The 71,499-nt window shown below is 41.4% G+C and overlaps 4 protein-coding genes and 1 pseudogene across 5 annotated transcripts; 1 reads left to right on the top strand and 4 right to left on the bottom strand.

Annotated features, from left to right (window-relative positions):
* Window positions 1-3,021: 3,021 nt before the first annotated feature.
* On the bottom strand, window positions 3,022-7,141 carry LOC127753032 (probable ascorbate-specific transmembrane electron transporter 1). The gene is made up of 7 exons (XM_052278490.1): window positions 7,000-7,141; window positions 6,417-6,524; window positions 6,212-6,263; window positions 5,114-6,067; window positions 4,862-4,910; window positions 3,880-4,079; window positions 3,022-3,601 (listed from the first exon to the last, which is right to left on the bottom strand). Exons 4-7 carry the CDS (start codon window positions 5,282-5,284, stop codon window positions 3,344-3,346), a joined length of 678 nt encoding a protein of 225 aa, XP_052134450.1. The 5' UTR covers window positions 5,285-6,067; window positions 6,212-6,263; window positions 6,417-6,524; window positions 7,000-7,141; the 3' UTR covers window positions 3,022-3,343.
* Window positions 6,835-16,565, bottom strand: LOC127753031 (uncharacterized). Its single transcript, XM_052278489.1, has 9 exons — window positions 16,245-16,565; window positions 14,095-14,224; window positions 12,446-13,900; window positions 11,820-12,008; window positions 11,612-11,707; window positions 11,340-11,508; window positions 9,808-9,934; window positions 7,957-9,732; window positions 6,835-7,859 (listed from the first exon to the last, which is right to left on the bottom strand). Exons 3-9 carry the CDS (start codon window positions 13,782-13,784, stop codon window positions 7,470-7,472), a joined length of 4,086 nt encoding a protein of 1,361 aa, XP_052134449.1. The 5' UTR covers window positions 13,785-13,900; window positions 14,095-14,224; window positions 16,245-16,565; the 3' UTR covers window positions 6,835-7,469.
* A 13,937-nt stretch (window positions 16,566-30,502) lies between these two features.
* LOC127785977 (probable leucine-rich repeat receptor-like protein kinase At1g35710) lies at window positions 30,503-36,027 on the bottom strand. Its single transcript, XM_052313300.1, has 2 exons — window positions 30,920-36,027; window positions 30,503-30,843 (listed from the first exon to the last, which is right to left on the bottom strand). The coding sequence occupies exons 1-2, from the start codon at window positions 33,945-33,947 to the stop codon at window positions 30,503-30,505; spliced, it is 3,369 nt and encodes a 1,122-aa protein (XP_052169260.1). The 5' UTR covers window positions 33,948-36,027.
* Window positions 36,028-37,029: 1,002 nt separating this feature from the next.
* Window positions 37,030-48,467, top strand: LOC127786349 (formin-like protein 3). Of its 2 annotated transcripts, XM_052313726.1 has the most exons (20): window positions 37,032-37,244; window positions 37,974-38,116; window positions 38,201-38,901; window positions 38,986-39,207; window positions 39,280-39,706; window positions 39,919-41,044; window positions 41,448-41,571; window positions 42,032-42,103; window positions 43,305-43,403; window positions 43,529-43,570; window positions 43,640-43,720; window positions 43,808-43,858; window positions 43,940-44,021; window positions 44,096-44,190; window positions 46,325-46,396; window positions 46,502-46,618; window positions 47,205-47,273; window positions 47,347-47,413; window positions 47,710-48,024; window positions 48,232-48,467. In XM_052313726.1, exons 2-19 carry the CDS (start codon window positions 38,044-38,046, stop codon window positions 47,847-47,849), a joined length of 3,660 nt encoding a protein of 1,219 aa, XP_052169686.1. In that variant the 5' UTR covers window positions 37,032-37,244; window positions 37,974-38,043; the 3' UTR covers window positions 47,850-48,024; window positions 48,232-48,467. The 2 variants fall into 2 exon arrangements, with proteins under 2 accessions (XP_052169687.1, XP_052169686.1); XM_052313727.1 differs by lacking the exons at window positions 47,710-48,024; window positions 48,232-48,467 and having other exon boundaries at window positions 37,030-37,244; window positions 47,188-47,273.
* Window positions 48,468-50,302: 1,835 nt separating this feature from the next.
* On the bottom strand, window positions 50,303-55,548 carry LOC127752601 (probable leucine-rich repeat receptor-like protein kinase At1g35710; annotated as a pseudogene).
* Window positions 55,549-71,499: the final 15,951 nt, after the last annotated feature.

Below are 71,499 nucleotides of genomic sequence, written 5' to 3' on the forward strand. Positions count from 1 at the left end.
CGGCCTCTTACACTGGGTTGAGATGGGAAAAGAGGGGATATAGGTGGAAGAAACTGGGTTACTGATATGTGAGGTTTATGTGGGTCGCATGCTGACTTGGCCACCATGTTAGCTAAAACTAGGAGCAGTACTACTTGGGACCACCCGGTTTTGTAAGATTATTGCAGGGATTAATTTCAAACTGTGCGACAAAATGATAGACCAACAAAAAACTTATTCCTTCTTAAATTGAGCGGGCTCCATGCACACCGGAATCTCATAGCAGCCTGTTGAGGCCCATTTCGCATGCAGGTGAGATTCCAAGTTTCGGCCCATTAACACGTTGGTGCGGATTTGCTATGGAATAAGTCCACTTGCAGTCCCTCAATTTTGCGTCAAGTTTGTTTGACATCCTATATCTCCAATACAGAAATCTTCACCCGTAAACTATACAAAACCGTGTAATTTAGGTCCCATAACAGTAAGATGTCCAGTTTCACTGACATTGCATCCTAGTTAGCAAAAAGAAAATAAAAAATGTGGGGCCACGTGTAAGTGAGCAAAAATATGTGGGGCTTGCGCGCTCTCTCTTTCTCCCCTGCTACTTGCTTCCTTCCCAAACGGCGTGGCATGGCCTCGGATTGGCCGGCGGTGGCCATGTACGCTGACGCTCGGGAGGCGTAGAGCGGAACCTAAGCAAGTGCTCATCCATGTTGTCGCGGATATGGAAGAAGTTTGCATGGATGCGGTCGCCGTCAGCGTCGTCGTCCCCGCCCCCCCTCCGATGTGCGCGGCAAATGGCGCCGCTACAGAGACGCCTCACTTCCTTTCCCCGACCACGGCGAGAGCGAGTGCGCAGCGGCCTTCCTTTCCCAAGGGACCAACCTGCGCGTGGTCATGGCATCCCCGCTCGTTGGGGCAGGAGCCGGCGGCCACCATGAGTCGAGGCCATAGCGGGACGATGACGAAGGCCACCACCGGCGTCACGAGGAAGAGCTCTGCAGAGTAGACGAGGAGTACGAGCTAGCTGGCCCCATCTGCTCCCTCTTTTTCTCAGACGGGCTCACCGGCCGCCTCCCCTCTCCCTCCCACCTCCGACTTCCCCTCCCTCCCACCTCCGCTTCCCTCGGAGATTGGGCGAGCTCGTCGGCTGCTTTCGTCGTACCAACACCCGAGCGCAGTTTGTGCTTGGGAAGAAAAGAGAAGAGAAAAGAGGGCGCTGACAAGCAGGTCTCACATTTTTAATTTTCCTTTTGTTGTCTAGGATGCCACGTCAGTGGAACTAGGCATCTATACTACCGTGGGACCTAAATTACATAGTTTTTACAATTTAGGACTGAAGATTTCTGCTATTGGAGATAAGGAATGTTAAACAAAACTCAACATAAAGTTCAAGGACGGGAACTGGATTTATTCTTTTGATATTCCCGTTGCTGCCCAAGCTATAGAGTACTCCATATCTTTATCATATCTTATCTCATCTTATAAACCAATTTTAGGGATGGAAATGTGGTATATGATTGGGCCACATGGCTCATTGAGAATTTAGGGTTAGCTCCTCCAAATATCAGCAACGTGCCCATGCAACCTCTGATTACATTAGAGCGTCAGTCATGCATTGTTCCTTGCAATCGGCATTGAACTTTCAGATAAATCTATGAGTAAAACCATCGACTAAAACAAAATACGAAGCAGTAAATATAGAAAAACACCAGTATGCATAGTAGATTATAGAGGTTTCTGGAAAATTCTTCTTCCTTCGTCATCAAAATCAAGGAAAAAAAATTAAGCAAGAGATTCCAGAGGTTGAAAATGAACATTGGATCTGTCCCTTTGCTACTAAAGAAATTCCTTCTCTCTCAATCATAAACAAAAAAAATAAAGGTCAAAGTGGAAAAATAGAAAAAAAGCCATAATTAAGTTACTTCGCCTACAAAAGCACCTAGCACAATCGCCATCTTCCACTTCCTGTTGGTTGTTACCCCCACAGCCATGTCGACGAGCCACGTGACATTTTGAGTACCGCCGGCATCTTCCAAATTATTTTTATATATGCAATTTTGTAAAATAAAATGGCAGTTGAATAAGGTGAAAAGTATTAGGCCAAGTTTAGTTGTTTGCCAACTTTATGCCCAGCTGGGCAAACTAGGTTGTTGCTAACGTCGCACATGTTGCTTTACCGAGCTGTTTAGGCGGAGTTCGTTCGAAACTAATATCTCGCGCACATTAAAAAAAATAGAAAAATAGAGTAAATTATTAGAGCATGATTAATTAAGTATTAGTTATTTTTTAAAAATAAATTAATATGATTTTCTAAAGCAACTTCCGTAAAAAAAATAAATTGTAAAAAGTACATCGTTTAACAATTTGAAAAATGTGAGTGTGGAAACCAAAGAAAGTGAGTTGGGAAAGTGAACAAATGAACTCAACATTAGGCTCCGTTTTATACAGAGTCTAGGATGAAGATTAAAGTGTGCATGTAAAACGAGACAAGCAATTAGCTTATGATTAATGAATTTGAATTATTAAAAACTTGATATATATATATATATAGATTTATTTGATATTTTTAAAACAACTTTTATATGGAATGATTTCGCACGAAACACAATATTTAGCCGTTTGAAAAGCGTGCTAACAAAAAGTAAAATCTATATCTTAATTAATTGTTTAGTTTTTGACGGGCAATTTGTGCAAAGGAAAGCTTGTTGTTAAAGGAGATCCGGGATCTCTACTGCGATCGAGCTTGTTCTCACCCGGTTGAGCTAGCTTGCCCCCAGAAGTTACAATTACTTTACGGTTTCAAACGGTGGGCCTCGCCAAGCCAGGCCTCAAGCTACCTTAGATCCAAACGTCTTCTTACTGTTTCTTTTTTTTTTTACCATACAACAATTTTGCAAACTCTAAATATTCTTCCCCCACCATTTTCTTTATCCTTGACCGCTATCTGTTTGAAATAAAATATAAATATCAAAAAATGATGCACCATCAAAATACTTTGCATGGTAAATATAACAATACTTATCAAAACATCATTAAAAATTCTTACTGCTCAACTAGAAAATCTCATTGGATTAAAAAAAAGCTAACGAATAAAGCATCAGCCATTTTGAATATATATATCTTTCGTTTCAAATACGAACTAAATAATTCCTATAAAAAACCTGATAATATTTGTATGCTATAGAGGATCGATGAATAGTACTAATGGGATATAAAATATCCAGCGTGCCACGCGCCATTTTCTAATTATAATGTTAGAACAAGCTCGAAATGGTTACAACTCACATGCAAATTAAATGCCATCGACTAGTGAACTTTGGTTTAGTGATCGTGCTAGTCTGCAAATTAAGCTGCATTTTTGTTAATATCTCGATGGAAGGATGGCAGCCACGACGACAGCAACGCCGAACATGAGGATGGCGAGACCGGTGAAGTTGACGACGAACGCTTCGCTCGGATAGCCGTGGAAGGGCAAGATGAAGCGTGCTAGGCCGGTCTCGGCGGTGCAGATGGCCATGAGGAAGATGACGATGCCCAACAAAATGTGCCATGGTGCGTAGTCAGCCCTCATCGTCATCACCGCCCCCGGGAATACAAAGTAGACAAAACCCACCAGCCACTGCAAATAATTTTAGTCACCGGATTTAGTGGAATACAACCGTCTCACCATTTCGCTTAATACTTATTATAAACGGAAACAGCTTATCAACGGTCAAAAAAATTGTGAATTTAGTTTAAAAAAATTGTGAATAAATCTTTTATATACGTGTTATTAGTATTTTAAAAACAGATGCTGAAAAAAAATAAACCACTATGAAAAAAAACCCTTAAAATCAACTCTGAAAATTGAGTCATGAAATTCATTGCCTCAATCAATTTGAAAGTCCTCTGGCTCACCTGAAAGGCATAGAGTGCTGCAGTGGTTATCCCAAGCCAAGCATGGAGGGAGCGGATGTCAGGGGCGCGGAGATCATGGTGGAACTTGAAGGCGGCGTACAGGCCGACGGCGGCGAAGGCGAGGGCGACCAGATGCAGCAGCAGGTGCACCGCCTTCTTCACCTCCCTTGACCCCAGCATGATCCTGTACGCCATTATCGCTGCGAGCAACCATCATGAAGTACTTCCATCACTGCACAGCTAACAGTACTACTAAAGCTATTTCTTCACATATCCTAAACTAAAGCTATTTCTTCACATATCTCCTCTCGATCAATCATAGCCATTTTCTTTCATTTACTTTGTCTTCTCAACCAATCACACACTTCATCTAATTATTCTCATCCACTACCTCCGTCCCAAAATAATTGCAATTCTATGTTATTTAGCATATATTAAGGTTTGAAAGAAAGACTATGGTGCCCCTCATTAAATCGTGTTTATGTGAGAGTGGGAAGATGGTTGAGGGTAAAATAGGGAGAAATTTGAATGAGATATGATTGATGGGGCAATTAGTACTCTAGAATTACAATTATTTTGGGACGAATTTTGAATCCTAGAAATACAATTATTTTGGGATGGAGGTAGTATTTTTTTAATTCCCGTGCCAACCTCAAAAATACTCCCTCCTTCCAAAAGTCTAAGTCCTATTTCTTTTTTCACCAAAACCAAGAAGCAATTAATTTGTTCACTATGTGACAAAACTAATGAGCATGCAATCAATAAGCACTAAAATAGCTTCTTGGGTTTCTATCAACAATTTAATTTAGCACATAATAACTACAAATAGGACTTAGACTTTTAGAAAAAATCAAATAATGAAATAGGTTTTATACTTTTGGAAGGAGGGAGTACTTACATTTTGACAAGGAGATAGTAATGTATACTCCTACTCCCTATGCCCGTGGATTACTAGTTCATTAGCTGATAATAATTAATTTACCTTCTCCCGTGCAGATGACAAGGCCAATCACCATGAAGAGAGGATGTGCCTGAAAAAAAGCACAGCAACATATAACGTTGGTTGCTTGTAATTGATTTTCCCCCCTATTGCTAGTAGGTTGATGGGTCGCACGCCCGGCACACATGTTTTGGCCTAGCTTGTGTGTCCATAACTTATAATTAATTAATTAAGCTCAAGATTTGGTACAAACACAACTACACAGGTAGATTAGACAATATGATTTGACATCACCGTGTAAACGAGCTGAGGGGTAGAGCTCCTACGCCAGGACCAGGAGACGCCACCCCGGAAGTGCAGCACCCAGACGAGCGTGAGCGTCAGCACGGCGGCGGCCAGCAGCTGCGCGACCACCACCACCGGCAGCGCGGTGAGCCGGAAGCTGGCGCTGCTCTTCACCGGCATGACTATGGCCTCTCTACTCTTCTTCCCCGACCCGCCGCCCGCCGGCTGACACCCACGTCGAGCTCGCCGCCGGCACCACCACCAATCACCACCAGCAACCACGGAGAGATGGCAATAGCATACAAATGATACAATGCTGCAGTACACGGGTTATAAGGGCTTTGTTCTGGTGATGCAACCAAGGAGTGCTCAAGTAAATGAGAACCGGGTCAATGCAATCGTAGTTTTCAATCCTGCTAAGCTAGCTATTGGAGGAGATGAATTAGAGTGCGACAAAGCCAAGGAAAGGATGATAAAACCGGAGGAAAGGTCGAAGTTTTGGACTGTTTCGGATTTGTCCGGACGGCAGAGGAAACAGCTTAGATTGAAATCATCCCAGCTGGGACAGATTTAGCTGGAGTACTACAAATTGCCCATTCATCAGGGATGCTGGAGTAAAAAACAAGGGACGTTATTATGATTTTATATTCGTATCAACCTGCGCGTCGCCGGCCTGCTTCAAGCACATACTAATAGCTTGTCCGTTCCTGCTGGTCCATATGTTGTGTTGTTGTGTTGTCGGTCCCCCTCGCAAGCTTGAAAAGTACACCACACACCGGGAAGGCAAATCAATCCACCAGCCCAAATGCGGCCGTTCGTCTGGACTACTTTGCTTGTCATTGCAAGAATTTCTGCTTGTCTGCGCCGAGCAGGCTCTTCTCATCTCCAGCCAAACTGAAACTGAAATTGGTCCACAACCACCTCAAGCCCCACTTCTCTTCTTGTAGTATGTACGTCCAAGACCTGATGATTATAATCCATGCTTCTGGTGAGAACAGAAAATGGATAATGTACCAAAACCGGTTGCATTTTTTTTTGTTTCAACATTCAAGTATATACAGTATACCAAAAGGATATAAACGCAGCCAAGAATATGTATGAACATACCAACATAGCCGTCCTATCTTGTCCTATGTCCTGGCATCGACCTTGGTAACCACTGCATTCACCAATAGACAGTTAGACACCACAGGCCCTGCACATACCACATCATCATGTACAGGGGAAGGGACAGCAACAAACAACACCGGCAAGCAAAACCTAAGAGCCCAGGAAAAATGCTAAGGTGAGGGCTAGTACAAAAAATGCTGACCTGGGATCTCAGATGACAACCATAGAAACCAGCATCCAGGCTGCTTGCAAAGATGGAAGAGAGAACCAGCATCCTCCCAAACAGCAGGAATTCAGATATAGACCAAGCCTGTAACAGAATCACGACCGTTCATCACAGTTTCACAGCAACTACACAAGTAACAAACAAAACCAGTACTATATGGCTGACATACAGCAGACAGAAACATCATGGGCTTAACTCTGCTTCACTGGAAAGGATCAAAACTATAACACAGACCATCACACAAGCACCACTATTAATACCAAGAGAACACAAAATCACGAAAAACAAATACAGCTTAAAATATGCTGGGGACATCTTTTGTGAGCTTACAATATATACACAAGACAGCATTCGGGAACCCATGGGCAACAGAACCAGAGGCAAACATGACAGCTGAATCAAATAATCAACTTTTCTAGATGCGGATTTTGTATACAGAGGGAGCTTATGTCATATGTTACAAAAGCCCTGCCTATGTTAGCATACTAATCCTACAGGACATATCAAGCATGAATGTTCGCTGCAGCAGCAATCTTGCAACAAAAGCTTGAAACCTAACCTGCTCTAGAGCCAGTGAGTTGTTTTTCTCCCGGCATGTTTTCAAAATGAAAATGCCCATGCATGTATATCTATGAGATGATAGGTTCTGTTAAAGCATGCTAAAAAGCAAGCATTGCAATGTCAGGCATAATCTGTCCAGCTGACACCTTGCTCAATTCTGGTCACTAGATATGGAAATCCTGTGATGTTTCGAAACACTGACGACATGAAGCAGCTTTGTTCCATGAGGCACCCATCCAACAAAATGCCATCTCTAGGTACAGGCACCTGAGGCTTACAACCCATTGTCACTAGAGGCTTGGTTTCATAATCAATCGTCTGGTGTTGTGAATACCAACACCTTCCCATCACCATCCCATCCACCGGTAGAGCCAAGTGCACATCTTCTGAATAGACGCCACCTTGTCCATCCAAGACTGTCCAGGGCTGCACAGACCAAGCAAATGTACAGTTACAGCAGTACATTCTTTACACTTCTCTTCTTGAACCATTCGACGAATTCGGCCTCCTAGGCATTCCAAAAGGCAAATTATCTCTAGACCTATCACCAGGACGTCCCAGATCATCCAAATTTCTGTAACTGCCATTTCTTGGAACAGAGTTAGAACGTTCATCCTCATCAGGCCTCATGCTAACCCTGGAATCTGGAAGCATTTCCAAATGCCTCGGTCTTGGTCCACCAGTCCTCATGTTCCTTATGTTATTTGAAGTGTTCCTTCCTGGAGTGTTAGAGATCTTCATGGCAAGGAAGTCCTTGGGAATGGTATCAAGATCCATAAAACATTTCCTGGCCTTTGCATCTGCTATCAGTAAAGCCCAGTCCTCAGACTGCATAAGAGCACCGGCATTACCAACAACCTGGAACAGCAAAGATTATCATCAGTACCCAAATCATAGATCTAAGGTCATACAACATTTTTTTTGAACGAATTTTGAATAAGGGGAAGAGACGTACCCATAGAGCTCTCCTAGCTCTAGTAAGAGCAACATTCATACGGCGTATATCTGCCACGAAACCCACACCATGATTTGAGGCACGGACACATGACATAATAATCACATCACGCTCCTGTCCTTGAAAAGCATCAACTGTGTTTATGTAGATGTCCTTCCCATCCTCAGTACTCATAACCTCCTCGAATTCCCGCTGAAGACATTTCAACTGCAACTTATATGGTGTGATTATACCAACAGAAGCTTTCTTGCCACCATTAGCTCTCAAGAACTTCTGAAGATTCTCATACAAACGCAAAACAAACTGTGCTTCATGAACATTCTGGTACGAAGATGACCCACCTCTATGAGATTCACGACCATGTGAGATGTCATAGAATATGTAAGGTGCCATTAATGCATCTCTATAATATGCCTCGTCAGGCAATTTGACAACACTTTCACTATCTGTAAGGCGCCCTTGATAGAAGTGTCTTGATGGAAATTCACGGATCTGGGGATGCATCCGATACTGCACCGATAACAAAATGGTAGGGCAACCAGACAACTGGAACCTCTCAAAGAGACTCCTGCTGTACATTAAAGTCCCAGCTGCTTTGCTGATAACAGTTGCAGGGAGCTGTTGTGGATCACCAACCAAGACACACCTAGCTGCACCGAGTGAAAGTGGAGGGAGGACTGCTACTTCACTAGCCTGAGCAGCTTCATCAATTACCACCATATCAAAGCCATGACTAAGGCGGGAAAATAACTTGCGACCACTGCTTGAAACTGTTGTAAAAACAATTTCTGCTTCATTGGCGAAACTTGCTTCTAGACTAGCCCTAGCATCTTCCATATTGAAGTTGCTGCCAACACGGAACCTGCTTTCTAATATCAGCAGGCGTGACATCTCCACCAATACTTTATCCCTGCTTTCTACTGAAGCAGCAAGTTTCTGAAGTAGAAAATCACGACTACGATCTCTTTGAGCGAGCACATCAGGGTCTACTCCAACTGAACCCTGCGATCTGCCAGCCGCTGCAACCATAGTAAGTTCCCTTTGTAGAAGGGCTATCTCCTGTGATAATTGCTGCTCACGGCATTTTAGCTGTTGCAGCCACCCAATCACTTCATCACGGCCCTTCATTAAAAGCTGGTCAGTCCTTCGCTCAACTGAAACAGCTTGTGCAGCACGAGATTGTGAATCAACTCCAACACGGGCAACATCAGGACGATAGACCTTCATCTCACCATCTATAAAACCACGATCAAGAACGCGAGCAAGCAGCTCATCTGTGGCGGCGTTTGATGGAGCACATACAAGCATCCGTGGTTTGGGGCAAAGCTTGGGAAGAGTGCGGAAAAGGTTCTGATCCATACTCTGTAAAACTTCATCAATGGACCCTGCAGCAACAGTCTCTGAGCTGTTGCTTGTGTTACCGCTAACTTGCTTGTAACTTTCAGGAGCAAGCTTCTTGAGCAGAGCAGCATAGTAATGTTGATACTGAACAAGATGGATAACATTTAGCATCCCCCATACCGTATGGGTTTTCCCTGTCCCAGGCGGCCCTTGCACTAATGTGAAAGGCCAGGGTTCTTGTTTCTTCACAGCTCCGTTGCTTGTGCCAGCAGCTGTATGCATTGCAGCCCAATGAATTGCTGATAGCTGAGGCCCGTTGAAAGTACGATGCAGATGATCAGCAAAATTTGGAGTGAAACAATCAGGCATAGCAGGTGGCTGCTCTTCATACTTGGGGAAGTGCTCTGGACTTGGCTGAAGAATAGCATTTTGCATCTGATGGAAAGATTTTTGTTAAAACAACTGGAAAAGAATATTAACAAAGAAAGCAAAATATATAAAATGCATTACCTGAACATTGAGTCTGCGGAATGCATGCAAGGCAACATATTCCCTTTGTGTTGTTGCTAGGGAACCAAGACTAGTCAGATACCAGGTGCTCCGAGGTTGGAGTTTCCTCAAAACATTGGTCTCACTGCTTCACATTCAACACAATAGAGTGATAAGATAATTGGAAGTCAAGTATTCAGAACAAAAGCATAGACAATAGAAAAAACATTATAATATTATTTGTCCATCAAGCAGGAAATCCTACAGGTCATAAGCACATGAATAATAACAGGTCTTTTTGCTACAGGCTAACAAATGTAGTCTAGCAAATGTATAGTTAATCTGAGCATGTTATGCATACATGGGCAACTGTTTAATGCAACTGTGAGTGTACCAGTGTAGTGCTCACCGGCTCACAAATGAAGAGTTACTTAAGTGCTGGACTGAACTCACTAATTATCTTTACTTTTGGGAATTTGGAAGGAATGCATCATAGAACATTTCAACATAGAAGGCAATCACACAAGTTGTGGCTATGATCAAGGATGACACGCATGCTTGGACCCTGGCAGGAGTCTACTGGCTACACAACAAGCCTCCCATCGTTTGCCCTACAACTTATAAGCCGCTTTTGGAGTTGATTTTTGTGGTTTCTTTGTTATAGTTTATATTCCAGCATTGGCTTTCAAATTGCTAAGGGCACATACATAAAAGTTTTACCCTCAAATTTCCTTTTGTTGCTGATAAGCCATACAGCTTATAATCAGCATTAGCCCAACCAATGGCAGCTCTATACTCATTTAAAGAACTCCGATGGTGGTGGTGGATGGTGAGTCTGCCACCACACACCACCACTGCCATATAGGACCCCTAAATACTGAGTAGGTGGACTACTCTATAGACAGATGTACAAATACATATTAAAAGGCAACAACGTAGCTTGAAATAATTAATATTGATTACAATGGGAGTTTTTTATTATGACTTTTGGGGCTTTAGAGCGCAAGGTGGGGTTCTCTAGCTAAATTATGATGCAAAGCGCAGGCATTTACCTAGTTTTGGTAGACAGACCTGCTTGTGTAGGACTTGCTTGCTTGTAGTTTGTTCCATCTAATTTCCTACTTCCTCCATTATCAAGTATAAACATACTTTCCTAAGTTGTTTGGCAGAGACTAAAACTAAGTGTTTTACGGTCGTACATAACCTAGAACCTGTTGCCTTCAATCCCGCTCAAAGAAAGAAATGGCAGGCCTTCTGCTATCCCCCCCCCCCCAACCCCCAAAAAAAAAAAAGACTCGACAGTGCATGCATGTAAGCGTTGCTTATTGTATCAACCAAAACAATCTGTATGTCAAGCAATGTTATATATTGAGCATTGCATGCTCTAGGAATGCCATGTCTACCAGAATTGAACAAATCCTAATCAGCAGATACCAGATATATGAGCATTCAAGGGACAACACAACTCTAAAGAGTACACATTCAGAATAATAAATAGGTTTGCAATGGAAAAAAAGGTAGTAGAATTACAATTTTGCCAAATACTAGCGTACCTGCTAGAATCAAATGAATCCCCAAGATAGAAGTGAATGATTGCCCCAATGGGATCGCGTGTATCAATAGGCGTATGGCGTCTGACTGTACCAACAAGCCGTCCACACTCTGACTCAGTGTCTTCATTTGAACCAACATTCCGCCTATTAGATCTACTTGATTGGGAAGCTGACAACAAAGAATAGATAAATAACGGTTATTAAAATATTTCCTTTTCAGATAAAAGGACCATCAGGGCTTAATACAAATGAGAAAAATCAAGCATAGCTACCTGAACCAGGCCTAGGAAAGGACAAAACTGCAACTTCACCTTCTTTGAAAGTCCATTTATACTCGTGCATTGGTAGAACAACAACATCATACCATCCTGAAAGCATTGCATAAGCATTGACAGGTGATTGCATTGCAACCAAGACATGTTTGTATAATAGCTTCATGGAAAATGACATCAACAAAACATGCTGGAGATCAGAACATACCTCTTTCACGCCTCTCCACTGTTTTCACCCGCACCATAACATGTGCATCCCTTGATACAGACTCAAGACTCTCCTCATAGGAACTATATAACTGAGCTCGACATTCCTCAAAGAGCAAAGGCTCGAAAACTCTAATGTACTCCTCAGCGGATTCAAAACTTTTAGGAACACATTGAAGTTCTGCCTCCTCTGTTCAGGTAAAAAATTACAAAACATGAAACACGCAATTAGAACATAGACAATGTGATTAAGAACATATACAGCTTGTTGGAATTTTAGAATGAAAACAGAAACAGGAAAGATTCATCAGTCATGTATAAGATTCGTATGAGCCCAACAAAAATATCAGAGAAGAAAGAGTTCTACTTTGAGCAAACTTCGAACAGCCTTAATAACAAAGCACAAGTGCTGAGCATTACCCTATTATTTAAAAATTTAAAACATGTATTTATAGAATTTCCCAGTCCTTGTGGCACATGGTGGCACTTCTAGTTAATAGAAGTCACTAAAAACAGGGTAAAAGCATTCATCACTAGACAGTTCCACAATTTCAAGCAATTGTATGCATTTTCCCATAGAACATCTTATTGTTTTTCAAATTGAGAAATGGACAACAAAGAACAAACCTGGATTGTGCCAGAACTTGTCACTTGTCACCTCCCGTATAAGTCGTTCAACAGATGTGTCTTGGTATTGCATGTTATTTGCTGGAGTTTGTTTTTTGGAAACAAGAGACCTCTTGTTGACTGGTTTCTGATCTACAGTATTCTGTCCTGTTACAACCGATCTCTGAGAAGAGATTTGTCTGCCCTTTAACTGTCTTGGCATTGGTTGTTGATAACCATCTGCAGGGGCTTCTTCAGCATTCATTTTCTTTGGCCGGCCTTGAGATCCTGTCTCAGCATCACCATTGGATTCAGAAATTTGATCGATTGGATCTGCAGAATTACTTCGTTCCGAACCAAGCATTTCAGATTGCCTCTGATCCCTGATGGTTGGCTGACTTTGTCTTTCTGCAGCTCTTTCAGCAATACCACCACCACTGCGAAAAGCTTCCTTCACAGTACGTGTGACAATTGGTGCTGGAAAGGATGACTGTCTTCTGGGTGTTGATGTCTTCATTGTGCCAGCTTGCTTTGCATCCTCAACATTAATGAACACAGTTTGCCTGGCTCTCTTTTTACCTAGCATTGCCTCTTTGTGTTCATCCAACTTAGGTCTCTTTGAAGGGTTACTTGCAAACTTCAACGCATAATTGGCTTCTACACCTCTAACATCCTTTGACTTGTTGGACAGATCTGAATCATCCCCAAGTTGATTTCCTTTGTTTTCTAAATTTTTCGTGCTCTCAAGTCCTGTGGGACCACGTACCACTGGATCCTTAGGCACATCCATCATTTCGGTGTCACTGGGCTCAGCGGCGGCCTCATCTTTAATCATGTTACCAGATTTGACAGCAGTAGGTTCACTTTCTTGGGAATCCCTTTTCACTTGTGTAGTTGCAGTACCAGCCAACTCTTCTTTGTTGCTGACACTACTCCCTGCAGTGTCAGAAGCAACATCTGCATCAGACCACTCTCCTTCCTCTCTTTCCACTGCCTGAGAAACCTGATTGGAGGACCCAATCATTTTAGCAACACCATCAGAGCTATAGTTGGTTAACATAGATGTAGAGGCTACGCTAGCATTCAAATTATCTTCTGCCTTGATTGGCTCCTTTGTAATTTGTGAATCTTTGCTCCTCACAAAAGGCTGAAAACCTGAACCGGACGGTGCGTGCTTAAAGGCATTGTTGTTTAATATCCCCTGCAACTGTGTTACTTCCTGTTGCGGAAATAAAGAGGGCCCTGCTGTGGGAACAGGAAGGGTCTTCTGAGGTTGTGACACAACAACTGCGGCTTCTTCTTCTTCAGCTTCTGTTGGGAGCTCATTAAGGTCAAATAACATCCTTCCACGAGACCCCATGTCATGGGTAAATGCATATAGTTTGAACCTTTGGAAACTATTGGACTCGATAACAATCTTCTGGGGTAACAGAACCTACTTTTTGAAAGCTATAATTGACCTTTTGTAGAAAATATCTGCAAAAACAACCAGCGCAAGATAAGTAATATACAGAACGAACAGGGTTCTCAAGGGATGCTTGGATGCTTCGGTCCGCTAGTGAGATGGCTGGCCCACAGAAGGCCAGGAGAACTGAACAAGTGAACAATTAGAGCAGAGTCCACATCGCATGATACTGCAGGAAAGGAACATTTCAATCAGGTGAAGTGACCTGAAAATCATTCTTCGCTGGATTCCTTTTGTGCTGTGACCCTGCCCACTCCGTCCTCTTGTTGTCCACTTCCTACCCATCTCAAGAATTTGGGTTCTAGCAATACAGGATCTCAGCATCCAGGCAGACCCTTTTACAGATAAAGTAAATAAGTATGCAGAACATAGCTAAGAACAAAAGAATGATGACGCATTGGTGGAAATGTTTGACATAGCTACTTAAGAGTGCAAGCTAGGCTCTAGATTCTTTGTTGTTTCTAAAGGAAAGCAATGTAAACAATAGCACCAGTACTATAGTGTGCAACATTAAGGTTTAGAAAAGGAAGAAGTAAATTAAAATAAGAATGATGTTGGACTTTAACATGAGCTGCAGCAATGTCAGGCTTGCCGATATTAACAGAGTACTAAATAAAAGAAAAACACAATTAAAGCTTGCATAAAACAGAGGCTACCTAAATAACGGGAGGAGAAAGAGTGCTCAACTAGTCTAGAAACTTTCACTAGCCCAACCCAATCCTAGATCTAATCCGGCACTAGCAATCTCCTTTGCAATCCCTTAGTCCAACCGTAACTGTATTATGATTGTGCATGCGACATTTGCCGAAGAAATACCCTGCCAAAAGGACCCATGACAGAAAATTATCAATGCCATCACCACCAAACTACAAAAGAGAGTATAAACCTAAAAGACCATCGAGATCTTTGCCAAATCTAAACAACTTTGTCCCACATGAACAAAAATACACACTAAAACCGACAAATAATCCCTTCTACGGAATTTGCCAAAACATCAACCGTGAGTGACAGCCTACTCCCAATCAAAAGATAAATAACCCATAGCTACTCCAAACTATAGTCGGAACTAAAAAAGACCACTTATCTACAAATGCTCTCCCAATCAGTGCAAATGCTACATTCTACAGCTGCATCACAACTATTGAGTTTAAAATTAGAAACAAAAGCAGATATTACTGATCTACTTAACTCTGATTGGAAGATATTGAGTTCTAGCTACCCCAAATTAAAAGCTAATTACAACAGAAGAAACAGCTTCTGCTAAACATGCCCCATAACCAAAGGCTACATCTTTTTCAGCAGCAATGCAACTCTTGAAAAAGAGAAAAACAGCTACGGAATCTATGTGACAAATAATCCCATTATGCAACTTCACAAGATATAGCAACAATCTACAGCTGCTCCCATAAAGAGCTACCTATGACATGAGTACCTTCGGGTAAACACAAACCAACCCCTACACGATTTCAGACACTAAGACATTTACTAAGTAACAAAAAAAACAGGGCAGCCAGCATAGCGGCAGATAAAGCAATAGCTTTAACCTTCTAGTGGTTGTGACCTCTCCACAAAACCTAGCATGATGAATACTACAACATACCAGGACTATTGAAACTTGGAAAATACACCACTGTAGTAATAACTTAAAATGCTTGTTTGATCAACCTAAGCAGAGAAACTAAGAAACTCTAGACAGCAATAGCAGCAGCAGCTGATGACAGCAAAAGCAATGCAGTGACTAACTCTAGTCAATTGTCAAGCACTAGAATTTATTACGAAAATTTATAACAGAGCATTCAACAGACGCGCAGAACAGCAGCACATGGACCATTCGAACTGAATCATCACTCGGCATTTCATTCCACTCGCAAAAACAAAAAGGAGAAAACGTACTACCATCCCTTTATTACCACAACTCCATGACGCAATTCCCCCCGTTGCTCTGCTCGATCTACCAAGCACCCCCGTGTATTTAAACCCACCCCCAGTCTTAAATCAGCAATCTGGTGGAAATTTTTCGTAAAGCGAGGGGGATCGTTACCACCCCGCAAACAGTTACTAGATTCGGCAACCACCCCCTGAGCCCCCTGATCCCCATTTCGTTTCTAGATTCGGCAAAATCTCCTCGAGAGAAGTTTCTCCTCAATAAAAGCCCCAATTCGGCAGGGCAAAAATATTTAAAAAAAAATCCCCCGCCGCGTCCAGTCCAATCAAATCAAACCACCACCACACATCACGCGCTATCTATCTACTATCAATCAATAATCTATTAGGGTTCAATCCGTTCGCCGTTGGTCGTCCTAGGGTTGGTTGGGAGCAGGGGAGGCGTGAGGGGAAGGGGGGGGATCTCCGTACCAGGCGATCGGCGGCGGCGCGGCCAGATCCGGCCCTGTGCCTCGTCTCCTCCTCCTCCTCCCGCGGCGGCGGCGGCGGCTTTGACTAGGGTTTCCCACCGCGCGCTCCTCCTCCTCCTCCTCGTGTGATGCGGTGCGATGCGATGCGTTTGATATTTTTTTTTTCTCAAGTTTTTTTTTCTTGCCCCCCTTTTTTGGTCTGGGTGGTGGTGTGTGTCACCTCCTCGCCTCCTCCCACGAGCGAGCGAGCGGTCGGTGAGCGTGACGACTGCTTCTTCCTTCTTCGAGAAATCGAGAGAGGAGGAGAGGGGGGGTGGGGGGTGGGTGTGAGGCGAGGAGGGGGGGGGGTGGGGGGGCGGTATTTATAGCCTCGGTGGAAGAGGGTTCGAGGCCACCGGGCTACCCGCACCCGGGTTGTACCCCGCTCCGCCTCTAACGTCACCGCCAGGTGGGCCCGGACACCGGTGGGAGCCAGCTGTCGGGGGGTGCGACGCGTGTCCTCGTGCGCGCGGGGGGCGTGACGCAGATACCGGGTCGGGCGGGGGGGAGGGTGCGGTCGCACCAGGTTGGAATTTTTATTTGTTTTTTTCCTCCTCATCATCGGCCCCTTTTTTTATTTTTTTTTCTTTCTCACCCTTCACTTCTTCTCCCCTCCTGTGGGCTCCAATTGGATTATTAGTTTTAAATAGATGGATCAAGTACTACTACTACTACCACTTTTTAGGTGAATTCTTATTTTAAATACATATATCAGAAGAAGGGAGGGGAAACTGAAGAATCTCAGTCTGCTCTTCTTTCTTTCTTTCTCTAATTAAGGTATCTCCAATTAATTCTTGCTTGAAATATGGATGGATGGATGGATGGATCTAGTGGCACGGCTATTTATTACAGATGGTTCAAGTAAGACTGGGATTATGGGTGGATAGGGATCATAGGATATGGTTCAACTTGAATTGTTTTTTCTTTTTAAGGATGGTTTAATTACTGCCATTTTAATTCTTCGGATTTCTAGATGGCACCAATGGCTTGAACCGTGCATTTGGAATGGCACGTTATCAATCACATGGTAGTACGTTTTAAAATGAGTACATAGTTTATCCAAATATTCTCAACTTAGCAAACGGTTTATTGCCGACAAAATACATTTGCTTTTATCCTAGTTAGGAGGATAATTCGTGCAAGAAATATTCAATTGTTTCTCGTAGCAGTTTAATACATGTGAACTTTTCGTTCTTGTGCAGATTTGAACACGGTAAAAAAAACGGGGGGAGAAAAAGCATGCACGATCATCTTAAGTTACGGAACTACCTTTGGATTGTTATGAAACATTTGTGTGAAGTTTTGACACAAGGGCATTAGAAAACAACAAGCATGTATTTAGTCATCTCTTACTGTAAAGTTTAAGCCCACTAAATCCTAAGCTTAACATGAAAAGATGTCACATCATCATACACTAACAATTATTACATTTAAACATCATCATACAACAATGTTATATTATCTATAAAATATTTTATAGTTCATTAAATTCTATAGCTTTTTAACTACAAGCATATTAAGGTTCTATTCGGCTACACTCTTTTTCACTGTGTTGTAGCCAACAGCCACAGTGTTTTCTTTGTGCAGCTGCTAACAAAGCAGCCGAATAGGCCCTAAATCATCATCTCACATAATTCACATAATATTTCAATATGTCTCATATTTTTATACCTATATAGTTCATCCTAACTAATATGTTCTCTCTCTTCTCTCATTAAGCCATATCATATCAATTATTTTGTCCTTAGATGATTATGTATGGTCCAAATTGTTTTCATCCTTTTCTTTTCTTATGAAGTCATATCACCTCAATTGTTTTTAGCTCTTAAATGATTAATCTATGATCCAAACTATCTCCATCCTTTTCTTCTCTCATAAAGCCACATCAACTTACATAAGTTTATATTGTCTAGCTATCTTACACATTATTTTTACCTAGTGCTATCATAATAAACTCTCGCAGCAATGCGCGGGGTTTCACCTAGTTACAAATATTGACAATGACAAAATTTGACAATATGTAGTATGTCATCTTAAATCATTATATATAATAAAAAATAGAAAAATACAAAGTCACCGTGTTTTACATTTTAGAGCGTTATTAAGTCAACATGTGTCATGTTTTAAAAATTAAAAAAATACCTAAAATTTAAACAAAAAATTAAAACGTCTAACCATCGGGTTTTCACTTAAATCGATGACCTATTAATATTATTTTCAACCACAAAATCTGCTTTTAGAAAACTCTTAAATCGTGACATGTCACTTCTTAAAAATTAGAAAAGAAAATCCTCAAAACCTGAGGGGAAAAAAATCTAATTATCAGTATTCATTTAAATCATCTAGATAAATTAGAAAAAGAAAGTCCCAACCACCTTCCCATCTCATTATTGGTATTTCTTAACGGCATGACTAAAAATATTCATTCCCAGCAGGAATAGTCCTGGTATATTTATGGTTACAGAAGTAATCTGCACGTGCACGGATATACCATTGTAGCATTTTATCCGGAAGTATTCCAATGTATCATATTTATTTAATCCCAAGGGAAGATTATGAAAGAGAGAACCACGCTAATAAATACACATATATATCACTTGCCTTTATCAAAGCCTAAACAAGGGTTAATTTAATATAAGGATAGAGTGACACGAAGCGAAGCATATAGATTTCCTCATATAAATAATTCTAACTAAGTGGAAGAAAAGATAGAAAGAACTCATTTCCTATACTTCTAATATACACTCAACTTTACTCTGCACTTGCTAGTATACAATCATGTGCCCAATACCCCCTAGCAGTGCCCTCCTGATATTTCGAGAGACCACCCCGAGTAGTCGAGTTTCTTACGACAACTTGTCATGGCCGTCCAACCGAGGCTAAATACGGAGGAATACCCTTCCCAAGAATTTGTCTTAGGAATATATACTAACGTGGAGGAATACCCGTACTGAGCTATCACCATCAGCGACCCACCTCTACTGTCTCATAGCATATATGCCCAGATAATGATACTTACTAATCTAAGCACCATGCTTACATTAATAAATACTACTCTACACCTCTGCAGATGATATAAAGCAACCGATAAATCGGGCATTAAACTCACACCATTGCACCTCTCTAGTAGGCTACCCACACAATTATACCGACGCAAATATAAAGTAAGAGCAGTACTCATACTAAGTAGAATACCGAGAATATATACAGAAGAGAATAAAAAAGCTACTAGAGCCATACCGAAACTCTTCCGGAAGCTTCGAGGACTCCGAGAATTATTCTATACTACTTCCACTTAGCACTAAACTACTAAATAAAGTATGAAAAGGAATCTTGAGCTTGCTTGAGCGTGTTGAGAGAGTGAATGAGTTTCTCCTTTTATAGGGTCGGTATGACACTTACTGCCATGCGAAATGTCCATTTTACCCCTGTAACCGTCAACAATAAGCTATCCTGGACATCCACGTGTAAGGCCAGCTGGAGCCGCAGCTAGCCTGGGCCAGCCCAGCAGGACTCCAGGTTTGGCAGGGTGGCTGGCAGGTGGGTCCTATTGACGGTTGTGGCAGTTAAGGCGGTTACACCTATCTTGTGGGCCCTCCCTATCCGTTTGCTTGCTTAGGAGTGAGGTTTATTCACTTTCTCTTTATTTTATTTGATAAACTCCTACAACATATTATTTATTATTCTCTAAGTACAAGTGGAACTATATTATTCTGAAATAAATATGCATTGCAAGCACAATTAATTCTCCATTATTTTAGTTACATTGATGATCGAAATTTATCTGTAACGACCGTCAACACTCATGCACATAGCACTACACACCCCTCCCTCCGACTCGAGTTCTATGCTCTTCGTTAATCTCCTCCTCCCTATTTTTTAGCCGTGAAACTTAAATACAAAAAAATCAATAATTATGAACAGTACGTCTGATTTCTTATCTACCTATTGCTCAAATTACAATCAAATCAACAATGCAAGATTCATATGTTTATATTTTGCTATATAAGAAATATGACATTTTGGCACAGTCGACCTTATATAAGTATCTCAAACACAACCTACGATGCATACACGCGTGAATGCGAGGGTTACCTTCTTAGTAAAATAATAATAACACTGGCCTTTTGCACATTTCAAATTTCTAGTCACAAATATTGTTTTGTGTTGCGTATTAACACAAATGTGTAGAACTATATCTTTTTTCTCATGTTCAATTGCTAGTTATAAAATATCATTTTTGTGCTATGAACTGAATTCTCTCAAGAAAAATCTAGGTTGAATGCACGACGTTTCTCACACATCCATCGACGTCACATGTACCATCTAACCCTATTGATTCTACAAAACGCTACTCCCAAACCATCGCCACCATCGTCTCCTTTTGCTCAGGCCATCATAGATGGTCCTCATGTCCCCATCTTGGATCATAACTTGTTTTATGCCATAGCCTTTTTTTCCCTTGTTCCATAACTCCTAGCCACCCTCCCAATCCAATTATGGTGTCAAAGGTTTGTCCATGTCTTTGCCCGTCCTGTCTTTCTAACCTTCAGGGCATCAAAAATCCTAAGCCGTCACAGTCCTACGTAAATTCCTAAACTTGTAGGGGTGCATCTGAAAAAGGTAACAAACTAAAAATCAGAGGGGTATCCGCGTAAAAGTTGCACAGTTCGACTTCGATCTCACATTCTCACCCACCTGTGACCTGACGCAGGTGCGAACTCGAAAAAAAAAAGAAAAAAAAACGGTGTAGTGGAGTGGACGGCCTCCTCATCACGGCGCCACGCGCACGCAACTGACGTGTGGGGCCCACAGGGAGGCCACCGCGGTGGGGCCGAGGTGTCAGTGCCATGCTGACGTGGCCAAGCCCAGGCCGCCCGGAGATCGGGAAAGGCAGCGTGTTCTGCTACGCGCACCCGAGAGAGCTCGGTCGGTGAGTCTCCCACTGATGCGCGGGCCCCACCTACCACGTCAGCGTTTATTGGGTAGCTTTTCCTGTGCGAAATAACAAAAGAGGCATGAGTTAATTTGTTCGACCAGATAAGAACCCAGCTTAGGTGACGTGCGCGTGGGCCATAGGGCCTTATGGGCCCGCATGTCAGTGAGGGTTTTACAAGTGAGACGGGTAGGTCAGAAATCGTTTGGATCTGGAAGGAGGGAGGGATGGGGGTTTGGGGTGGGGCCCACAGGACCAGGCTTTGGAATTCCAAAGCTCCTTTGATCCTTGGAATTGTGTTAGCGGCAGCTCCTGGATTGTGTTTGCGAGGGGAAAAAAAGAGAAGATCAAGAAGGCATGCATAATTAATGATTCATTAGCGTATGATTAATTAAATGTATTTTTCTCTGTCATTAAATATTTGATGTTGTTGACTTTTTTAAATATTTTTGACCATTCATCTTATTAAAAAAAATTTGTGAATATTATTCAAAAACTTTAGAACTAGTATATTTAACAATGAATCAAATGATAGGAAAATAATTAATAAGTACTTAAATTTTTTGAATAAGACGAACGGTCAAACATGTTTAAAAGAGTCAACGGTGTCAAATATCTAGGGACAGAGGGAATAATTATTTTAAATTTAAAAATAGATTAATATAATTCTTTTAAAGCTATTTTTATTTTTTTTCTTTTTTTAAAAAGCACACGTTTAGCATTGAAAAGCATGCATGTAGAAAATGAGGTATTTTTCTCTCCTTTGTCCATCAAACGAAAACGCACCCTATGCCTACACTTGGCAGGAGTTTAAAGCATCATTCCTTGCTGAAATCATTCTTCCATCAAGGAAAAAGAGGAGAAAAGGACCTTAATAAATGAGACACTTATCAGCTTGATATTCTTCATACTCCTCCTTGCTATGTGTGCGAATGTGGGTGTTGTGTTCATTTCATGCATGAGACAATTGCAAAGCAAAGGAACACATGGGATGGGATAGTGACAGGGATGTGATGTGAATAGCTTGCACATCTCAAATGCTCAAACAACTTTTATGATGGGTGTGCTGCCATTGTATAGTTACTTCCTACTTCTATCCACAGATATAAGCATTCCAAGCATTTACATTTTGTCTGTAAATAAAATCATATTAGAGTACGACGTCTCTTATCTATCATCTCTTACTCAAATTTCTTGTCATCTTAGCCCTTGCCCCCTCCTACCCCTTTCCATCCCTTCTTTAATTAGGGCAGAAAGTATTTTCTCCTCGAACTTAATTTCTACTTTAAAAAAATTCTAGAAATATTTATATTTGTGGGTTGACGGTGTAAGAGTTATTTGAGCAAGGATCTAACTAGGCTAATCGCCTACTATATTTTGTGATGGCTTTTGGATTAGTGTTTCCCTTTTGGTATGGTTTGACAGGGTGTACTTTGATGGTTGGTTCTCAATTGGATATATTAGCAGGGCATCCTGAACATAGAGTGTTGCGACATGTGAAAGAAGAGTTGCAGAATCATGATATATAGCGTCTCACCAATAGTTTCAAGCAATGATTTGACTGATCTAATTAAACTATATCCGTTTCAAATTCATATCAATCTGTTCCTGCATTTGATTCATATTTGCATCCATGAATATTCAAATTCGATTAGTCTTTCTTTTAAGATAATGGTTCGATTAGTCTTTGTATAGAAAATATGGAAGTCCACTATTCAATTAGCATTCGACCTGTTGACACCCCTAGATGGTATGTTTGATATGCCATTTCGTTATAACTAAGCAGATGGCACTATTTTTTTTAAAAAAAAACAAACTCAGATGATGTGTTATATGCTTTATATGCACCATTTTAGATATTGTTTGATGGGCAGTGACAACCAAATCCATTTGCATGGGTTGGCACTTTTCGTCCTATTGGTAAAGACTGAGCACAATTTTAGAAGTGACTACGGTGGGGGTAAGCATCTAGATCATCAGCTCATTGTCAGTGCCCTGGACCATAGTTCCCACTTCAACTTTCATGAGACCAAAAAACAAAACATTCGAGAAAAAAATATTATCTAAAGAATTGGGGGAAACAACTTTATACTACATCTTTTTTTAATAGATGACGTCGTTGACTTTTTCTCACATGTTTGACCATTCGTCTTATTCAAAAAATTTATGTAATTATAATTTATCTTGTTATGAGTTGTTTTACCACTCATAGTACTTTAAGTGTGATTTATATCTTATACATTTGCATAAAATTTTTGAATAAGACGAATGGTTAAACATGTGAGAAAAAGTCAACGGCGTCATCTATTTAAAAAACGGAGGGAGTATGTCATAAAAGAAAATGGAAAATAGTACTCTCTCCATCTCAGTTTAATCATCTCCTAAGTAAAAGGCATAAAAACCAAAGACACCAAAATATTTATCATTCTTAAAGTAATTCTAATCGGTTAAGGTGCTCCATCACTTCGTGACCCGTAGATTACTCATGCTTTAAATATTGCATGCCATTGCATCAATAGAAATTAATTTCGATTGGTTGCATGCAACACATTTAATGATATCCATTTACTCTCTGTACAAATAAATGAAAAGACACCTTTTTTTTAGAAAATGGATTAAAATCCGGTATCTACATCCACAATGGATGTAACGAAAAGACACTTGTTAATTATAATCATTTTGGGAAGACCTAAAAAAATCTTAGGGCAGGATCAAAATGGGATGGATGGAGTAGTAATCAGCGAAAAAATTAAAGCATATGACATAAGAGTATAAGAAAGAAGTGCAATTCTTAAAACAAAGAAACTAAAATGAAAAACGTAAGGTTAAAAATGTTGCGTCCTCCTCGTGTCCCTAACCGTGAGCTTGCTGGTAACACTTTGCCACAACTTTAGCAAGCAACTTTGATCAACCAAGTCTAATGTTTATTTTATTGCCATATGTTTGCTATACCATATCTTTTGGTTTCACTTGCCATAGGCATGCATTTTTGCCTAAACTTGTCTAACTTACAGCTAATAAGGATTAGCCACACAAATTGTGACATGCCCTTTTTGATAAACTTAAACAATATAATAAGAGATATATATGCATCAGTGATGCAGTGGTGCACGACTTCACCCATCTAGAGTTTAATCCTGGTATACATAAATATTACGCACATTCAGGTAAAACTTCGATGGGATTTTAATGAGATTAGGGATGTGCCGTCGTGCTGATAGTTTCTATCTCTTTAAGTGTGTGTTATGGACACATTTGTAAGATGTGTGAATGTGATGTTGTATGTATAGTGGTGTGTGTACACGTTTGTTATGTCATAAAAAAAAGAAATATATGTATAAAAAAAAGAAATATATGTGCCAAAGTCAAACTGTCAGAGCGTCTAGCATGGGTATGACATCTGGGATCTTACCAGATTTTAGTTTGATCAATATTGTGTTGAGCCGTCCGTACCAGCCATTCACTTGCATAATAAAGTGTTGAAAGAGAAGGATATTGCACTTCCTAAATAGTAGAAATTAATTACTCGTTAGGTTGGAATGATCTCTGTTTCGTTTAAGCTACTGCTAATGAGTTATTAAAAAGTAAAAAAAATAATTTCAGTTATAATTTTTATATCTAAGTACGTTATTAATATTTTAAAAGCTAATACCGAATAACAGATTAAGATGAATTCTAAAATCATTTTAAAATTTAAATTTTGATTACGGCTAATAAAAACTTCCTCTATCCTATATAAACTCAATCTGGATATCAGAGAAAGTTCTTTTAAGGAGAAAGAAGTAGACTCTGTTTTCATCAGGCAGCTAGTACTGTTGCGTGATGATTTGAGATTTCCAAGGAGAAGGAACATGGACGGTGACCGCACTCTCACGTATGATTGGAGGCTTGACAGCAGGTATAATAGAAGGTTATAAGCCAGCTATAAACATATTTTAAAGAGATAAAGAAAGAGAGAATAGCAGCGGGCTATAGATCTGTAGCCAGCTGCAGCACGGACTTCAAGACATAATGTGTGCATGACAGGTGAGACCAGATATTAATAGTATAGTAAGCACTATTGTATGAATTGACTATTACATTGGCTATAAATAATTTAGAACTAGTAGTGAGCTGTACTATTAAACTTGCTCTGACCACCATTCTCCATCTTTCAGACGATTCCCCATTCCTTTCATGTATCTCTCTCTTCTCGAGAAGGATTACACTCACCATTTTTATTGTTTCGTTCCATTCCATTTTCTTTCCTTTTCTTTCATGCAGATCAAGCACGTTTATGTGAGGTGTGTTTTTTTTTTTTGTTAAAGGTGCTTTCTATAATATAGTTGGTTGTGTTAGGAAGATCGTTACAAAAACGCTGAAGAGGACGATAAGGTATAGCTGGCAAAACATTGTGTCTAAAATAATGAAGATAAATATCTTAATTTGGGATTTAGCCAAATTTCGCTTTTTCCATTCTACTGTCTACATTCACTGTACTATGGAGTATCAATGTGTCAAAGCATTGATGAGTGAGGAGATGAGTTTCCACACAATTAATATGTAGTACTAGAAAAAATGTAGATCTTTAGGACTGAAAATGATGTTGTTGTGTGATACTTCCTCCGGGTTGATAATACTTTGACCATTATTTTCTATTATAATATGTAAAAAAGTGTTAACAAATATATGATTTTATTAAAGTACTTTTCAAGACTAATCTATACATATAGCTACCATATTTGAAAGACAAATGTTTTAAAAATAATTCAAATTCAAAGATTCTAAAGTTTGACCCCACCCTTGTCTAAAACGACAAGTATTACCAGCCCAGAGGGAGTAGTGTAGAAGCTATTTATGTAACACAGCAGCTGATTGTTGTCCTGAAAATCATTTTATCACCTTAGTTCTTTTTTTTTTTAGAAAATCATTTGTCATCTTCAGGATGGGCCTATCCATGTAGGCCAGTCATTTTGTGAGCGGAATATGTTCACACCGAGTTCGAAATTCATCCCTGAATCACAAAACCGGATACAACACATCTCTCAACTTACAAAACCATGCAAACGAGCTCCCTTAGCAGTATTATCGTCGGTATTGGTTGACGTGGCGCCTATGTGGCTCCTTTGACTATGTCCTCTTCCCACGTGGCATTTGACGTGACGCTTACATTGCAATTTGATCTGGAAAAATAATAAAACCCCTGGGACCAACATGCCAATTTCACACACAAAATAATAAAAAATATTGGGGCCCATGTGACCCATACATGTCATCGTTACTACTCCCCTCTTCTCTCTATCCTCTCTCTCATCTCCTCTCTATCCTCTCTCTCTAGTAGTAAGCTGGTTCATCTCATAGATGCTCTAATGGCCTCACTTACTGAGATGGCAGAGCGGGGCGGGCGGTGGCTGGAGTGGCGGTAGATAGAGCATGCTGGCAGAGCGGAGTGAACCATCGTCGTCAACCGCTGTCGCACCAGCCACAACTGCCGCGCTCGCCGACAACCTCGAGCTCCTCCTCTGGACACCTCCGCTGTTGTTGCCCCCTCCGCCGCCCACCCCGCTTCGATGGCCGGAGAGAGAGAGAGGATAGAGAGAATAGGGGAGAGAAAGAGGATAGAGAGAAGAGGGAAGCAGTGAGGATGACACGTGGGGCCACATGGGCCCCACTGTTTTTATTATTTTGTGTGTAACTGACATGTGGGTTCCACAGGTTTGATTATTTTTCCAGGTCGAAGCGCCACGTCAATGTCATGTGGGACAAACACTTAGTCAAAGGAGCCACGTATGCGCCATGTCAGCCAAAACCGGGGACAATACTATTAAGGGATCTCGTTTGCGCTGGTTTTATAAGTTGGGGGTGTGTTATATTCGATTTTACGGTTCAGGGATGAATTTCGAACTTGGTGACAAATTTGAGGTAACTAAAGTGAACTTATTCCGTTGTTAAAGTTGGATCGCAGGCCCGAGCTGCAAAGGTAGTTGGGCCAGTATTGATGGGCATAAACCACGGCCTTTCTTTGCTCAATTTTGTTGCTCGTGGTTTCTCTCAAATTGCCTAGATTTTCATGCACTGTTGGTTAATGGTTACCCAAATTGTGCTTTGTAGCCTGGATTTTATTGAATTTCATCCTACTTCGCTTTGCATCCCCTTGTCCTAAGAAATTAATTTTTGAGACGGAGGGAGTAGGTTTAAAATGTGTCTCGACGTCCTACTCACTGCTACAAAAATGATTTTTCCTGGCGGCCAAAATCAGTCTTTGCTGGCGGTTATGCTAGCCGCCAGTGAAAACGGATTTTCGCTGACGGTTGTCTTATGCGTGGCCGCTGGCAATGGTCCATTTTCGCTGGCAATGGTTCTCTTCTCTGCATCTAGATCCATCATACGATGCTTGTACAGCTGTTGGTCAACACGCGGTTGCAGGGGACGCCGATCTATCACCACTTTCGTGTAGAAGCGGTGATCTCGCTTCTTCTCCTCAACCCTCTAGATCTCCCTCGCACTGCCCCCAAATCGACGAATATCTGAGGAGGAAGCAGGGAACCCTAGCTCCGGATCGAGACCCCTCTCTTTTCTCACCCACAGCCAGCGGCTTGGAGACATTGAGGCTTTCGGGAAAAGGTCATCGATGTAGAAACCCAAAGGCTGGGCTGAGAACGCGGGACGGTATGGGTGTAGCCCAACCAAAGCGTTGGGCTCCCAGGCAGCCCAGGATTCCCCTCCAAGGTCAGGGGGACGCGAAGCAGGCCGCGCAGATGGGGGGATCTCACCACGCTTTAGGGAAAATTTCCTCCAATTCGAGCGCTTTTCCTTGGGGGAAAAGTGTTGAACACCTTGCGCGCGCGCTCCAATGTCGCCACGCCGTGGCGCCCTCGTGTCGCCACGACACCACTCTCACCGCTCTTACCACGACACATTTTTCCCTTCAAATAAGTTTTTACCCCAGAAGGTCGCCATGGAACTGGAACTGCCTGGCTGCTTCAGGGGAAGAAAAATACTAGTACTCCATCAACAAAACAAAGGAGGGAAGGGGAAGGGGCGCTCAATCACCCAGAGGCAAAAACTTATTTATCTTTTTTATGGCTAAAATATAATGTATTTTAAGATAACATTTTACACGTATGTGTAATATTATTGGAAGTACGTGACTATTTTTTTTTAAAAAAAAAAATCGCGACATTCTTGCCTGAATAAGATATATTCCATCTATCAAATCTATTTTAGCAGTGGTATCTTTTTTTTTTTTTTTGCGGGGTTAGCAGTGGTATCTTTGACTAAAACCACTCGTGACAATGACATAATAATGTCCCGCTCCCCGACCAGCGTCCTCACCGCCGACCTCTGCAACGGCGAGGTCGCGTCGCTCCGTCGCCGCCGTTCCCTTCTGCCCCGCCGGCGCCGGGGGTGGACCCGGATGCATTCCCCCAAGGACATCGTCGCCAAGAACACGCTCTGACGAGATCGAGGTGAGTGGGAACTGGGAAGGCCCCCTCCCATGGTGAACCCCAACTCCATGGTGCTCCAGGCCCTCGCGGCGGCGAATCGAGGAGGAGGCCGAGAAGAATGAAGAGGAAGGCAGGACCGCCGCGGCTTCACCACCAATGCTTCTTCTTCTTCTTGGTCGTCGTCGTCGTCGTCTTGTATGTATACAGATACAGCTATACACATAATTTTAGGATCAAAAGACGTACAGCTATATGTATTTCTGGGGGCTAATTTCAGTGCAGAGTGAATTAATGCGTTGTTGCTAATTGGATTGCTAGAATATGTGTAGCAGAGTGAAAGCTAGTGTGAATTGAGACCATTGAACAAATGGTTTAGAGATAATAACTTAGCTGCTTTCTTTGAATTGCCACATGTTCAGTTCAATCACCTAATTTTATCTGAAAAGAAATGTTCGATCACCCTTGTCTGGATGAATAGTTACTCTTGTCTTTACTTTCTAGTTATATTCTATATTGCTACGAAAGCACTGGTTGTCCTTCTTCATTATGTTTGTAAGATTGAATTCGATAACATTTTTTGTCGTCTATTGCTTCTTTAGACAAAGAGGGTATGTATGTCAGTCAGTCAAACAGGTTTTCCATGGTTGTAAATCCTCTCTTACAAAGTTATAGCCACTAATTCCTAAAGCTTAACATGCAAAGATGCCACATCATCATCCACTAACAATTATTACATTTAAGCATAATGCAGGCATGCTATATTATTTATAATTTAATAATTCATTAAATTTTAGAGATTTAAAATGTAAGCATGTTAAATTATTCCACATAATTCACATAATATTTCAATATATCTCTCCATCATTTTTTATAATATCCTATATACCAATATAGTTCAATCTCACTTAGTTCATGCTATTTTTCTTTTCTCTCATTAAGTCATATCACATCAATTGTTTTTAGTCCTTAGATGATTAATCTATGGTTCAAATTATCTCTCTTTTTTTTTCTTCTCTCATTAAGCCATATCATCTCAATTTTTTTAGCCCTTAGATGTATGGTATAAATTATCTTCATTCTTTTCTTCTTTCATAAAGCCACATCATCTTACTTTTACATTTGAATCATCATTCTACATACTATTTAAATTTAAATCACATCAAATTATGTAAACTTATACTCCATTTATGTAAGCTTATGTTGTTTAAGATATCTTACACATTATTTTTACTTATTATTATCATAGTAAACTCCCGCAGCAAAGCGTAAGGTTTCATCTAGTTGTGTAAATGTTCAGGTGTTACGATGTCCCAGCAATGACTTCTTAAGCCTATAGTGTCATGGAGCAACTATCGTGTGTAAATCCTACAATTATGAGGTAATTTATTTCCCATGAATTTAGTTTAGTTTTTTTTAATGAAAAGAATGGTTTAGTTTTGAGCATATGAAAAAGATAGGGCCTTCACCTCAGTAATCTTCATTGCTAAGAAACAAAGCAGTGTAGTGGATTTAAAAGTATGGTATGAGAAGACAACGAAAATGAACAGTGCTTGTCGGAATGAGTCACAAATTGAGTACTGTACAATAGTCACTGAATCGTTCATTTTACCTTTTGACTGTTGTAGCATAACATAAGTCATCTGATTCTTTACCTTGACTTTTGTGCAAACATAGTCAATTTTGGACATATTTGCCAATTTAAAATAGAGTTCATGCAAGTATTTATTCAGTGCTATAATGAATGGGCTTTGTTGGTACTGCAATATATGATTTTGAATTTACTAAAACTTTGATACTACTTATGAGAATGAATTGGGAAAGTAATCCTTAATACCTGGTTGCTTATGAATCCCATAGCTAATCCAATATAACTCGACTGCAATTTTTGGATAGAAAACTAGAAGTCTGATAATCAATTAGTGTCTGGTAGACCTCCTGCATTGTTGGTCTTGCTTGCGGAGAAGCTTTCAAGCAAGAAAACGCCACCTTAATGAGGGAAACTATGTTTTCTTCTTCTGTCGTTGTTGGTGCTAAAGGTCGTGAATCCAGGATTTCCTTGATTGTTATATTGTGATCCCTTGATGAAGTCAGATGCTGCAATAAATCTCTTGGGTGCTTCCCAATCACTACCTCTAGCATAACCATGCCGAAACTATACACATCACATTTCTCTGTCACCAAAGATGTATAGGACAGCTCTACACAAGGAGAGAACACATATTAGTAATCAATGATTAGATATCAAAGCTTTTTGTATGAGAAGAAAGTATATACCAGGAGCTATGTAGCCATATGTACCAGCTAGTGCACTCCAATTAGATGAATCAGGTCTCAAAATCCTCGCTGTACCAAAATCTGAGACATAAGCCTTCAAAGTTGTATCAAGTAAGATGTTGTTGCTGGTTATATCTCGATGAATTATTGGTGGATTGCAGTCGTGGTGCAGATAACATAGTGCTTGAGCTACATCCTTTATAAGAATATTCCTCTTTTGCCAATCTAATGCCTTAGCTAACTCATCATCAGCTAAGGTCATATGGAGGCTTCCCTGCTCTATGTATTCATAGACAAGAAACCTGTACTCTGGATGGGAGCAGAATCCATACAGTTTGACAATGCTTCGTTGTCGGATTTGTGTTAAGATTTCCATTTCACATGAAAATCTTTTTTCATCACCCAACCCTTCTTCAGTTGTGTGAAGCTTCTTCACAGCAACTACCTGCCCGTCCTGGAGTTGTGCTCGATAGACCTTGCCATAACCTCCCGCTCCAATGATGTACTTGTCATCGAAATCTTCTGTTGCCCTGACAATATCCTCAAATGCTAATCTTCCATCAAAATTCCAAACAGAGAACATGTCCCTTCCTTTGGCTGTAGTACTTTCTTGTGGTTTTCTCTTGTTATGAATAAACACCGTTCCGAGAACAACTGTAGCAAGAATGGCAAAACCCAGAACAAGAACAACTGGCAACAGAAAACGAAATAGCTTTCTTTTGTTGTGACCAGGTGCTGAGTAACAAGACGGCAGGCCAGAGAGATTACCGCATAGACCTTTATTGTTGAGAAACCAGCTTGCTGAAGCATTTTGAAATAGTCGCCCTGCTGGTAATGGTCCTTCTAAGTTATTGTATGACACATCAAGTGTTGATAGGCTCACCATGCTTGCAAAGGAAGTCGGAATTCTTCCAGTGAACTGGTTGTGAGATAAATTTAGAAATTCCAGCATCTGCATCCTTCCAAAGTCTTGCGGCAACAAACCATCAAGTTTGTTATTGCTAACATCTAGCATGATTTGTATGCTTGCTAAATTTCCAATTGTGGCAGGCAAATTCCCACTGAAGTGGTTGTTGTTGATCCTCAGTAACTGTAGTTTGGTGCATCTCCCAAGTTCCTCAGGTATTGGTCCACTCAAACTATTTCTGGAAACATCAAGGTATTCTAAATCTCTCAGGTTTCCCAACTGCGAAGGTATGGATCCTGATAACTTATTGAACGACAAATTCAGACTATATAGATTTATTAAATTCCCTATTTCTGGTGGAATCACACCATTTACATGATTAGAACTGAGTTTTAGTTCAACTAGGTTGGGCAATTTAGACAGAGCTGGAGGTATTGTGCCTGTGATCATATTTTCTGCTATATTTAGAATAGCTAATTCTGGACAAGCACCCCACTTTGGTGAAATCTGCCCAGAGAGCCTATTGGACATCAAGCTCATCTTTTTGAGTTTTGGATACACACCAAAATGTTTGGATATATCTCCCGTTAACTGGTTGCCATCAAGGAAAAGTCGAACCAACGATGTGCACGTCTTCAAGCTCCTCGGAACAGGGCCATTGAACATATTTAAAGACAGAAATAAAAGTTTGAGGCTTGTGCCAGCACATATATTTGCTGGCAACTGCCCTGAAAGGGAGTTACTTGCTAGGTCTAGCTCAACCATGTTTGTGATATTTCCAAATTCCTGAGGAAGAGAATTCGACAATTGGTTACTACGAAAATTCAGATTTTGCATGTTTTGAAAGTTCCCTAAAGATTTCGGTATTGAGCCGGAAATTTGATTCTCTTCCAAAGACAAAAGTTGAAGGTTCACTAGGTTGCCGAACTCCTGGGGGATAGAGCCATTTATCTGATTTTTACTGAGGTCCAGTGCAATTAGCTTGGTAAGGTTCGCTAAGGTGCCAGGTATAGAGCCAGAGATTTGATTGCTGTGCAGGATTAAGTTCTGGAGATTTGATATGATCCCTAGTCCTGGGGGTATTGAACCAGTAATTTGGTTTTCATGGAGGAAAAGATTGTTCAGCATAGTGAGGTTGCCTAGTTCTGTGGGTAAGGAACCTTTTAATTTATTTTCATTGAGAACAAGATCGGTGAGCATGGCGAGATTGCCTATTTCAGGGGGAATGGAACCAATTATTTGGTTTCTAAAGAGATAGAGTTTGATCATCTTAGTGAGATTGCCTATACATGTGGGGATTTCACCAGTAAGTTTGTTATCACCAAGAGCAAGATATTGCAAGTTGGTCAGCTTGCAGAGTTTTGGTGGTACAGGCCCTGACAGTTCATTACCATCTAGATAGAAAGTATCTAGGTTGGTCAGATTTGCTAGAGTTGTTGGTATCTCGCCGCTCAACGTGTTGTTGCTCAGCTGCAAAAGCTGCAGGTTGGCAAGCATTCCTATCTCCTTTGGGATGGGACCAGAGACCATATTTCGGTGAATGGAGAGCTCGGTGATCATCGTCAGGTTACCCACGGATGCAGGGATGTGGCCTGTGAGGTTGTTGTACGAAAGATCAAGCATGGTGAGCCTCTGAAGCTCACTGATCTCATCCGGCATTCTTCCTGTGAGCTGGTTGAGTTGAAGGTCAAGGTAGGTGAGTGCTGATAGAGAGCTGATACTTGAGGGTATTGGGCCATAGACACTGTTGCTGCTGAGATCAATATATGTGAGGAAGGGAAGAGATGAGAAGTTGAGCTCACCAAGCTGGCCATGGATGCCGGCATCTGGCAAGGAGATGTTGGTGATGACCCAGGACATAGCTTGATGTGCAGCTCTGCATGTGATTCCGGTCCAGTTGCAGGGGCTTGTGCTGGCCTGCCAAGAGCTCCTCATCTGCGGCCCTGTGCTCTGGAGAGTAGATTTCCAGTGGAGGAGGGCCATCTGCTGAGACCTCAGTGAGATTCCACCATGACGATGCACCGCATGTGCCATCGGTAGAAGAAAACACGGCAGGAGCAGTAGATACAGGCAGAGGAAGGGTGTTGAGGAGGAATGCAGTTTGTAGCACAATATTTCCATTTGGTGCCAACTGCGAAATTTTCAAGAATTTGTTTTGGACTATTGGAGGGAGAGTTGGTTGGGGCAACTATTTTCATGGACAGTGCAAGCTCCTGAATCCTACCTAATATATAGTATTCCAGGGTTGTCTGTCAGCACAGGGAAGTTGGATTGGATTAACTTTCTGCCTCTCTTTTTGATTTTTTCTTCAGCGTCGCCATCCTTACCATTGTTTTTCTACGCTAGGATGGTGCAGGATCCACGGCTGTTGCTGTAAGTCTTCCTTTTCCATTTAGTGTTTGACATCTCCGAGTCGATAAAGCTTAAGATACCTGTTTAATCATGCATTCCTATTTCACAGCAAGTTCTTTTGTTGGAGTGTTCGCAAAAAAGTTCTTTTGTTGGGATGGCCGAATTTATTAAGAATGAGAGAAACATATTGCACTAGGAAAGACAAACAAAAAAGAGAACTGCTGCCTCAAAGTTACTTAAGTCTTACTACACGATGGGTCAGTTTTGAAGCAGCTGGAAAGTACCCCGTTTGATTTATATTATTGAGCGGATTATTGCAAGGATTATCTACTCAATTATAGGAATAAATTCAATATTCTGATATTAAGCTTAATAACAGTTCTAAAAAAGTGGTTTAAGAAATGCTCTAGAAGAAAGTATTTTGAGAAAACATATTTTTTTAAAGTGTCGAGCAATTATTCCGTTTTAATGATCTAATGAATAATCCAAAAAGAACCTGGCAGATCATCCAGCAGAATGCCCTGAGAATCCTTGCGTTGCCATCCTTACAGATGATTCAAAAGTTCAGAACTGTATGAGTTTGCTTAAGTCATCATTGTTGACATTGGGTGTGCAATTTTTTTTCTCCATATGATTTGCTCACTTATGAGTTATGACTTATGAGCTTACACACACACATTGATATCACGATACTGGCATATACCTTAAAAGATATCAGTGTAAAATAGTATTTGGACACAGAATTAGGCTAATTTCGTTTTAATAAACTCTTACACTTCTGGATTCACTCAAGGCATGGTGTCCATGTTACTGACTAGCATAAACAAAGAAGTCTCTATGCCTAGCACAGACTAAGTCTTCATCTGCATGGTGTTTATGTGGTTGAAGGTATTCACGAGTCAATCCCCTGTATGTTTCAATCTAAATGTTCACCATAACAACTATTCTCATGTGATTTTCCAATATATTCCATTCAGATTGCATTCTTTTTTCAGCTGAGCAGTTTCATTGGTTTATGAAATACAGTATCTTGCCATGCTGATGTAGCCTGACTGCCCATATTTTTGTCATATGCCCATTTGCACTGTAATCCGTTTCTTTCTGTTTTTTTATTCAGGTGATTCCAAGAGGCAACTTCGAAAATACCCAAGCAAGTTGAGTACATGTGTCCTGTAGGAATTACAATAAGCCATTTTTATGCGTAACAATATGCCTGTTCATTCTCATTTCATAAGCATAACAAGAATCAGAAGAGGGTTCAAAGGAATAAATTATAACAGCCATTATATATGTTTCATATATATTTTCTTGTGTACTCAGCAGTGCCAGGTCGGAGAACATGCTGCCTTCACCAGCTTGCTGAACCTGATAGACATCAGATGCATGAACTGGATGGGCGTGTTTAATTTCATGCTTCTATTCAGTGGTGGATCTAGAAAATTGATTCGTTGGTGCTAGAACGTCTCTATCGGTGTTATAGTATGTTAATTATACTTAGATCATGGTGTTATAGCATATGAATAAGCAGTTTCGCTATAGGTTTTGGTGAAAGTCGTCGGTGTCGCCTGACACCGGTCCTTCTACTGTACATCTGCCCCTGCTTCTATTGGAATTAGGGGTGTAGTACAAGCCTAAACGGGATGTCTCTTTCATCAACACACAGTTTGGTTTGACCTCATAAAATAGAAATGGAAAAATGGAATAGAACAAAGTGAGTCATGTAGCTATATTAAGGGCCTAGGCTTAGGCTTTTAAGCCAATTTTTTTGCTTGTATATTTCATAAGCCAGTGACTTTGAAGCCTTATATGTATTGATGCAGTCATACCTTCACTTTAAATAAGCTGAAAAATTTACTCCGACTTACCTTTTAGCAATAGTGTAAGAATAGCTTATGGCTTTCAAAAGTAGGAAAAAAAAAACAGTTGCTTGTTTGTTTATCATAGGCTTTTTGGCTTATAAGTTACTACATCCGTTTTGTAGTGTGACATTGTTGACTTTTCACATAACATTTGACCATTCGTTTTATTCATAAATATATAAAGTATAAGCATGTGAAATTACAAGTTAAGATTATAGTTTTTTTATTACAGTATAAAATAAGTTATAATATATATTTTTAATAAGATGAATGATCAAACGTCAAAGTCAGCGAAGTCATTACTTTTGAAAACGGAGGTAGTACTACTAGCTTATACAAACATGGATTAAGGCTGTGTTCGGCAATGGCAGTTAGGAACTAATCCCCCGCAATAGAGTGACTCATTAGCGGCCGTTCAGTTTTGGAGCGCGGTTTTATTGACGTGGCTCCTCTTCCCCTCCCTGACCACGTCATGTGCCTTGTGGGGAGGCCGACGCACGCTGACATGTTAGTGGATCCCACAATATATTTTAGGAACAAAAGGGTCCCACATTTTTTTTTTTCTAATTCTAATGCCATGTAAGCGCCATGTCACCACCACGTTGGATGAAGCCAAGGTCAACACCGCCACATAGGCGTCCCATCGGCGAAACCGTCCTCAACCACCGAGGGAGTCAAATTGCACCGATAGTATTAGTTAGGAGATCGAGATAACTGGTATTGTGATTCAAAAATACGAATCATATTCGACCACTAGTTAAGGGAGTCAGAGTGGACTTACTCCGTACAATATCAACCCCCCACCCACCTCCATGGGCCGGAATTGAGCCCAACCAACTAAACCAACCGAACGAGGCCTCAACCGTCACACCTACTTGCTGTTGTTACCCAGTGGGCGTTGGCTCCTCCGTTCCGTTCCGTTCCGTCCTGGAGGCGCACAGCTCAGGGAGGAGGCGCCCAGTACAAATTACAAACAACAACGACAAATCTCAAAAACTGAATCTCTCTCTCCCTCTCCCCTCCATTCCATTCGATTCGACCCACCACCGCCACATAAACCAAAAAAAAAAAAAAAAAAAACCGCCGCCGCCCGCCGCCGCTTGCTCCTCCTCCGCTCTACTCTCACAGCCGCCGCCGCCGCCACTCCTCTCCTCCCGTCGGCGGCGACCGACCTAGGGTGGGGGGCTCGACTCCTCTCGCCTCCGAGGTAAGCATGCGTCTCGACTCCTTCCCCGCATCCATTTCCGTGCCGTACGAGGTCAGGTCAGGGTTTCAGGCGCAGGGGGGGCTCCCAAGCCCTAGCGGCCACACCAGCTTGCGCGTTTCTGGTACGTGCAACGCACCCGCGCGCAGAGGGTGAGAGAGAGCGTGATGCGCATGGGGGTAGCCATAGCGGGCTTGGGTTGCTAGGGTTTGGTGCTGGCTGTGGCCGCGATCTGATATGGAGCGAACGGAGGGGATTTTTTTTTTTTGAGCTGGAAGCAAATGGGCTGCGATTTTCCCTCTCTATTTGCAAGGGTTTTTCTTTTTGGCTCTAGTGGAGGTGTGCAGTGCTGCAACTTTGAACCAAGTGATGCATTAGGGATCTTACCGTTTGGTTTCAACCTTTTTTTTCCCTAGCGGGTAGTGGCTTGTGAATGAATGAGGTGGGTGATGTTGTAATGTGTGCTAAATAATTTCAGACCGTGAGATTGTGCTCAATCGGCGGCTAATGTGTTATTGATAGGAAATGTTGGTTTTCCAAAGGGGTAATGTAGTTAGTTTATTTTGCAGTATTCGACGTCAGTTCCTCAAAATGGTCCTGTTAGGTGTTCACTAATCTCAGTTATACTGATTGCTGGACTTCACCCTACTGTACAACTCATCAAGTGACTTACCTGATGTTCACCCTTAGATTTTCATATACCTTACTGTTCTTTACAAAATCTAATTGCAGTCCGAGTGAGCAACTGGGCAAGTACTGAGAACCCCAAGTGACATTTAGAAGATCTATTCATTCATATGAAATGTCACTGCTTAGTAGATTCTTCTACAAGAGGCCTCCTGATGGATTACTGGAGTTTATTGATAGGGTCTATGGTGAGCCTCCAAATTTTGTAACACGGTCACATTGTCCTTTTACGTGCCATTTGAACTGATTTTGCTCTTTGTCACATTGCGCAGTTTTTGATTCATGCTTCTGCACAGAAGTCTTGCCACATGGCATGTACCCAGTCTATTTGACTGGTATTCTTACAGATTTGCATGAAGAACATAGCCAGTCTTCATTTCTGGGTATTAATTTTAGAGACGGGGATAAGAGAAGCCAACTCGCTGATGTCCTGCGTGAATACAATGTTCCAGTAATTGACTACCCTCGTCATTTTGAAGGCTGCCCTGTGCTTCCTTTATCTCTTATCCAGCATTTCCTTCGTGTCTGTGAACACTGGTTATCCACCGGAAATAATCAAAATATCATACTGCTACATTGTGAGAGGGGAGGCTGGCCATCATTAGCATTTATGTTATCGTGTCTCCTTATTTTCAAGAAACTGCAGAGTGCAGAGCATAAAACTCTGGACCTTATTTACCGTGAGGCACCTAAAGGGTTTTTGCAGCTCTTTTCTGCCCTCAACCCAATGCCCTCTCAGCTCAGATACCTGCAGTATGTAGCTAGAAGAAATATATCTCCAGAGTGGCCTCCAATGGAGCGGGCACTCTCCTTTGACTGCCTGATTCTTCGAGCCATTCCAAGTTTCGATTCCGATAATGGATGCAGGCCATTAGTCCGAATATTTGGGCGAAATATTATTGGCAAGAACGCTAGTACGAGCAACATGATTTTTTCAATGCCTAAGAAGAAGACTTTGCGCCACTATCGGCAGGTATGTGCTAGAGTTAATTTAGCATTGCCATCTACTTGCTTTGTGTCACTTTTTTTTGCATTAATCTGCAAGGTTATTATGCAGGAGGATTGTGACGTGATAAAAATAGATATACAATGTCCAGTCCAAGGAGATGTTGTTCTGGAGTGTGTACATCTTGATCTTGATCCAGAAAAGGAAGTTATGATGTTCCGGATAATGTTCAACACTGCTTTTATTCGTTCGAATGTACTAATGCTGAACAGCGACGATATAGATATAGTATGGGGTTCAAAGGATCAGTACCCAAGAAATTTTAGAGCAGAGGTATGAGCATTGCACATACTCTTTGTAACTTCAAGATACAAATTAATAATTGAACCTAATTTGGAAGTGCAGATGCTGTTTTGTGAGCTTGGGGGCATATCTCCTGCAAGACCTCCAACAGCAACATTGAATGGTGATATGAAAGGAGGTTTACCAATTGAAGCCTTTTCAGCTGTTCAAGAACTCTTCAATGGAGTTGACTGGATGGAAAGCAGTGACAATGCTGCCTTTTGGTTGCTCAAGGAGTTCTCAGCAAATTCCCTCCAAGAGAAATTTCAAAAGCTAATACTCAGTGATATGGAAGAGCTTTCAAAGTTTCAAGCTAAAGTTGGTCTCCAAATACCGCTAATGTCTCCTCTGGATTCTGATGAAGAAAAGTATTCAGTGGCTTCTGATTCGGTTTCTTCATCTGAGCATGAGAAGGTTCAGCCTGGTGGCAACTCATCTGACTCGGAGAACATTAATCATGATCTTACCACTGAAGATACTGCATCCATGGGTATAGCATTTGCCATAAGCATTGTGTTATGCAACTTTATATTGCTATATACCTGTTGCTATATATTCCCTCTGGAAGAATATGCCTTGTGTTGCTAAACCTGTTGTTTCCATGCTATCGATTCCCCCAATATCACTTCCGTTTCCTCCCAATTCTGTTCTTTTTGTTGCTATCTGTTTAAATTCTTATTCACAACCCTTGAAATTTTGCAGGCAATGTCTTGGTGAACACTCCATCTGTCCTACCTCCCACGACACCACCTCCTTGTGGTAGCTTATCTATCCTTTCCACTGATGAAAATCAGCTGCCCCCAGAAGTACAGCGTGAGTCACCAAGTGACAGGAAGCTACCATCTCCATCACCAACAGCTGCTGCACCGCCGCCGCCACCACCGCCACCACCGCCTCCAAGTGGAAACAAACCTGCCTTTTCCCCACCACCACCACCACCGCCGCCACCACCACCACTTCCTCAGAGTAACTACGCATCTTCTCAGCCTCCCCCACCGCCACCACCACCACCCTTGCCAAACTGTTTAGTCCCACCTCCACCTCCACCTCCACCACCGCCACCAATCTTGCCAAACCGTTCAGTCCCACCACCTCCACCGCCACCACCGCCCTTGCCAAATCATTCAGTCCCGCCACCTCCACCCCCACCACCGCCACCACCATCCTTGCCAAACCGTTTAGTTCCACCACCTCCAGCTCCGGGAATAGGTAATAAATTCCCTGCACCTCCTCCACCCCCTCCTCCCCCTCGCGCTTCTAGCAGAACGCCTACCGGTGCTGCCACTTCGTCAAAAGGGCCACCTCCTCCACCACCTCCACCTCCGCCTCCAGCTAATCGCACCAATGGCCCTGGTGTTCCATCTGCACCCCCACCTCCTCCACCTCCACCTCCAGCTAATCGCAGTAATGGCCCTAGTGCTCCAGCCCCACCCCCGCCTCCACCATTGCCTGCAGCTGCTAATAAAAGAAATCCTCCAGCACCACCACCTCCTCCCCTGATGACAGGAAAGAAAGCTCCTGCACCACCACCTCCGCCACCTCAAGCACCAAAACCTCCTGGAACAGTACCCCCTCCGCCACCATTGCATGGTGCATCAGGTCGACCACACCCCCCAAGCTCAAAGGGTTTAAACGCACCTGCACCACCTCCACTATTGGGAAGGGGAAGAGAAGCAACTGGATCAGCAAAAGGTCGTGGAATTGGATTGGCACAGCAAAGTAACCCTCCAAAGAAAGCTTCACTAAAACCTTTGCATTGGGTAAAAGTTACACGAGCAATGCAAGGCAGTCTCTGGGAGGATGCGCAAAAACAAGGAAATCAGGCTAGGTAACTGCCATTGGAAAAGCCATAGCTTGAATTTTCCTATTTTAATGCATCACCCTTTCATTTTGCACCCTTCAATTTCCTATGATGATTTTACATTATTCATTCATACCACTTAAGTGATAAAGTACCACATCCTTGTTTGTGGACTTACAGTTATATTGCTCTCTTGACTAAAATCTAAATGAACTGGAATGCTGGATTGATGCATTTCTGCTTTTTTCATCCTAAAATTTCTTGCTGGGTTTGCAATTCGATTTTCTTTTTAACAGTTGGATAATCCCTCTATTGGAACTGTTACTTACACGTTTATTTAGATAATGAAATAAACTTTATTTACATATGAACTATATTTTAGGGCTCCTGATATTGATTAAACTTTATTTACATATGAACTATATTTTAGGGCTCCTGATATTGATTTATCAGAATTGGAGAGCTTGTTCTCCACTGCGGTTGCAACCAATGCAAGTGAAAAAGGAGGAACAAAGCGCGGTTCAGCTATTAGCAAGCCAGAAATCGTTCATCTGGTATGTACTACTACTCAAACATTTGTATGCTAAACACTTGTATCACAACCTTTTTATTCAGTTGTTCCATGATACGTTGGAATGTTAGAACTCTTGTTTGTCTAAAGCTTTTTCTATTAGATTGCACGATGCATGGACACTGCCTTTTCTTCCGTGAATATATATTTATCCTTTTTATGTATGTGATCAGTTTATTGATAATGAGACTACATAAGCTTTTGAGTTCAATCATAAAAGTGCATAGTAAAGCATGGAATTATGATTTGTTGCATACATGGTATTCCCTGCTGCAATCTTTGCACTCTTTTGAGTGGCATTTGCTTGCAACACAGACTTCTGATTTTCTTTATTGTTATATTTGAAGACTTCAACTTATTTGTAAATCAACACCATCCTATCCTGTCATGGAGAATTCTGTTCCTCATTTCATTAGACAATGAATTCTTTGTTTTTATTTCAGGTTGATATGAGAAGAGCAAACAATTGCGAGATCATGCTTACTAAAATTAAAATGCCTCTTCCTGATATGATTGTAAGTATCTTTCTTGATTGAGCCGCTCCCTTATAATAGAAAGAGATTGGACATCAGTTTCCTCATGCAGAATATTGATAACAAGTTATTTTTTGCTCTGTTGATAACCTTTATTTATTTATCTTGAATACCTGAAGTTTCTGTGTTTCCTGGGTATGTATATTTCTAGGTTTTCACAGTTTTGATTTAGGTATGGATAGGGAGACAGAGAGTACATATGATGAGCTACAGCAATGGTTTAGAGCCTAGCATAGCTAAGTTAAGAGATAATTGAGCCTGCCATGATGTTGTTAGGTTGATGGGTGGTGAGGGCCCATATTGACTATCATGAGATCTTTTCTTGTTAGCGATACACTCATCCTTTCTTATCTCTATGATCTGATCGATTGCATAAGACCCGCGATAGCAATAGAACGGGGAAGTACCACTTGGCTACATCCGCCCCTTATCCAGCTAAAGGATTTTCTAATTTAATACACAGTTATTATTTTTTTCTCAACCAGACACATTTTCAAAGATTGCTGTTTATTTTTTTAGCTTACTTATAAGATTGTATGTGCATTGGTAGAATCTATCGTGAAAGAGAATAATCATGTGATGTAAAAAAAATCACACTAACCCCTTGCATACTACGAAGAAATAACAATATGTCATGCAATCCCCTGTCCCAAAATATAACAAGTTTTGGCCTTTAGAATTTGTCCCAAAATATAACAACTTCCCCACCAACATTCTCTTCCCAACCAATCACAACCCTCCATTCAATTTCCCCACCTACCTCCACTTCTCATCCAATCACAACCTTCCCTCATTTAATTCTACCTACTTTCTTAATAACTATATCCAACCTTAAAAATCCTTATATTCTGGGATGGAGGTAGTATTGATCGATGGAAAATAATTTGTCAGTACACAACTGAGTATTAACATATTAATGATGTTTCTTGATTGATTTGCATCCATGCAATTGCATCACCTTATTTGGATTAGCAGCATACAGAAGTACTGGGAAATTTGAATGGCCCTTGCCTCTATTTATAATTTAGTTATTAACCATGCCAATTATTGTTGAGCTGTGTCGGATTCTTGATACACATGGATGACGTTGTTATTAGCCAACATGTTGCTATTAACTAACATCCATCAGTCTAGTACTTTATTTACACTCATATATATATAAATTTAACTGGGTTTCTGTCAGAATGCAATATTGGCTTTGGATACGTCTGTTCTTGATAATGACCAAGTGGAAAATCTCATTAAGTTTTGCCCTACAAAGGAGGAAATTGAGATGTTGAAGGTACTTCTGTTTACTCGATTTTATTTTTTTTGTTGCAGTTTGGATTTCCCTTTGTTCACCAGGTATTTCTTCTGTTTTTATCCTAATGAACGTACCTTCCGTTTCTTCTTTATTTGTGAGCTCAGAACTACAATGGCAATAAAGAAATGCTTGGGAAATGCGAACAGGTTGGTCAATAGTTTGGTTGCATATTGTGTCCCATTGAGTATTAATGGAAGGTTTAAACTTCACTGCAGTTTTTTCTGGAGCTAATGAAAGTACCTCGCGTGGAGTCCAAACTGAGAGTGTTTGCTTTTAGGATTACATTTTCAACACAGGTCTGTTGACCCTCCTCTCTCCCCTGGTCATGTTATCTTCCTCTCTGTAAGTTTCATGTTGTGACTGAGAATCCTCCCTTTTGACAGGTAGAAGAGCTGAGAACTAACCTAACTACCATAAATGATGCAACAAAAGAGGTCAGTGTTACATCCTGCAAAATTTCAAGTTATGACTTTTCCTTCTGGCTGGCTTATTCAGTTATTGATCACTTTGTGCAGGTGAAAGAGTCTCTGAAGTTAAGGCAGATAATGCAGACCATTCTTACATTAGGGAATGCATTGAACCAAGGAACAGCTCGAGGTATCAAATAGTTGAAGAAAAATTATGGAATAATTTCTTCGATGGTCTTTTTAATGTGCTGATTGGTTGAACAGGATCTGCGGTTGGCTTCAGATTAGACAGTCTTCTTAAATTATCAGATACTCGAGCTAGAAACAACAAGATGACACTAATGCATTATTTATGCAAGGTATGCACTTGGCAGTGAGGAAGTGCTATTAACATATACTGTTGTGTGCTGAAGTTTCTCAGTTTTTGGTGTGGAGAATACCTCAAAATAATTCAAAGTTGGTTAGACTTTAATAGTTTCTGGTGAATTGTGCCACTTGTTATGCATTCAAATATGGTATGCATGATAGTCATAATTTTGTTGTTAATCTCTGCAGTTCGAATAATTTATTCTTGTACAAATTTGAGTTTGGCACCAGTCGTGTCACATAACTTCCTGTGGTCAAAATTATTTTGTTACATATTATCTCGGTCTACTGTAAAATATTTTAAGATGATTTAGCTATAGATTTGACAAAGCTCATATGGATCAAGTCATCAAGCAATTCTGGATTTGTACTATTATTTTATATGAAAGTATGCATGCTCCTGGTCTCCTGGGGATACGTGAGCGTGTAGTTAATGCATTATTAGGCCTCACAATTGGATAATTAGTCTACATAATCGCTTGGTTCCCTTAACAATTGGGTACCAGGTTACCATTTTTCAGAAAAAAAAAACTCACTTGCTATTTGTGCCACAAAGGTTTTGAAGAGCTCTTGTAGGATACCCCCAATTGTTCTCCTAGTTGGTAAGAGGACTATAAATCTCAGATGTAGTTTGATTAAGTATGTCTCATGCTTAATCTAAACTAGAAACAAAAACATGAGTCTGGGCCATCAACTGGATGGATGATTCAGATTTCAGAGCATAATTTCCTTCTATCCTCTTACAGTGGAGGGCTGAAAATTGAGTTGGATCATTACCCCACATAAGCACTAGTATGCGAACAACACCAACTTAAAAGCACCGGAGGCAATTTCTTTGCTTACCCTGTGCATTGCTCAATTCAATTATATCAGAAAAGACGTGTTTTACACTTGTGCAGTTACTACTATTACCCATAGACTATATCTACTGGCTCCCAAACCTTTTGAAAAGGAACAAATTTTAATTGTATTATTTACACTTGGGTAGTACTTGTGAAAAGTGGAATTTTGATCAATTAATAAAAAACTACAAATGTATGAAACTGAGTTTTAAGTTTTAGATTCAGATTCTAGTTCGTTTGATAGATTTGCATGTTGCATATTTCCAACTTTGTCATTAATGGAAATTATACAATTTTATATGCATGCCAGCATGTGTTCATAATTGAAATGCATGCCCCTCAATCCATGTAATAAGCCACCCCAAGTAAAAGTAATGTAATTAATTCTTTCTATGTATGCCATTTCGATGAATGGGAAAGTTTGTTTCTTGTTTCATGCTTCCATTCCTTGCAAGGAAGCTTTGGACGTATTAACAACAATGTTTTTTTTTTCCGCCGGGAAGGCCGAAGGAGGCCATCCGGATATATTAAGAAGGAAAAAAGTAACAACAATGTTTTTGGTCCTTTTCTTTTCATTATCCCATCTAAATATGAACTTATAGAATATTTTCCTTTCAAAAAGGTCAAAGATGACCTATTACCTCTTAATGTGTAATAGGACACCTATACTAGCCAATAGCCATTTGATCAAGAATTCAAAAGAATCGGCATCCATCAAAGTGGAGTACCATACGGAAATATTCAGTGGTAGGCTGTTTTCCACTAACAAACAGAGACACTGAGACAGTGAAAGCGTGGTTTATAGAATTTTGGGTGCATTTGTCTGACATTGCAAGTTACTGATTTCAAACAAGTTAATGTGAGTCTAATTGACGTTATTCAATCATCTTGAAAAGTCAGTTTTCTGGGGAAGTCCATAACATCATGGACTCATGGTATCTTTGCAACTTGCAAGGACCAACCTGGTTTCCTTTTTCCATACACTGGCGCTATTTACACGGACAACTTTTAAGTGAACTTTCAAAATAGTTTTCCAGTATAGCTATTGCTATTCATTCTTTTAACTTTTGGTATGCCATTATAGTGTAGTACACACATACACTGGCTGATAAAGGTTCAGTTTTAGTTCTGCATTTTACTCTGCAAGTTCATAAAAGAGTACCTATCGTTTAATCCGTTGCGTACTATAAAGACTTTTGAACTACTATTCAGTCAGTTGCCTTGTTGTTAGTATTGTTTGTTTACACAGTTTAGCTAATTTCTTTCTATTTCTGTTATATGCTAGCTTCTTTCTGAGAAATTGCCTGAGCTTCTTGATTTTGACAAAGATTTAATTCATTTGGAAGCTGCTTCTAAGGTACTAAATCTTTACTGATTATTATCTTGAATATTGCAATCCTCGATGACTATTGAGCTGCTAATCAAAATGTTGCTCCATAACTGCATTTATTATTTCCCTCAGATCCAGCTAAAGTTGCTTGCGGAAGAAATGCAAGCAATAAACAAAGGTCTAGAGAAGGTTGAGCAAGAATTAGCTGCTTCAGTGAATGACGGTGCAATTTCTGTTGGTTTCCGTGAGGTAGAAATATTCCCCCTTTTGTCTGAGAAATATTAATCATATTTATAACCAGTCCATTGTATGGAGGAGTTGTAGGTTACTCATTTTTGCCAAGAACACTAAATAAGGTATGTAGGTTACTCATTAATTCCAAGAAACACTAAATAACTTGACACTGTTATTTAAAGTGATTAAGTTAGTTGTCCCCAAATGATTTGCAATTTGATATATTACAGATATTAGTATACGTTCATACAAACTGCTTTTAGTAGTGTAGTATACGTTCATACAAACTGCTTTTGCATGCCTCCTTTGTTAAAGAATGGCCTCAGTCTGACATGCAGTATGTTTGATGAGAATTTGTGTCATGTGTGCGCGAAACAAATGAAATACTACATCCGTTTCAGGTTATAAGACTTTCTAGCATTGCCCACATTCATATAGATGTTAATGAATCTAGGCATGTATATGCCTAGATTCATTAACATCTAATACATGCCTAGATTCATTAACATCTATATGAATGTGGGCAATGCTAGAAAGTCTTAAAATATGAAACGGAGGAAGTACCCTTTTAGGATTGAATCAAGATAAACTGCTTTTGCAGGCATTGAAAAGCTTTCTTGATGCAGCAGAGGCTGAGGTTAGGTCCCTAATTTCCTTGTACTCGGAAGTGGTGAGTCCCTACTGTATTTTTTTTTACAAAGTTATTTGTGTTTGGAAAGATCCTGACAACATTAATTTTGTAGGGAAGAAACGCTGATTCACTAGCTCAGTATTTTGGCGAGGATCCAGCACGGTGCCCTTTTGAGCAAGGTAGTCTTTTTTGTTTTGGTACTTCACATTTTACTAGTCATTATCTTATCTCACAAATAGTTGCACATTTTATCCACATCACCACATATTACTGACCGATCATCATCCAATGTACAAAAATGCAATGATTCTCATCAAAGATCAAAATTTAAAATTCCAGACCGAAAATTCTCGCGCATGGTTAAAAATGGAAGATGGGTTATCTATGAACTGCATCATCGTGCTTCTGTGAATGTGATTAGCATTAATTTATTTATCAGCACAGCTTTATTTACTATGGTTGTTTTTTTTTTCAGTGACATCAATTCTGGTTATATTTGTGAATATGTTCAAAAAATCACGTGATGAAAATGCTCGAACTGCGGAACTTGAGAAAAAGAAATTAGAAAAGGACAAGGAAAAGGCAACTTTGTCTGCAAAGAAAGTCTTGGAATGATACTACTGCTACACTGAAGTTCCATCTTTGCGAAGTAGAGCCATGATCCAGCACCAGCCATGGCGGAGATGCCAAATTGTGTATTGTAAACGAGAACCTGCTTCTGCTTTTAGTGGACATGCAGGGCTGTAATGCCTGGAAGCTGCCTTGTTGGATGGGTGCGATCCACGAAATGGTAGTATCTTAACTCTTTCCGTGGTATATAAGATGTTTTATAGTCTTGGCTAGCTATTGAATGATTGCAGCCTGCATTAGTCCTTATCAATATCAATTTGTGTACACAAGATGTTCTATCCACCAAATATACACAAGCCTGTTAGTATTCCGTATTTCAAAGTCATGTTGGAATGCATTTCTAATGTGGTCATTTTCCTCCTTGCAGGGTGTCATTTGGATTGCAACCTTGGAAAGTTCTGTGATTACCAATAGGCGGCATTGGCGATATGGCTGAGCGAAGTGCAGCGAGAAGTGCTGCTGCTGACAGTTTTGGTGTAAATACAGTAGTTACTAGGATATAGTTGTATTACCTGTACATAGAATATGCAGCCCAAGTGGGAGGAAAGCAATTAAGCAAACAACAGTAGTGTTGTATAATCAAGAACAATCATGTTTCCCTTCGTCACAGGTGTTAATTCGTGGCTCGCCAATTTCTCTTGTGCTTTGCATTTTGCTCCTTTCTAATGCATTGGTTACTCAAGTAAACAGCCATGATAACACTAACACCAGAATGCGCGTATTGAACTTGGGTGGACAAGCAATCAAGCTATCTTACGTACTAGCACTGAGAATTTGGGATGTACTTCTCGATGATTTGTTGATCTCATTTTGTCGAACGGATCTACTCCCTCCGCTCTTCTTGTTGAATGGAACTAACCAACGTCAAACATTTCAGAGGGAGTACATATATTTTCTTCTGCAAGTTTGTGATGAAGACATAAGCGCGTAACACTATACAGAAAAACCCATCTTGAGTTTGATTTAGTATTTTGCAATTTGTCAAACTACGGTGAAAGGTTTATGTAGGAAGCAGATGATATTTTTTAGAAATGGATTAAAATCCGACCTCTACATCCAAACTTTGTGGAATTCTGCCCAACAAGCAGTAACCATTCTACTGATGTAGAAGCTACAAAGTTACACAATAGTTGCCCTTAATCACCACTTAACAAGCCGCCTAGGTGTACAATTGAGCATTATCATGAAATATGAACCAGTAGATTAATTCCTATTTTGAATATGATCGTCTTCTCCCGCTGTTTCTTTCACCGTATTTCTGATACATATCTAACTATAATTGAACAAGTTTGTCATGGTCAGCAATGAACACTACAGGAAAGTACAATAAGCTCAGGGATTTCATTGAAACCTCCGTTCCACAGAGACTTTGGGGGTTGTTCGGTTGACTGACTGCAGTGACTGTCGTGGTGATGCTACGTTTGTTACTGTAGCTGCTTTGCTTCTTTGCAGGCTATATCTAGTCCTATCAAATAACCCCTTTATTTTATTTTTAACTTTCTTCATTTATCCGATAAAAAAAGGCAGAAAGTTTAAGAAAGTAGAGGACAGATACATTGGAAGTTATAAAAAGTAGGAAACAAATGAATTAAAGTTTTAAAAAAGTGGAGGGCATATCTTTCAGCTTTATATTGGTACATGTGAGAAAAAAAGTAAGTCTTATTGGTACATATGATCGATACTTCATCTTAGTTGATTATACTCCCTCTATTCCAAGTCAAATTTCTTAAGTTTGAAAAAGTTTATATAAAATGTGACACCATTTCCAACACAAAGTAAATATACTATTAAAAATATATTTAATTATGAATATTATGGAACTAATGAGCCCTTTTTCTTAGAAAATGATGAGCCGTTGTTGGGATTGTGGATTGGTGGCCTCTTCTTCCCCTCTGCCAGCGGCAATCGGCGAAGACGGTGATGTCGGTAATTGTAGAGTATGTACTCCCTGATATCTTCACGACCTTCTCCTTAATTTCTCCTTCTGATAGCCTACACTTGAATCGATCGATCATTCATATCTGTCGATTGAGAAAAGTTCATTCAAGTGAAGATCATTCATATCGATCAATCGGTTTCTGTTTATGATAAATCATACAACTCCTGCATTGCAAAAAGACCAAGGATGAGGTGATGCAAAAGATCTAGATCTCCAGGATGCGTGCTTACTCATCACGACCTCTAACCAAATGCATTGTTTACTTAGGTGGATGCAAGGGAAGGATTAGAATTAAACCTATTAAGCATTTGATTGATGCATTTGCAGTACGCTGAACTCTGAATACTCAATACTTAATACGCTAAAATATCTTCCTCGCGCTAAGGCAACTTACTGAAACTGAAATAAGTGTTTGATAACAAATCAAACTGCAGCCTTTCAGCTTTAAGCAGACACACTAATATATATTTTACAAGAAACCGCAAGCATATTTATACATCTATGTATTTCTTAGTTGTTCTAGTGTAACTTCATTGAAACGTATAGGGCATGAGCTAGAGGAATGCTGCTGAATGAGTGTCTGGTATGCCTCCATCATTGTTGGCCTTGCATGAGAAGCTTCCAGGCAAGAAAAGGCCACCTTTATGAGAATTTTTATGCTTTCCTCTTCTGTTGTTGTGGGTGCTGTAGGCCGTTCATCCAATATTTCTTTGACCAATGTATGTTGCTGTTCTGATGACAAAAGAGTTTGCAACAATTCCATAGGATGCTTCCCCATTACCACCTCTAGAACAACAACACCAAAGCTATAAACATCACATTTCTCTGTCACGACACATGTGAAGGACAGTTCTGCACCAAGAAAAGAACAGACAAGAGTGAAATAAGTAATAATCACTGAGAAAACTGCACTTTAGGTATTACTCAAATTTTACAGAACATACCAGGAGCTATGTAGCCATATGTCCCCGCAAATGCGCTCCAGTTTGATGAATCCGGCTTCAAAATCCTTGCCGTGCCAAAATCCGAGACATAAGCCTTGAAAGCTGTATCAAGTAGGATGTTGTTACTTGTGATATCTCGATGTATTATGGGTGGACTGCAGTCATGGTGCAGATAAGATAGAGCTTGAGCCATATCTTTTACAAGAGTAACTCTCTTAGACCAATCGAACTCTTTCGCTAGCTCCTCATTTTCTAAGGTCATATAGAGGCTTTCCCGCTGAATGTAGTCATAGACAAGAAAGTTATAGTTCGGATGGAAGCAGAATCCATACAGTTTGACAATGCTTCTGTGACGGATTTGTGATAAGACTTCCATTTCACATAAAAGTCTTGTTTCATCATCTAACTCTTCTTCAACTGGATGAAGCTTCTTGACAGCAACTACATTCCCGCCTTGCAGTTGTGCTTTGTAGACCTTGCCATATCCTCCTATTCCAACGATGTACTTATCATCGAAGTTTTCGGTTGCCCTGATGATATCCTCAAATGCTAGTCTGCCATCGAAGTTCCAGACAGAAAACATGTTCCTTGCAACAGTAATAGCACTAGCGCTTTGCTGTTGTTTTCTCTTGTTATGAACAAGCTTTGTGATGACAATAATTGTAGCCAGAATGACAATGATCACAACAAGAACAATTGGCAGTAGCAAACTTAGTAGCTTTGGCTTATGGTGACCAGATGCTATAACTGAATAACAAGGTGGCAGGCCAGAGAGATTACCACACAAACCTTTATTGTGAATAAACCAGCTTATTGATGCATTTTGAAGTAGATGTCCTGCAGGGAAAGGTCCCTCCAAGTTGTTGTAGGACACATCAAGAACTGTTAAGCTCAACATGCGCGCTAGCGATGGATGATGGAAGACTTCCTCTGAACTGGTTGTGAGACAAATTAAGAATCTCTAACATCTGCAAGGTTCCAAGTTGTTGTGGCAACAAACCATCGAGTTTGTTGTTGCTAGCATCCAATATGATTTGCAGGCCTTTCAAATTTCCAATTGTGCCTGGCAAATTCCCATGTATATTGTTATTGTTAATCTTCAAAGATTCTAACCTGATGCAGTCCCCTAGTTCATCAGGTATTGGTCCACTCAAATTGTTTCTCGATACATCAAGGTACCCTAAATTGCTTAGCTTTCCTAGCTGTGCTGGTAAAGATCCTGAGAGCTGATTGAATGATAAATTTAGCTTATATAGGCTTTTCAGATTTCCAAATTCTGCTGGAATCTCACCACTGATATTATTAAGATCAAGTCTCGTTAATTCCTCTCTCTCCTCTCGCGTCGTCCTCCCCGGGCGACTCGGGAGGCGACGACACCGCCACCTCTTCGTCTTCAGCGCCTCCTCCCCCGCCTCGCCGCCGCCTGAGCGGGCGCTGGCAAAGCCATGCGCCCGTAAGGACGGCGGTGGCGGGGCCTCTATCCCCTTCGCGCCCGGCGGCTGGGGACGCCTCTCGTCGGAGACGGTGGTGCCCAGATCCGCCATGGCTGGCCGGATCTGGGGGAGCGGCAGTCGGCGGCGGGGAATGAAGGTGGCGGTGGTGGACGACGCGGCGCGGGAGGTGGCGGCTGGGGACGCCGCTCGACGGTGGTGATGCCCAGATCCGTGCGGTGCTGGCTGGATCTGGGGGAGCGGCAGCCGGCGGCGGGGAAGGAAGGTGGCGGCGATGGACGACACGGCGGCTGGTGGCGACTGCGGCTAGCTAGCGTCCGCGTCGGTGACTGCGGCTGCTGACGGTGGCAGGTGACGGCAGCGGCTGACTGCTGGTGAGGAGGCGGCTGCTATGGTGACTGCTGAGGCGGTGACGGTGGCGGTGGCTACTGATGCACCGGCTAGCGACGAGGCGGCAGCTGGCGAGCTGTGGCGGCGGCCGGATGGCTGCTGTGGTGGCAGCTGGCAAGGCAGCGCCGCGGCGGTGGCGGCCGCGTCTGGCGGCGGCGGGGAAGGCGCGGAGAAGTAGGCATGGCGGCGGGGAAGGATGCGGCGACGGGAGTACGAACGTGGTGTCGACAACCGGAAACGGGCGTTGATGACCGCGAAAGGGCGGCGGTGGCGGCGGCGGCGGTGGAAGGAGGCATGGCGGCCTCAGACGGCTAGTCGAGGGCGTGGCAGATGGCTGCATTTGGCCGGCGCGGCAATGGTTGGAGGAGGGTCGGAGACCGGCTTGGCGCAGAGAGGCGCAGCCGATGGTAGCGGAGGCCGGCTCGGCGCGAGAGGCGCGGGCGGCAGAGATGGAGGCCGGCTTGGCACGAGAGGCGCGGCCGGTGGAGGGAGGCTGGATTGACGCGAGGCACGTCCGGTGGAGGAGGCCGGCTTGGCGCGAGAGGCGCGGCCGGCGGTGGAGGAGGCGACCTTGGTGCGAGGAGGAGCTGCCGGTGGATGTGGCGCGGTCTTCGGCGCATGAAGGCTGGCCGGCGGGGGGCGCCGGTGCAGTGGTCCCACATGTTGGCAGAGGTTGAGTGGTGGTGGAGTATCGGTGCATCAGCCGTGGATTCGCAGGTGTTGAGCAGCGGGTGAAAACCTAGCCCGGCCTTGGCCGGGCTGGCAACGATGGTTAATTCCCCCTCCTGAGGGCATTGTCGTGCTGTCTCATCCCTCACGGGTGGTTGCCGGGCGAAAGCCCAGTCTTGGCTCCTTTGAGCCCCGACGGACGGCGGCGGTGGCGGTTTTCCGTCGCTTCTCTTCTTGAAGACGTCGTTTTGGCATCCCCTAGCCGAAGCCTCTCGATCGGTGCAAGCATGCTCTAGGAGTTGGCTTTGCGTTGGTTCCGAGGGTGTTCTTTTGGGCGATCTCGTCTATATTCCTTTGTCGTCTAGCGGCGGTCGGTCACGCTTAGCGGCGGCCGGTCCGTTGTTAGCCTTCTCTCGGTTATGTGTCTTGGCGCTGTCGGTGTGTGGGTGGCTGTATATATTTTTCTTTTTCCTGGTTACGACCCTCCAGGGTTGTAATCTTATAAATTTTTCCTGCTCTATCAATAGAATTTCGCACCGTCTTGTGCGAGTCGTTCAAAAAAAAAATTAAGATCAAGTCTGAGCACAGCTAGGTTGGACAACTTAGAGAGAGCAGGAGGTAACACACCTGTGATCATGTTTCCTTGAAAATACATTTCCTCAAGCTGGGGGCTAGCAATCCAATTTGGTGTGATCTGCCCAGAGAACCTATTGTATGCCAAGCTGACCGTTTTGAGATGTGGATACACACCAAAATGTTCAGATATGTCTCCCGTAAGCTGGTTTTTGTGCACGGCAATTCTAACCAAGCTTGTACATGTCTTTAAGCTTCTCGGAATGGGGCCATCGAAGGTATTCACACTAACCATGAAAGTTTTGAGTCTGCCCCCCATGCATACATATGTAGGCAAATGTCCTGAAAATTGGTTATTATCAAGCCAAAGGTCTGCTATGCCCGTGAGATTTTCGAATTCCCGAGGAAGAGAACCTGTTAATCGGTTATGAGACATGGTCATCAGTTGGATGTTCACCAAGTTACCGAAAGTTTTTGGTACTGAGCCTGAAATTTGATTATATTCAAAATCCAAAATATTGAGGTTCACCAAATTTCCGATTTCTTGGGGGATGGAGCCAGATATCTGATTATCATAGAGGGATAGTGTCACTAGCCTGGTAAGGTTTCCTAAGCTAGCAGGAAGTTCACCAGTAAGTTTGTTATTGTTAAGACCAATGTATTGCATCTTGGCGAGCATGCATAGTTTTGGGGGTATAGGCCCCGAAAGTTCATTACCCCATAGGTATAAAGTAGCTAGGTTGGTCAGATTTGCTAGAGTTGTGGGTATCTCGCCACTAAAGGTATTGTTGCCTAAACTTAAAACTGCAGATTGGCAAGCATTCCTATCTCTTTTGGGATGGAACCTGTGATTTGGTTTTGGTATAGATAAAGTTTTTCCATTTTCGTTAGATTGGATAAACATGCAGGGATTTCGCTAGTAAGTTTGTTACTGTTAAGACCAAGGTATTGCATCTTGGTGAGCATGCAGAGTTTTTGGGGTATAGGCCCCGACAGTTCATTACCATATAGTTGCAAAGTAGCTAGGTTGGTCAGATTTGATAGAGTTGTGGGTATCTCTCCGATCAATGTGTTGTTGCTTAGAGTTAAAAGCTGCAAGTTGGCTAGCATTCCTATTTCCTTTGGGATGAAACCGGAGATCATATTTTGGTGTACGAAAAATACGGTTACCATCGTTAGATTCCCCAAGGACGAAGGGATGTGTCCGGTGAGGCTGTTGAAGGAAAGGGATAGTGTGGTGAGACTTCGTAGTTCACCAATCTCATCTGGTATTCTTCCTGTGAGCAGGTTCAATTGAAGTTCAAGGTGCACAAGAGCTGACAGAGAGTTGATATTTAAGGGTATTGGACCAGAGAGACTGTTTTTGCTGAGATCAATACATGTGAGATATGGTAGAGATGAGAAGTCAAGCTCACCAAGCTGGCCATGGATGCCAGCAGCTGGAAGGGAGATGTTGGTCACCACTGGCCATGGCATACGGTGTCGTCGTCCATGGCGGATGACACTACGACTACACATGATCCCTGTCCAGTTGCAGAGGCTTGTGGTGTTCTTCCAGGAGCTCATATGCACTGATGAGATCCTGAGAGTGGACTTCCAGCGAAGAAGTGCCATTTATTGTGAATTGAGTGAGATTATGCTTTCATGCCGTTTTGCACCTACATAGTTTGCAGGCAAAGAAGGCATGACACGAGCAAGCGGAGTAGGAGTGTTGGCATTTGGATTCAAAGAAGATGACTGAAGCTATTGGTTTGTGATTACTTGTGCAGAGTGTTACGCCAAATTTATAGTGTAATGTTTCAACTGATGTCATCTATTGCTCCATGCCGCTTCACCTCTGTATATTATACTCCCTCCGTTCCAAAATATAAGTAATTTTGACTTCGACATAGTCTTTGAGATGCTACTTTAACCAACAATATCTATAGAAATAAAATATTTTAAAATAAAAGAGTTACATATTATGATAGTTTGTTTAATAATAAATCTAGTAATTTAAATAGTCAAAGTTGAAAATGTTTGACTTGACACTATGCTAAAAATGCTTATATTTTGGAACGGAGGGAGTATTTAAATATGATATTGCTGTTGGTCTTTGTTTGACCATTATTTTTCTATTACTACTAAAGTATAATGATAATATCTAACAACATCTATTATCTATCTATTATATACGCTCTCAAGCTGCCACTTGGCATGCCTTAAAATGCTTTTAAGTTGTCCGAATTCAATGGCTACAAACACATTTGATCTTGAGAGAGATATCACAAATGAGCATGAGGCTAGCGGTGCTAACAACGTCGAGGAAGCACTACTACAATAAAGGTTTTTCGGACACCGGGCCCTTTTGTTTTCAGGCGGACCGTAACTAGAACCGCACGAGAAAAAGAGGAGAACGGCGTCGGTCTATCGCCCATACGGGAAAATCCATTTTCCCGTGCGGGCGTCTTAAGAGAACCGCACGGGATAATCCCTATTATCCCGTACGGGCGACTTAAGAGGACAGCACAAAAAAATCTATTTTCACATACAGGCTTTTTAAATGGACCGCACAGAAAAATACCCTTCCTCTTTTTCCTCTCACCCATTTCAAATTTTACAATCTCTCTCTTTCTTTTTTCCTTTTTATTCTCTCTCCCCTTTACTCTCCTCGATCTCCTCCCCATCTGCCTCTTTACTCTCCTCCCCACCCCTCTCTGTCCTCTCTCTCTCTTTGCCTCTTTCCTCTCCTCCCCTCCCCACCGATTGAGCGCCGCTGCCCCCGCCGCCGACGGCGGGGGAGGCGGCGCGACGGCTGTTGGCGGAGGCACGGCAGCGGCTCCGCGAGCGAACGAGGACGACGAGGCCCGACGCCGACGATGAGGCGCGGTGGCGGGCGCGACGACGACGACGACGAGGCGGCGTTGCCCTGGATCCAGGAGCGGTGAGCTCGGGCGGGCGGCGGCGGGCGCGACGACGACCGGGCGGTGCAGGCGCGGATCCGGCCGGAGCGGCGAGCTCGGGCGGTGGCGGCGTGGTTCTCGCGGCGTGGGGCGCGACGACGACGACGATGAGGCGGTGCCGGCCCGGATCCAGGAGCGGCGAGCCCGGGCGGGCGGCGGCGGCCGCGACGACGACCGGGCGGCGCCGGCGCGGATCCGGCCGGAGAGCTCGGGCGGCGGCGTGGTTCTCGTGGCGGCGGGCGCAACGACGACAATGACGAGGCGGCGCCGCCCCGGATCCAGGAGCGGCGAGCCCGGGAGGGCAGCGGCGGCCACGACGACGACCGGGCGGTGCCGGCGCGAATCCGGCTGGAGCGGCGAGCTCGGGCGGCGGCAGCGTGGTTCTCGCGGCGGCGGGCACAACGACGACGACGACGAGGCGCCGCCGCCCCGGATCCAGGAGCGGTGAGCCTGGGCGGGCGGCGGCGGCCGCGACGACGAGCGACGCCGGCGTGGTTTTTTTTATTTTTTCGATTTTTTTGTTTCCGTGTGATTGGTATTATTTGACCGTACGGGATAATCGATTATCTCCTGTGGTCCACTTCACGGGAAAATGATTATCCCGTGCGGTTGGGCTGCCCGCACGTCAAATCCCTTTTCCAGACGACTGCCTCCAGACGGGCAAAATCCCCGCACGGGAAAATGAATTTGACCGTCCGGAGAATGTAGTAGTTAAGGTTGAGGAAAGCGACGCGGGTGGGATGGGATGCCATGGTGCAAGCTTACGAATATGTACAAGCTCGAGGATAGTGCCAACTAAAATAATAGTGCGGGCTTAAGGGCATAAAAACTTCATATTGACAATGATTTGATTCAGATGCATAAATTTTTAAGGATTCTTTTTACAAATTCATTTTTAGACAATCCAACTAAAGAAAAAGTATCAAAAAAACACATAAATTCTTTCATGGGAAGTAGATGTTCAAACAATAAGTTTACATAAAAGGCTGCTTTTTAAAAAAGGAGGTCTAGTGTAGTTCCCAATATTTTCATATAAAAGGTTATGTTCCCAAATGTGATTTCTCACGCATTTGGACAGTAGAAAAAATATTACAAATAATTATTTTGAAATATATATTTTTCATTTTTATAAATATGAAAAATACTCACAACGTATGATTAGTAGGATAATACATAATAGTGTCATATAGTTTCGACTTAAATGTTTCCATGGGTGAATATGTGATTAATTAATAATGATAAAAATTCGCATGCAACTTGGTCTTATCCGGTGTAACCATTGATCATTGTCACTTTTCCTTTTCTTTAGGTTATAGAAAAGTTGACAGTGATACAGATTGATTCATGTATACTTTTCTACTGTTTTTAGTCAAGATGATCTTGCTGTCTTTGAGAGGTACCAGGGTGCATAGAAAATTTCTATTATAAAATTTGATGTCTTTAGTATATGTGGTATTAGGAAATGTTACTAAATTATATAAAAAATAGGTATATCTCAAGTGTAGTAATTAGTTCATTGTATCCTATGGGATTGGAAGGAATAAAGTTATTTTAAGAGTTATTGATGGTAAAAGTTTTGAAGTTTCACCTAATTAATAAAGTTAACAGTGTCATGAATTTAAACACATAGAGAGTATGAATATTCATAGTAAGGACACAATGTCATTTTGGACAGCGTGATACTTATCCGGTGTAACTATTGATCACTGCCCCAGTGCCACTTTTCGTCGTCTTTACGTTCTGGAAAAAAACGACAGTGATATAGATGGATTGATGTATGACTGATTCTTATATACTAGCCATCGACCCGTGCGCTGCACGGGATATTAATATTGATAGCATCCACTACATGTTAAATATTTCTTTTGTTTAGTTATGTGGATAAAATATGTTTATTCATAATTTCAAAAGAACTATTTATATATAGTCCATCCTAATTCTTGTTAATTTCAATTTATTAATCTAATAATTTTAAAATTTGCAAATGCTAAGTAACGATATATATGTACACATGTCTATGTCTCAGTTCTGTATTTTATCTTAATTAATACACATATATAGAATTAATAGGTACCATATTGTAGTTAGTTCAAAGTCTTTTTTTCATGATTTAATATTTTTTAATATATAATTACTAAATATTAAGTTATATTCATTTTGAGGTCTCAATTTCAGCTTTTCTGGACGATACTCTGTATGGAGTTTCAGCTATTACTTGTTCATAATTTAACAACTTTGAAGTTCACAGTCAATAATTATCGAGTTATATTTGATTCAGAACATCAATGTCAGCTTTGGCAATTTATAATCCAAAAGTTCAGAATAAATAAGTAGCAAACTATACTTGGAATATTAATTATAGCTCATGATTTAGTAGTGCGAAAATTTGTAATTAATAAATACCAAGTTGTATAAGGTATCGAATCCAACAATAGTTTTTTCATGATTAATCATTCCAAAAAAGGGAACAGATTGTAATACCATTTTAGCCTTTTCATAATTTACTAATTCTAAAATTGATTATTAATAAATGCCGAGTTCTACTATATTTAAAATCTCAGTTAATTTAGTAATTCTGAAACTAATGCATATCAAATCGTACTTGGTTTGGAGTCTCAATTATAGATTTGAGTGATTTGATAATTGAAATTTAATAATTAATCGAAAGTTAGAGGTTATATGTTTCGAGTTTATATACTTTGATGTCTTGAATTATAATAAAGTAAAAAACTATTGACTCCATATGTTTTCCTTTTGGTGTGTTTTACTTAACACAAATTTGATTTGAGCACGTGCGAATCTTTTTTAATTTTTGGATTAGATCGTAGAATTCGTAGGTGCATGGAAATTATAAGGAATACCTATGTGAATTGCAACAGTTGCAACACAATCCTGGATCTTCTTAATTAGATACAAATGAACCTTTCTTGTGGATGAAGGTGTCAACACCCGAAGTAGTTAGCTAATTTACTCCTGGTAGTGTGGTTTCAATGTGGAACAATTAATTAATCAAATTATAAACCAATCTTGTTTGAGAAATAGAATAAAATAATAATCTTGATTGTGAAGAAAATGTACCTGACCAGCAAATTTAGGATCTCCAGGTTCCATGCATCGGCCAATCGGGATTCATGAAGGCATCTCCTGCTGTTTTTTTAAAGAGTGTAGCCCCTGTACGCATGCAACCATTTGATGGTGGTGTGAGAAATCAAGATTGATTGACATAACAAAAAAAATATATACACTCAAATACCAAATAGCTAATCGGGATGGACTATGAGACGCAAATCTAGAGCGTCTCCCGTGGCTTTGCCTGCGGCGACCGATCCCTATCGGTTTTTTTTTTTTTTTTTTTTGCAGATAGAAAAAGTATACGACTCTCGTTATTTTAATTAGATAGATGCAATCTCCCAAATATTCGATGGGCTTTTACATGGCCCACAATATTAGTTAAGCGCAGTTTTTTCGACCTACGATTGCTATAGTATAGTCTATTAAATTAACGGACAGATGTTTTTAGTTAACATGAGAGCTCGTAGGAACCCTATTGATTTTACGTTTTGCAGATAGAAAAAGGTATACGACTCTCGTTATTTTAATTAGATAGATGCATCTCCCAAATATTAGATGGGCTTTTACATGGCCCACAATATTAGCTAAGCGTAGTTTTTTCGATCTATGGTTGCTATAGTATGATCTATTAAATTAACGGACATATGTTTCTAGTTAATGTGAAAGCTCGTAGAAAGTGTCCAATTAGTATAGGTATAGATAGATATACTTTTCTACTATTTTCAGTCAAGATGATCTAGCTGTCTTTGAGAGGTACCGGGGGTACCATATTACTAAATTAATTCATATAAAAAATAGGTACATATCAAGTATAATAATTAGTTCTTTGTATCCTGTGAGATTAGAAAGAATGAGCGTCTTCTCAGGCTGAAATGGGCCCAAAACAGGGGTATCTATTTGGCACGCGCCAGCAAGGAAACTAGTGCGCGCCAGCTGTCCCTCCCCCACACGTTTTCTTTTTTTTTTCACCATTTTTCGTGTTTTCATTTTCTACCTATCTTTTTCGCTGTTTTTCTTTTTCTTGCTTCCCCTCCCTTCGCTAGTTTTTCCTTTTTTTTATGTTTTTTTTTCGATTTTAATCGTTAGCATACATGTTTTCAAAATATTTGAGTTGAAAGTTTTCAAATTTTAACTTGAAAGTTTTCTAATCTAAAGAAAGTTTCAACTCATATTAGAAAACTTTAAACTCAGATTTAAAAAACTATCAACTCAAATTTGAAACTTTCAACTCAGATTTAAAAATTTTCAACTCGAGATTTGAAAATTTTCAAATCGGCTTGAAAATTTTCAAATCTCGAGTTGAAAATTTTTAAATCTGAGTTGAAAGTTTCAAATTTGAGTTGATAGTTTTTTAAATCTGAGTTTAAAGTTTTCAAATATGAGTTGAAATTTTTAAAATTTTGTGTTGAAAGTTTTTAAAATTTGACTTAAAAGTTTAAATATCGAGTCAAAAGTTTTCAAATTTAACTTGAAAATTCAAATTTGAAGTCAAAATTTTTTAAAAAGTAAGTTTAGAGTTTCAAATTTTGAGTTGAAAATTTTAAATTTTATGTATGGCTTTTAAATTTTCAATAGAAAGTTTAAAATCAATCGGATAAAAAGCAAAAGAGTAAATTGCATTGATGGTACACAAACTTGTTAGGTGGGTGCAATTTAGTACATAAACTTGTAAAATGCTTGTTTCGGTACACGAACTTGTCTAGTTTGTGCGAACGAGGACCAAAATAGCTTGCAATGTTAATTTTACAAAGCTGATGTTGATTATGTGACGTGCATATGTGTAATGAGTACGCATAAGGCATACAATATTTATAATTTTGGTCTCTACTTTTTCCTTCATCATGGAAATGACGAATGTCATATATCTCTAACCCTTATATCATTTCTCATTTTTTCATATATTTTTCTATGTTCACTATATCCTAATATTTTTATTGAAGAGGTGTATGGCTAATAGCAACCTTCTCAAATATATGTTTACATAGTATCCTAATCAGCCCCCTAAATCAATAAGGTTATCCATGTAATGTTCTTTTCGCCTTTCTTTGCACGCACCAAACAAGCTCATGCACCAAAACGAGCGTTTTACAAGTTCGTACACTAAATTGCACCCACCTGACTAGTTCGTGTACCTTGGATGCATTTTACTCAAAGGAAAATCTTATCTTAACTATTGTCATTATCTAAACTAATATGGTTAGTTACACACTTAATCTAGCTTCTCCCGGAAATAATGCGCACCGCCAGCGCGCACGCGCTAGCTAGCTTTTCCGCAAAAAGGCACTCTGTGTAGGATCATAAAGGGCATTTCCCACCCCGAAAGCTAGTCATTAAGATGGGGGGCTCCCCCACTTATATATTAGGTCCCTTCCCCTTCTATAACCAATGTGGGACTATTCAACAATCCCCCCTTTCACATATTGGGGTCCCTCAGCCGTTTACTGCCCCTTCACCGTTTTCCCACGGTCCCTCAGGTATACGGGCCCCGCAGGAACCCATGATCCATCAGGCCTTCACACACTATGTCCCTCAGGCCAGAGATGTGGAACTAGCCAGACTCTGATACCGATTGTAGGATCATAAAGGGCCTTTCCCACTGTCATGGTTATGGATACCACATACCTAATAGTAGTTGATTAAGCTCGACAGGGCCCACCACATACCATGTCTTATACGAAATCATACTTAATATATAGAAGGACAACAACAACAACAACAACAACAGATCGACACACAATACACAAGCCAACACACGCCAAGACAAGTCGCCAGACATCAACATCAGAGATAAGCCTAGACAAACCCAATATGGTATCTACGGAGGCCAACAAGAGGGATCTAGCACTATCTCTGATCTCGCCGATTGCGGATTCGAGGAGGAAGACTACCCTGTCATCGACTACGTGTTAGTTATCCATGTCGCCAAGTCGACGACAGCTAGATGGGTTATCCCAAATATTGTATTGGTGTGATTATGATGAATAAGAGCAACACTGGCTTCGGTCAACAGGAGTAGGGCTATTACCTGTCAGATAAAGGGCCCGAACCTATATAAAAATCATTGTCTCCATATCTTTTACTTCAATCTCGCATATACCCTAGTACCAATGATCCCCATACTATGCAAAATACCGTAGTCGCGATCTCAAACATCGACACCCACCCCCAAAGCTAACCTTTGAGGTGAGGGGCTCCCCCACTTATATATTAGGTCCCTTGCCCTTCCACAACCAATGTAGGATCGAACAGCAAGAACTAAGGCAACCAGAAGGGAGGTGAATGGTTGTAGTACCCGAAAATCGAAACTTTTAGTGGAATTAAAAGTTACCCTCGAATCTGATGTAAATCGGTCTGATCGGAGTTGATCCGTTGGTCTGACTGCGCCTACACTGACGCCCTGTAGTCGCCTCTGCCTCTTGTCACCGCCGCTGGTCTGACCGCTGTATTCTTGTCGGTCTGACCGGTGTAATGCCGTCGGTCTGACCGCCGGTGTCCCGCCGAACCCGAGCAAACATAAATCGAAGATCTCTCAATGTAGATTGAAACTTTATTACTTTTCTCGGTGTTTACAAAGTGCAACAACAACACTCATGAAAATCTTGACTAAAGTCGAAACCCTAACTTTTCTCTCAACTCAACTCTATCTAAAATGATACCGGGAGGACACACCCTTCCTCTCTATATATATACCCGAGGTAGGCATCCTAAAGCCATGAACTAACCTTGCACAAGAAGTCATAATCCCCTAGGAAACCTTCCCGTACAAGAAACTAATTTTGCATACTTGTCACACCCTGATTTTCGTTTCAGGATTTATAAATTATTTAATAAATTATTATCAGAATTTATATTAAATGTTCATTAATTTACTAGTGAAGTTAAATGTGGGAAATAAAATTTCCTAAATATAAAGCATGGATGGATTTAATTTTTATTAAATTCTCCATGGTTAGTTATACTCTCTGGAATTTTCTCGGATTTTTCGGAGCTCAATTATTAATTTTAATAATACAAAGAACATTTCGGTAATAATCCACGTATTAAATTAATCATTAAATGGTCTGATTATAATTTTGTTAAGTACTTTGAGTGTCCAAGTATTTTCAGGTTTTTTTTTTCTTGAAATTATTTGAGCATTGGAAGTATTTTTAACAATTCAAAGATCATTTCAGTGATTAATTTAATTGGAAGTTCACCTTTTCCTTTTCGGGCCGAATTAGGAAAAGTCCTCTCACTCTCGGCCCAGTCTCCTCTCAGCCTGCAGCCCTTTTCCTCACTTTTCCGAAGTCTGCTTTATGTCCCTCCTTTAATCAGTCCTTGGAAGTGTAAGCCCAGCCGAAAGTCTAGTTTACCTCCCTGGCACTGTTCATCTTCAAGCTTGGACAGAGCCGAGCCGCCCGTGCTGTGCCCTGTGCAGCCACCGCTTCCTCCGTTAAATCCGCCCCATCCCGAGCTCCGTTTGCAAAATTAGTTGAGGGGAAATATTCCTCTTATCCTCCTCTATCCTTTTCCCCAAGAATCGGAGCAAACCGTTGAGTATTTTATCCGAATCGAACTCGTTTTTGAGTTTATCTCCAAAACCGAGTTTTTGATTTCCCGGATCGATTTCTTGCGGGAGGAGTCCGATCTCTTCAATCCAAGGCTATAAATAGGACCCCCTAGTCCTCCTCTTTCGTTTGCCCCCTCTCCCGTGGTCTCCCGTGTCCCGTTGCCTCGCCGCCACCACCGCCTAGCTCACCGGTTGCCGCCAGCCATCTCCGGCGAGGTAGCGCCGCCACCTCCGTCGTCGTCGCCGCTTGCCGCCGCCGCATTTAGGTGCGCCGTGGTGAGGGGAAGCCCGGCCGCCCGTTCCCCGTCGTCGCCGACCACCGGAGCGCCGCCGCCGCCGTCGACCGAGCCGCCGCCGTTGCACTACCTCGTCGCCGGCCGTCGTCGTTTGTCGTTTGACTCGAGGGTGAGTACCGTTGGGTTCGTCTCGTCGTCCTCTACGTGTACATGTCCTCCAAATTCGCAACCGATCATCCAATCTCCGGCGAGGTCGCCATTTTGGTCCGGCCTTTGGTGATGTCATCATGTCATCATCGGTTTTTCTTTTTCCCGTTTTTCTAATAGATTAAATCTTCGGAAAATCATAACTAAATAACCGTAGATCCGTTTCAGGTGGTTTAAGTTGCTAAATTTTTCTAAAATCAAGATCTACATGTTAAAAATATCTACATGTACTGTTTATGCTTGTTTTTGTACTGTTTTGTTGAATTTTGTTCTTTCGCTTTAGTTTCCGACGTTCCGGAGGAGAGCGTTTTCGTTGAGGAAGGTTCGAAAGTGTTTGCGGAAGCTCAAGGCAAGTCACACAGATCCCAAATAACCCTTTGAGCATGTTGAACCCGTTTAAAGCTATTATTTTATTTCAACTATGCATTGTTTTCGAATGTCATCGGGTGGTGAACCTTTCCCAATTAATTAATGGCCGAAGATGATCTTATTTTCCTATGGGTTATAATTTGATTAGCATGAACCTTATATATTGGATTGGTTCAGCTAAACGCTATATGTATGTGTGCTTAGCTATGCTTAGAAACATTAGCTAACTAAAGGGGTTAATTATAAACTATATTATATTATATTATTATTATGGTTATATTTAATGGTCGCTCACGATGGTTAATCGTGTGATGTTAATTAATTGATAAATAAAATCTGGTAAAGGTGGGTTGTGAGCATATGGTTTTGATGGTTGTGCTCATGACAATTAAGGACCGGTTCGCGAGCTACTGTTGTGAAACATTTACCGTGCCAACCACAAGCCAGCGTGGGCAACGGCTTTATCTTTTGTATAGCCTGATTCATTGCGGGGCACCAGACTGTGAAGCGGCGAGAAGTCCGTGGGGGTCGCTGGGGAGTCCATTGCCTCTGGTTTTGAGGGAGAGATTATGATCCAGGAACGGTGCACTGTTTTGAGTTGTGTTGTGCAAAGGGTATTGTCACGATTTCCCCCTTTGCAATGCCGTGGTGGTATTTCGGGGCATGGCAACATGTGTGGAATCGTGTCTTGTGGGTACAGTGGTACACCTCTGGCCAGAGTAAAACTATTCGAATAGCCGTGCCCGCGGTTATGGGCGAGTTGAGCAATGTTTTTCGTGATTAGTCTCACACTACTCATCAATGTTAATAATGTGATAATTAATTTGACTCCTGGTTTGGAATGGATAATTCCTGGTTTGGAGGTTTGATCTGTACGACCGGGGTTGGTTGTTCGGGTTTGGTTGGGCCTGAGCAGCAGGGGTGTGCTGTACAGTATTGATTAAAATTGATGATTAATTACTCTACTGTTTTACTTATCTTAAATCTTTGCTAAATGCTGCTTTTGCAAATGAGCCTATATTATGCCATCCTTTGGAATCCTTGTGCACTTGCATACTTGCTGTGTGGCTTGTTGAGTATGTCATATACTCATTTTTGCAATAATCATCAAACCTCAGTTGAAGATAAAGGATCTAGAAGGAGAAGACGTTTGGCTTATACCCCAGTTGAGCTGCCTGTGGGAGTGGAGCTGAAGCCATCGCTAGATCGTTATTCCGCTGCTGTTTTCTTTTCTTTTGTAAGTATGTAACGTTATTATTAAGATGGATGTGTATATTAAATTGTCAGTTTGTGTACCTCGGCTGATTTCTGGACGAGGATTTTATGCACAAATTAGTTCGGAAATTACTAGTGAATTTCCGGGCGTGACAATACTCCAATTGTACCAAATGTGGACTCCCTCCAAATTCGACTCCACATCCCATACACACACAATATCTCCATCGTATGCCATATGTAATCTTCACCAACCACGTGCATTGATCTTTAGCCTACGCATCCCGCATGATATCCAGATCGTCCGGATGTCATCTTCTCCCAAGTACACTCCCGATCTATCACCCACAATACTCTTTTGAGGCATCAAGACCACCTACACATGCATCAACCAAGAAACCATACCCGAGCACAAGTTCTCACCAACTTGACTCATTGTTGACAATCAACAGTATTAAATACGCATAGTATCCATCTAGAAGTCATAAACATGGATTATCCACGGATATCCAACAAATCAATCCGAAACCGAAACCAACACAGAGTCGGCCGATCAAACCGCTATTAACAACCAAATTTGGTAATTCAAGTATCGGAGATGAAGATAAAATCAAAGCGGAATCCAAGATAAAGATCGTTCCGGAAACAGAGCAAGAATCGGCTAAAGTCCGAATCGGCTGTGGTCAGGGTCGGTAGAGTTTGAGTCAGACAAGGTTAGCCGATTGAGCCGATTCCGACAATATGACTCGATACACGATATCGGGTTAGGTTATGGTGCTTCATATGGATTGCCATGCATGGATTGAGTCCTGGAAAGGCAATTGAATCTGTTAATTATGATATTCTATGTAATTTCCTTCCAGATAAGTTTGGGAAAAAGTCTGCCGCAAAGACTTATGGTATCTTAGAGTTTGTTAAAGATAAGAGTCGTGTTCGACAAGAACATATTTTGTATCTCGGGTATAAATATGACCCGAAACCATGTAATCAAACAATAGACGTTCAATAACAATCTCGGCGCATCACCACCCTTTTACTTTTGTTTACTTTCGACGAGTTCTTGCTTTCGGGTTGAGCTGCATCGGTTTCGATCTTCAACTAGAGGTAAAACTTGTTATGGCGGCTTGTGTTCTCGGGATTAGTGCTTCCATCATCATGATACTCTAATCTTGTTTATGTAAGTTGTCGAGTTATCGTATATTCTATATAATCTTCGACAATATCGTTATCTAACCTTCAACCCGCTAACATCTATTGTTAGGAGGCAGCCGATTAGGCTAAATAACAACGTTGGCTTAGATTATATAGAGTATCTACCACCTTATGAAACATCCAACGGCTTGATTGTCTAGATATTGTTCTTCTTTTCATACTTATAGCTGCATCAGTTGAGTTTGACCTTATAAGTCGTGATTAGAACCATAATCTCTAGCCTGCTTTTGGTTGCCGATTAGGGTAGCATCGGAGTTTCAGCCGATCTTACCTGATTTAGCTTTATATCTTATGTGCTTAATTGATATGCTAGATCTGCACTTTATATTAAGATCTTATCGCATCTAGGTATACTAAGCTTCCTGCTTGATATATTTTGCTTGCCTTAATATCTTAATATTGAGTGGTATTGTAGTATTAGCCGATACATGCTAGATCTATCTGATCGGCTACGCTATGAATGCTTATAATCTTGTTGTTAATATATACTTCGATCTAAGTGGTTTATACTGTCTCGGCATGGTGACCGATCTATCCCAGTCACTTTATTTAAGTATATATCGACATAGGGATTATATACTGTTAATACCTACAGCCGATCAAATAGATTTAGTTCTTTCTTACTGTTGGTATTTCTTAACGACATTACTAGAAATATAATTCCCAGCAATGGCGCAGAAATACTTCTGGTATATTATGGTTACAGAGTTCATCTGCAAGCGCACGAATATACCATTGCAGGGTATCGTATTTGATTTATCCCGTGGGAAGATCATGTAGAGAGAGATTGACTAATAGTTTATATATTACTTGTGATAATCATATTCTAAGCAGGGGTTAAGATAATCCAAGGGTAGAGTGACACACAAGCATTGACTACTTATTCTCAATATATATATCATCTAAGCTAGGTGGAAAGAAAAGAGAAAGATAATCGATTCATATACTTCTAATATACATTATATACATACATCCTAGTTAACTGATATACTAGCTAATACCCTCTTTCAGATGCCCTCATGGTACTTCAAGAAGCCACCCCTGACTGCCGAGTTCCTTACGACAGCCCGTCATGACTATACAACTAGGGCTAAATACAGAGGAATACCCTCCCCAGGGAATTAACTTAGGATTATATATAGGCGCGGAGGAATACCCGTACTGAGCTGTCACCATTAGCGGCCCACCTCTCATCCGCAATATATAACCCAAAATAATGATACCATGATACCCCGTAATCTAGGGCCTGTTTGGCACAGTTCCAGCTCCAGCTCCACCCCTCCTGGAGCTGGAGCTCAGCGAAACAGTTTCAGCTCCACCAAAACTAGGAGTGGAGTTGGGTGGAGCTCTTTCACAAAATGTACTAGAGTTATGGAGCTGAGTTTAGACAGCTCCACAACTCCACTCCAGACTCAACTCCTGGAGTTATACTTAGGAGTTGGAGCTGTACCAAACAGGCCCCTAGACACCACGTCTAAACTACCAGATACTACTCTAATATCATCGTCATGACATAGAGTAATGCATAAGCAAACATTATACCCGCACCAAAGCATCTCCCAGATAAGCTAGCCGGATATTCAGTATAACAAGAACATAATGTAAAGTAGGTACTCATAAACTCGGAAAGTATTTCAATACCATAAATGCATATAGAAGAGTATTATAATACAAGTACAAAGCTTACAAAAGAGAAGAGAAAAGCTACTAGAGCCATACTAGAACTCTTCTGAAGGCTTCCGGACTCCGATTTCTACTCTATTCCTATTCCACCAGCTAGATACTACTAAACTAAACTTGAGAGAAATGAGAGAGCTATTGCTTGAGGTGTGTGTGAAGTGAAGAGAGTGAGCTCCTTATGTAGAGGTAGTTATGACGGTTGTGGAAGGGGAATTGTCCGAAATGCCCTCCAACCGTCATTGGGATGCAATCCTGGATGTCCACGCCAAAACCTGGATCCAACGGCGCCAGGATTGGTTCGGCCGAACTACCAGGTTCGGCCGAACCTGGGGCTGGCCCAATCCAGCCCAATTTCGGCTGGTGGCCTCCTCTATTGCTACACTCCACAGACTTGTGAATTTTAGCCCAATTCATCGTGTCAAGTCTGCGTTCTTGGCCTATTCATACACAAGTCTGGTTCTCGACATCGTCCGATTGATGTATCGTCTGAGTTGATGTCGATTCTCCTCCACTTTATTGTCATTCTCTGCAGAAGGTTAGTATACCTAATACTAGTGGAATATTATTATTCTAACATATTTATGCATTGCAAACATCACTAGTTCTCCTCTATTTTGGTAATATTGACGATCGAAACTGATTGATAATGACCGTCAACACTTACCTATTTATGACTGCCGATCGACTCAAACATGACATCGGCTCAAAGATAAATGATATGTCATCGGCGACCGGCCGATCGGCTATCATTTATGGATTTAACCACGATTTCTTTGTCTTTATTTCTTGTTGATTGCAGGATCAAATCAACTGGCACGCTCACGAACCTAAAGGCAAGATTTTTGGACCTGCCCTGAAGTTAAGCAGATTTTCCAGGCCTCGTGTTTTCGCATTAACATGCTTTTGGCACGCCCGGTGGGACGCCTAATTAGAAGTCAGAGATGGCACCAGAAAAACAACCCCCACCGTCGACGGGCAAGTCGACAGATCCTCAAAACAAGCTCCCAAACCCAACTGGGTCTGAAGTTCATGAAGGGAACATTGTTTCCAGTCACCATAGACAAGCTATCACCAAAACAGAAGAATGATTTCGAACTAATGATGAAGAACGCTCAGGAGCAATTCATGAAGTCCTTCGCTGAAACCCGTGGGAAAGTTTACCAAAAATACAAGGTAAAGGTAGTTGCTGCCGATGAAAGTAGCTCAAGCTCATCCCAAGGTGATAAAGGCTTTGCGGGTGAACCAGGCGACAAAGATGACAGTTTTCATGAAGGGTTGGTTGAGGACCTTGGTCCAGATGGCAACGGAGTACAACCACAGTTTAATAACTTCCAATATCGGATTGACTACGCAGTGCAACATGCTTTGATCAACCAATCAGGGGTCTTAGTCAATACCTTAACAAATATGGTGAAGTCATTGGTTGATGGTACAATAGTTGAGCATCAAGCTACGGGGCCAGTCTATTACCAGGTGGTGTTTTCCCAAATTATAGGCCTTTGGTCACAGGAAACCAACAGGGTTCCTCCAATGTACCACCAGTACAGCTGACAGCGTCAGTTCCAGCTTCTGCACCAGTCGCATCATCGTCGGCACAAAGGCAAATGACCAACCCTCGATTGTTGACCAGAGAACAGCCACAGCATGTTGGGCAGAATATCAATCGGCTAACTCAGGATCAGATTGCTGCTATGTTTTTACCAAATCCATCAACCGCCGATCCAGTACAATCATTACTGAGCCAACAAACACCGCAAAGACAGCCGACGGTTTAGCCGATTCAACAGCAGAACTTGCAATATGCATCGGCTAGGTTGAGAACACCTGATAATCAGCCAAGGCAGCACGTAGCAACTCAAGTTATCCTTGAGCACTTGGTCCATAACGTGCAGCCAAATCAGTTGGTTGTGCCTCAAGTTATTCCTGAACATTTGGTGCGCAACATTCAGCTGAATATCCAGAATTACCACGGGGATAACTTGAATTATCATTACCAGCCTCCTTCACCTCATGTCCAGCAAGGGGGATCACCTCAGCCTCAGTATGCTCCTCAGTTCAACCAGTTCGAACCAATACAACAGCATGCGCAAGGGGTGCCTCAACAAAGACCTTGGGCCGATATGATTACAGATGTGATGAGGGAGCAGTTTGGGCTCAAGCCAAAGGACATTGGGAACTTGTATCAGC

The sequence above is a fragment of the Oryza glaberrima genome, chromosome 10, assembly GCF_000147395.1.
Source record: "Oryza glaberrima chromosome 10, OglaRS2, whole genome shotgun sequence".
In the NCBI taxonomy this organism is placed as follows: Eukaryota; Viridiplantae; Streptophyta; class Magnoliopsida; order Poales; family Poaceae; genus Oryza; species Oryza glaberrima.

Bases quoted from the DNA above. Each gene is read 5' to 3' on its own strand.
- LOC127753031 (XM_052278489.1), bottom strand. From the start codon at position 13,784: ATGGGGTCTCGTGGAAGGATGTTATTTGACCTTAATGAGCTCCCAACA. The intron at 9,935-11,339 runs GTACGCTAGTAT...TTGAATGTGAAG, and splicing joins GATTCATTTGATTCTAGCAG to CAGTGAGACCAATGTTTTGA. The intron at 9,733-9,807 runs GTAATGCATTTT...TCTTTCCATCAG, and splicing joins TCCGCAGACTCAATGTTCAG to ATGCAAAATGCTATTCTTCA.
- LOC127785977 (XM_052313300.1), bottom strand. From the start codon at position 33,947: ATGGAAATATTGTGCTACAAACTGCATTCCTCCTCAACACCCTTCCTC. The intron at 30,844-30,919 runs GTATATACTTTC...CTCCTTGTGTAG, and splicing joins ATATGGCTACATAGCTCCTG to AGCTGTCCTATACATCTTTG.
- LOC127786349 (XM_052313726.1), top strand. From the start codon at position 38,044: ATGTCACTGCTTAGTAGATTCTTCTACAAGAGGCCTCCTGATGGATTA. The intron at 43,404-43,528 runs GTACTTCTGTTT...TTGTGAGCTCAG, and splicing joins AGGAAATTGAGATGTTGAAG to AACTACAATGGCAATAAAGA. The intron at 44,191-46,324 runs GTATGCACTTGG...GTTATATGCTAG, and splicing joins TAATGCATTATTTATGCAAG to CTTCTTTCTGAGAAATTGCC.
- LOC127753032 (XM_052278490.1), bottom strand. From the start codon at position 5,284: ATGCCGGTGAAGAGCAGCGCCAGCTTCCGGCTCACCGCGCTGCCGGTG. The intron at 4,911-5,113 runs GTGATGTCAAAT...GCTTTTTTTCAG, and splicing joins CCCCTCAGCTCGTTTACACG to GCACATCCTCTCTTCATGGT. The intron at 3,602-3,879 runs GTGAGCCAGAGG...AATTATTTGCAG, and splicing joins CAGCACTCTATGCCTTTCAG to TGGCTGGTGGGTTTTGTCTA.